Below are 72,089 nucleotides of genomic sequence, written 5' to 3' on the forward strand. Positions count from 1 at the left end.
TCAGATCATTAGCAGCCTGTAGCAGATGCTGCCTCAGATGCCCAGGGATCCTGAGTTTTCCTCGCTGCTGGGACCCAGTGGGCACAGGATGAACCCGGGGGGTGTCACCAGGCACAGGTGGTCCCTGAGGGGACCCAGCAGTGTCTGGTACAACCTGAGGCTCCTTCTTCATAGTGGTCCTCAGTGAGTTCCCACACTCAACCTTCTCAGACCTACTAAGCACAGGTGGTCCCTGAGGTTTCTTCTGTCTCCAGTACATCTGTTGCTCCTTGGTGTTCAGTGCTGCCTCTGAGAAGCCTGAGCGCGGGGACTCAACCTTCTCAGAGTCATCACTGAAGGCCAGGGAAGTGGGGCATGAAGTTTCCCCTGCCACTATTGTTCCCCACCAGTCAGGTGCGGTGAAGTTCCCATACTCAGGCTCCTGATCTATGGGAAGGGAGACCTCCGTTATGGCCCACCACTGCTTTGCGGCGAGGGCAGTGCTGAGCTCATCTGAGAGCTCAGATAATGGTGACTGCACTGCACTCTCAGGAATGGGGATAAATGACATTGTCATGCTGATTTCTGATTCGGTGGTGAAAGATGAATGAAAAAAACTGCTGTTGTCTTTGTATCTGTAAAACACTGCAGCAGAAAGAGAAAGACAAGCGATGACATAGAATAGCAAACAATTAAGAGCCTGAAAGTTGGTGATGTCTTTTTTTGATTGATTTACTGCAAAATGTTTAGTTAAAGAGAGAGATAATACAATAATCATAGGAAAATATAATCTATATATATAGAAAACGTAATTATTAACTGTATGTTAAAAAAAAAAAAACAAAATGAATTGCTTAAATCAGTCGTTGCTTTCTTTCATTATTATTAAATTTACAAATCAACCTCCAATTTCCTCACGGACCTCCGCTGCATGCCTGTTAATTTTTATCTCAAAGAACAAAGCAGATTTTTGAAAAATATAGTTATGGAAATATGAAACAAAGGTTAAAATTCAGATGTAAAGAGCATACTCACTCGCCAAAACTCGCTACAAATTGAATGATGCATCTTCACTCATATTTATAGACTTCTCTCTGAACGTTCTATTGGAATGCAGCGATCATAATGACGTAATATCTGACCGATCTACTGGTCTAATTGGCTGAAAAGTATTTTAAAAAGACACAAATTAACATTTTTTTAAAAAAAATCTATATATAATTAAACATATCTAAACTAGCTACATTCATCGCAAAAGTAAACATGCAAGCGCTTTTATGAGCGCAGAGCGCAGCGCGTTAAGTTGTCGTGTTAATATCATAAACTGCGCTGTAAATGTGGTGATTATCGGTCAAGGTTTTGGCTTTCAGGGAGATTTGTCTGTATGATGAAAACCTCCTCCTGATGGCAGTTTGACGCCATTCTTCTGGTTTGATTTAATTTTGACTATTTGATACATTTTTCGGCCTCATATTTACAAGAATGAAGATTGTAACTAATGTTCTGCCTGAAGTTCCCTGAGTTCACCACTGGATGGCGCCCTTTCTGCTCCAGATCACCTGATTGTTAGAGACTTGTAGCACACCTGTTCTTAATCACTCTTAATGACCAACCTTATTTAAATGTCTGACAGCCTGTTGTTCTTGTTCAGTCCTGATTTCTGTTGGAGTATGTTGTCAGTGAGTTAGTTGTGGTCAGAGCTTTTGTTTTCTGTTCCTTTTGTGTGTGTGAGCCACTTTTCCCCTGCCTTATGTTGAAGGGAAGTTTTTCTTTTGATACCTTACAATCAAGAAGTGTTTTCTGAGTTCCTTTGTGGCTGTTCCTATACGATGACCCTAAGATTATACTCTGGTTCTTGGAATTAATTTCAAACCAGGTTTCTCCTATTCCAGTGGTGCTGTAGTAAGCGCCAAAGTTTAACTCACCGTGGACCTGGGTTCGATCCCCACTGGAATCATAACATAGTTGTATTTGCTAAGGCAGTAGGTAAATAATAATATTGTTATAAATATGTTTTTAGTATTTAAAATAACTGCTTTCTATTTAAGTATATTTTAAAATGTAAATTATTCCTTTGATCAAGTTAAATATTCAGCATTTTCTTAATCCAAGTGTAACAATATACAGTACACTATATAGAGTTCAAAAGAGTTATTTCAACTTTTATTTAGTACACAAGTGATGATAAAGACATGGAATTAAAAACAATGCTGTTATCCAGAACCTTTTATTCATAAAAAAACAATAATAATAATAATAATAATAATAGTAATAATAATAATAATAATAATGATCATCATCATCATCATAGTAATGTTTTTAGCAGAAAATCAGAGTATTGGATTTATTCCTGAAGGATCATGTGATTGAAGTAATGAAGTCTGATTGATTGTTTGTTCCTAATTAACTGTTCTACACTGTCTACACTTTAAAATAAAATCCTGTAAAATTACAGTAAACTACTTTTAATGTTGTTGATTTTAATGTTGTAACATTGCTAGAAGCTAATGATTAGATTTTTTTTTTTTTTTTTTACAAGCAATTGGCTCAAACAAAAGATCATCTTCAGACATTACACTTTCATTAAAATGTTTAAAGCAATTCTTAACTTTCTTCTTCACCAGTGCTGGATTAAACAGAACATAAAACCGTGTCATCACATGAACATCCTGTTCCAGAATACAATGCAGTGACATCACAAACATAACATGACTATGTAATCTATACTTACTTTGCAGATCTACCTGCAGAACTGTAACATTATTTAACCTGACTAGATAAAGCCCCACTCAAAGTCCATGAAGTTTTTGATGAGAGCGGCCACCTGAGGATTCACAGTCGCTGCTTTTCTTTCTGCACAAGCTTCTCTATCTTCTTGGACACTACTTTGGTTCTCTTTTGTTCCTCTTTTAGGTTCACACCAATGAAGCGTCTAGAATGTAAAACCAGAGAAACATAAGATATTAGGTTACGTAAATAAAGAATAATTGCACTTTAATCAACAAAACCCATTCTATTATTAAGACTGTTGTCATTATGCAGCATCTGCACCATCTTTAGTTCAGCTTTGATCTGAGAGGGCCTAAGAATCTTAGAGTGATGTAGACAACAACTTTGTTACAATTCTTTCTAGATTTTTTTGTTATTCTATATTATTATTATTAATGCCAAACCAATGTCTTGATTGAACTGAACAGATATTTGGAAAAATGTCAGTACCACCATTGACTTTCATAATATTACTTTTTCCTCCTATAGTAGTGATTGGTGGAGAAGATCAGTCTGGTGACTGACATTTTTCCAAATATCCTCCTTTCTGTTCAGTAGAACAAATAAATGCATACAAATTTGCAACTACTACTAATGACAGATTTTCAACTATCCATTTGAGTCAATATTCATAATAAAATACGTTTCACAAAGCTATCCTTATTCAGATTTAACATAATGCTTCCTCTTGGTCCTGCAAACTGAAGACATAATAGGAGAAAACATCAATGCTGATCATCCAGCCTCCAAGTGTGACTTTGTCACCAGCAACTGAAAGAGACAACTGTGATGTTTAATGTCCTGAAACAGTATCAAATCTAGGTTGCACATTTCACAAAAAGGCTAAATGCAGTTTAATTTGTCTCTTTCCAATGGTTATCATAAAATATGCTGCTGCAAATTAATACAGTCCATGACATGGAATGACAAAAAAATGACCCCCAAAACATAAGAACAGTTGTTGAGGAAAACGGGACGTTTTCCCAATTTTGTAAGTTTGCCTTGTTTTTTGAGTGATACCTTGTATTGTAAACACATTGGGATGTGTTACTGATTTATCAAGAAGAAGAGACCACACAGAATATTGTATTCTTTTATTTGATAAGTATTTATAAGATACACAGTACACATGGTATTGTATTCACTTTATTGAATAGTAGAAAGAAAGACCACCACAGCATCATGTGTAAAAGTAGTTTATTGAGAAAAGACATTAGGTATGATATATGTAGCATTTAGTTAAAGTATAGCCAGAGATAAAATATGTATTAGTAAGAACTTTGAAGAATAGGAATGTTACCGTTGAGTGCTGAGTTCTGACGCGGAGAGGAGGACATCTTAGAAAGATCTTCGCAGAAGAGAAGACTGATAAGATGGCTGTGTTTTTATAGTGAGCTTCTTGAAAGAGAGGTCTCCAGCTGTACGGGACTTTCCCAAAAAGTGTTGACTTGCACCTGTAGTCTATATAGGAGGGTTGCACTTAGAAGTGAGCCAGAAGATAAAGCTTCTCCGATGCCAGACAGCCTCGCCACGACGCCCGAATGACCGAGCTCGCAAATAATAGAACTTTGTTTTTATTTCTATTTTATATTAGTGTTTTATTTGTAATGTATTTAACCTATATATAATAAAACTATATCTTATTATAACCAATACGCTCGCCTGCCAAAGACTCTGATTTCAAGACCTGAGCAGAACAGACCACGGAGAAGTCTTCTGTGACCTGTCTTGTGAGTATGATTAAATGCTTATTAGAGATAGGACAGACTCGACTTACTTTACCTTACCTGAGGATAAACTAAATAAGGTAGACGGTGCAGGAGATTTGCGAATCATAAAACAAGATATATATACACAGATTACTTGTTAACGTCAGTTTGTATGGGACGCAATATGTACGTGTGTATGTTTTATATTGTGTCTTTTGTGTCTTAGAACATCAATGTATCGTCATGAGCCGTAGGGTTTCATTTGGATTTGTCTGTGCATGTTTTTTTTTTTTTCAGACAAACATCACATTTTCATTTCTGGTTGAACTATCCCTTTAACACAAACAATCCTAAACAATGCTGATAAGACAAAATGTCCAAACAACATTTATAAGCAGAAGAGGACTTACCTTTGAACAAACTCCAATATTCAGGCAGCTTCCTCTTGTTCCTACAAACTGAAGACATAATAGGAGAAAACATCAATGCTGATCATCCAGCCTCCAAGTGTGACTTTGTCACCAGGAACTGAAAGAGAAAACTGTAATGTTTAATGTCCTGAAACAGTATCAAATCTAGGTTGCACATTTCACAAAAAGACTAAATACAGTTTAATTTGTCTCTTTCCAATGGTTATCATAAAATATGCTGCTGCAAATTAATACAGTCCATGACATGGAATGACAAAAAAATGACCCCCAAAACATAAGAACAGTTCACTCAAAACTGAAAATTACTCCATAATGTAGTCACACCGAAGCCATCCTAAGTGTATATGACTTTCTTCTTTCAGACCAACACAGTTAAAAGTTTTTGAAACATTTAACCTGGCTCTTCCAAGCTTTTTCAATGCTGGTGGGTAGTGGCCATGAATTTGATATATCTGATATATCTGCAAGAACTGCGTCAGAAAACAAACCAATACTTGATTCTTTTGAAGCAGATCAATGGGTTTTATTTAAAAAAAAAAATTAATTATAAACTCCAATCACTGACTTCCACTGTGTACACCCCATTTTTGGGTGAACTATTCCTGTAAACTCCATGCCTTGCATACGTGACACTTTACCCAGCAGTTTCAGTCGTGGACTGGCAAGAAGGTCAGGAGTCCAGATGCCTTCAACTGCTGCGGTGGAAAATATATGTATATGTATGCAATATGAAATTGTGTGTACAATCATAGCAGGCACAAAGCAAATAATACTAAACATATAAGATAAAACTAAATAAAACTTAGTCCTATTCCTGCTGTTTATTTGCCATGTTGGCTTGAGTGAGAAGATGAAGGCAGTGGGCTAAAGAGCAAAGACTTGTATCCGTCAAGTCAACTGGCAGGATGTAGAATATTATCAAGTGTGACTTCTGTAATTTCTGAAACATAGGACAATAAAATCAACAAGAATGAATGTAGACTTTACTGTAAATTTATCACAGTGTTTAAAAGGGAATGTAGCCATCTTTCCTTCACTAATAAGACTTTTTACAACACTTAAAAGATGCATTAGGCTAAAGGCTATTAAGTCGCACAATTGCAAATATGTTGCTGCAGGTCTAAGAACAAAAGTTGCAAGTTATAATTTTCTGCTCTCAAATGGATTGAAGTATTATGTAAACCATGTAGCCTTAACTTCAATTCACTTTTCAAAAACCCTAAAACAATTTTTAAATATAGCCCAGTCCCTCATATAAATTGTGTAAAAAATTCAAGGACTGTCACAAGTACATTTAGTGTAATGTCACGACATGTTAAATGCTAATGAACAAGCCACCTATAACTTAAACGTTAGGCTATTGCTCTTTGCTGATTTGTTTACCGTCCTATCAAGTAGACACAGAAGTAATAATAATAAAAAAAGTTGCTATTAGTAATGTGATTTGAACATATAAACAGAATAAAACAAATTTTGATCACTCACTTTGATAAACCAACGAGAATAAAAGAAAGTCCAGTTCACAGACTCTCATTCTGCTCTGTGTTCTTACTTTACACCTAATAAAATGATGGCGATCTGATGTTAAAACTCAGTATTTCTGCTGAAGGGAGTCAATGCGTCGTGGTTTTCTTCCTGTGTATGAGGACACTGAATGGCGTTATACGTGTGACTAGACAAAAAATACTGCATTATCTTGTGAAACTGAACAATAGTTTGCATTTGGTTTTTATCACGTGACATGCTTCACAGTTAACAGTATTCAACTGTATAAATAAAGCTCGGTAAATTGCTGTGCAAAATTCACCGTATTTTTACAGTTTTTTTTTTTTGTTACATTGTACTCTCAAGTGAATCTCATTTGTGTGATCGCTAAACATATTCTAAATAAACTATAAATAAGAAAATATTTTTATCCTCACATTCTTTCTTGTAATTCATTAACCTCAGTCATTTACCTGACCTTGCTTTCTAAAAAACTCAATCATGTACAAACATGTTGCTTACATATTATAGCCCAGTTTGTTCTGATTACAGTGTCCTTATATTTCATCCAGTCTTATAAACAACTGATGTTAGGGCATGTGAAACTTCTGATGTTGTGTTAAAAATGTGGCATTTACCTTAAATTGTCTCTAGTAACTTTTTTTTCTTAATAGTCCCTTTCTTAGAAGTAAAAACATTTTTAAAATTACTTTCCAACTTATAAATAATTTTCTTCTTTTCAGTAGTGTGAGAGCACATGTGTTAATAAATTTTCATTATATATTTTTTTCTCAAATACATGTTGGACACAATTATTGACATCCCTAGAAATTATTATAAGTTATTTATATATATATATATATATATATATATATATATATATATATATATATATATGTCACCAAGCCAGCAGAGGAGCCCTGACCTCTGGGTGATCTGCATCCACTCCCTCTCGACAACTTCCTGTTCCTGGACTATAAAGACTGCAGCAAGCCACTCACCTGCAGGTTGCATTGTTTCGCCTGTTCTGTTGTTGTTTCCCGAGTTTTCCTTAGTCTTAGTTCTCCTGGTTTTGACCGTGCCTGTCTTTGGATATTCTGATTGTTTGCCGCCTGACCTGACCTGACCTCTGCCTGTCTCTGGATTTTGTGATTGCCTCGCCTCCTATATATCTGTTTACCCTGTTTGACGCCTGCCTGCTATGACCATGCCTTCGTTTAATAAAAGCCTGCACATGGATCCGCACGCCTCAGACCGTTCATTCATGACAATATATATATATATATATATATATATATATATATATATATATATATATATATATATAAAATCACATAGTTGGATTCTGTTTTTGTTTTCATGGTCCATGTGTTCGGTGTGACCTGATTTCAGTTAATGTCTTATCGTGTTCAGCTGTGTCTCGCTTATTAAGTATTTACATTGTGTATTTAGGTCCTTGTTGTTTTAGTTCAGTTTGTCTGATCTTGTCTATGTTACGTGTGGTTTAGTTTAGCTGCCTCTCTGCCTGCCTGCCCGAGGTATTATTTTTCTAAGTGAATGATTAAATTTATTGAAATTATATTCTTGTCGAGTGCTCCTTCCTTAAACTACTCTGTGACTAGATTATATATATATATATATATATATATCAGGCTTAACATGCTAATATCTGTCACTGATCTGTCAGTTAATAAATGAAAATTGGCAGATTTAGATTTTATTTTTTTTTTTTATTGTGCATACAATCACATTGAGTACACTGAAACACAATATACATTAACACTACATGTTTACAAATATTTCATTAGACATGTGAACATATAACATAAATGCTTTAAGCCATCTGGCCCCAGTTGTTGGTCTCTGATTTTGTTGGCCGTGTGCTCCTTTTTTCTGGAGGTGACCGGCTCACACTTGCATTGTCCTGTTAAAGTAACAGACAGAATGATGTAACATTAAACAGATTGAATTATTATCTTTTGAGAAAATCTAAAGATATATTGCTTCTACCATATTAAAATATAATACATATAGTTTTAAATAGTAAGGGCTGAAGTGCATACGTTCTTAAGTAAGTCTAAATAAAACTTCATGGAGAGCTGGGACGTGGGCTGTGGGTCTTGATGTTTCTGCATCTTCACTTTGGGCTTCTTTGTCACCTTGATGGTTTCTACACACAGTACTTTTTGTGGAGATGGCTCACACACATCTCTGCTTTCCAGCTGAAATAAAAGACATAACCATGTAATGCCAGGCAGTTTTAAAGAGTGCTTCTTGAATCCAAACATATCTTTATAATATTTGGAAATATAAAGTCATGAGATTTTAAATAATAGATCTAGACATTGTAGCTTATGTGAAGACAATGAAAAGAACTTACTGATGCCTTCTGCTGCCTCCACTGCCTCTGCTGCTGTCTCCACTGCTCCCTCCGCTTCTGCTTCTGCTGCTCTGTGAGTCTTTGCTTGGCTCCCTGTCGGGGGGAGTTTCCCTGTAAAGCCCCAGAATACACAGGCAGCACTTTTGAGGTCCTGAAGGGCATAGGTAGTTCCTGGGTGGAAGAGGTGCTCAGCTGCTCAGCAAGCCTCCGTTTTCCTGCCTTTGTGGCTCTGGTGGGCACTGATGCTTCCCTTAGACACCCAGTAGGCAGTGGAGAACTGGCTAGCACTCCTGGTCCCTGTGAGGTCCCGGTATATACAGGGTTCCTGTCAGGTATAAAAGCTACCTGTGTGCACCTGGAAGGAGAGGTCAGAGGCTTCTTCTGGAGGAGTTCCTTCCTCAATCGCTCAGGTATTTTGAGCCTCTGCCTATCCGGGGTCTTTTGGGGCACGGGTGTTGCCTTTACTGAAGAGGCTCTGCGTGACACCTGTAGCAGCTCCTGCCTCAGCCGCTCGGGTATCTTGAGCCTCTGCCTCTCCTGGGTCTTGTTGGGAACAGGTGTTGCCTTCTCAGAAGAGGCTTGGGGCTTCTGCTGCAGTTCCTGCCTCAGTGGCTCAGAGATCTGTGAGGCAGGTACAGGTTCTCTATGTAGAGACCTTGTAGGCATCGGTGGTCTCTTTGAGGACCTGGCAGGCACAGGTGATCTCAGATCATTAGCAGCCTGCAGCAGATGCTGCCTCAGATGCCCAGGGATCCTGAGTTTTCCTCGCTGCTGGGACCCAGTGGGCACAGGATGAACCCGGGGGGTGTCACCAGGCACAGGTGGTCCCTGAGGGGACCCGGCAGTGTCTGGTACTACCTGATTCTCTTTCTGCCTCACCTGCTTGGTGGTCCTCAGTGAGTTCCCACACTCAGCCTTCTCAGACCTACCAAGCACCGGTGGTCCCTGAGGTTTCTTCTGCCTCCAGTTGTTCCGTTGCTCCTTGGTCTTCAGCATTGCACCTGAGAAGCCTGAGCACAGAGACTCAGCCTTCTCTGATGCATTGTTAAAGACCAGGGATGAGGTGTGGTCCCTCTTCTTAGTAGAGGCAGGCACAGGTGCTTCCATTTGAGATCTGGGAGGCATTCGTGCACTCTGTGTCTTCTTCTGCCTCCGTGGTTCCTTGGTGTTCAGTGCTGCCTCTGAGAAGCCTGAGCGCGGGGACTCAACCTTCTCAGAGTCATCACTGAAGGCCAGGGAAGTGGGGCATGAAGTTTCCCCTGCCACTATTGTTCCCCACCAGTCAGGTGCGGTGAAGTTCCCATACTCAGGCTCCTGATCTATGGGAAGGGAGACCTCCGTTATGGCCCACCACTGCTTTGCGGCGAGGGCAGTGCTGAGCTCATCTGAGAGCTCAGATAATGGTGACCGCACTGCACTCTCAGGAATGGGAATAAAGGACATTGTCGTGTTGATTTCTGAATCGGTGGTGAAAGATGAATGAAAAAAACTGCTGTTGTCTTTGTATCTGTAAAACACTGCAGCAGAAAGAGAAAGACAAGCGATGACATAGAATAGCAAACAATTAAGAGCCTGAAAGTTGGTGATGTCTTTTTTTGATTGATTTACTGCAAAATGTTTAGTTAAAGAGAGAGATAATACAAGAATCATAGGAAAATATAATCTATATATAAAAAACGTAATTATTAACTGTATGTTAAAAAAGAAAAAAAAAATGAATTGCTCAAATCAATCGTTGCTTTCTTTCATTATTATTAAATTTACAAATCAACCTCCAATTTCCTCACGGACCTCCGCTGCATGCCTGTTAATTTTATCTCAAAGAAGAAAGCAGATATTTGAAAAATATAGTTATGAAAACATGAAACAAAGGTTAAAATTCAGATGTAAAGAGCATACTCACTCGCCAAAACTCGCTACAAATTGAATGATGCATCTTCACTCATATTTATAGACTTCTCTCTGAACGTTCTATTGGAATGCAGCGATCATAATGACGTAATATCTGACCGATCTACTGGTCTAATTGGCTGAAAAGTATTTTAAAAAGACACAAATTAACATTTAAAAAAAAAAAAAATCTATATATAATTAAACATATCTAAAATAGCTACATTCATCGCAAAAGTAAACATGCTAGCGCTTTTATGAGCGCAGAGCGCAGCGCGTTAAGTTGTCGTGTTAATATCATAAACTGCGCTGTAAATGTGGTGATTATCGGTCAAGGTTTTGGCTTTCAGGGAGATTTGTCTGTATGATGAAAACCTCCTCCTGATGGCAGTTTGACGCCATTCTTCTGGTTTGATTTAATTATTGACTATTTGATACATTTTTCGGCCTCATATTTACAAGAATGAAGATTGTAACTAATGTTCTGCCTGAAGTTCCCTGAGTTCACCACTGGATGGCGCCCTTTCTGCTCCAGATCACCTGATTGTTAGAGACTTGTAGCACACCTGTTCTTAATCACTCTTAATGACCAACCTTATTTAAATGTCTGACAGCCTGTTGTTCTTGTTTAGTCCTGATTTCTGTTGGAGTATGTTGTCAGTGAGTTAGTTGTGGTCAGAGCTTTTGTTTTCTGTTCCTTTTGTGTGTGTGAGCCACTTTTCCCCTGCCTTATGTTGAAGGGAAGTTTTTCTTTTGATACCTTACAATCAAGAAGTGTTTTCTGAGTTCCTTTGTGGCTGTTCCTATACGATGACCCTAAGATTATACTCTGGTTCTTGGAATTAATTTCAAACCAGGTTTCTCCTATTCCAGTGGTGCTGTAGTAAGCGCCAAAGTTTAACTCACCGTGGACCTGGGTTCGATCCCCACTGGAATCATAACATAGTTGTATTTGCTAAGGCAGTAGGTAAATAATAATATTGTGAAATGTTTTTAGTATTTAAAATAACTGCTTTCTATTTAAGTATATTTTAAAATGTAAATTATTCCTGTGATCAAGTTAATTATTCAGCATTTTCTTAATCCAAGTGTAACAATATACAGTACACTATTTAGAGTTCAAAAGAGTTATTTCAACTTTTATTTGGTACACAAGTGATGATAAAGACATGGAATTAAAAACAATGCTGTTATCCAGAACCTTTTATTCATAAAAAAACTAATAAAATTATTATTATTATTATTAATAATAATAATAATAATAATAATGTTAATAAAAATCATCATCATAGTAATGTTTTTTAGCAGAAAATCAGAGTATTGGATTTATTCCTGAAGGATCATGTGATTGAAGTAATGAAGTCTGATTGATTGTTTGTTCCTAATTAACTGTTCTACACTGTCTACACTTTAAAAAATAAAATCCTGTAAAATTACAGTAAACTATTTTTAATGTTGTTGATTTTAATGTTGTAACATTGCTAGAAGCTAATGATTAGATTTTTTTTTTTTTTTTTTTTTTTACAAAGCAATTGGCTCAAACAAAAGATCATCTTCAGACATTACACTTTCATTAAAATGTTTAAAGCAATTCTTAACATTCTTCTTCACCAGTGCTGGATTAAACAGAACATAAAACCGTTTCATCACATGAACATCCTGTTCCAGAATACAATGCAGTGACATCACAAACATAACATGACTATGTAATCTATACTTACTTTGCAGATCTACCTGCAGAACTGTAACATTATTTAACCTGACTAGATAAAGCCCCACTCAAAGTCCATGAAGTTTTTGATGAGAGCGCCACCTGAGGATTCACAGTTGCTGCTTTTCTTTCTGCACAAGCTTCTCTATCTTCTTGGACATTACTCTGGTTCTCTTTTGTTCCTCTTTTAGGTTCACACCAATGAAGTGTCTAGAATGTAAAACCAGAGAAACATAAGATATTAGGTTACGTAAATAAAGAATAATTGCACTTTAATCAACAAAACCCATTCTATTATTAAGACTGTTGTCATTATGCAGCATCTGCACCATCTTTAGTTCAGCTTTGATCTGAGAGGGCCTAAGAATCTTAGAGTGATGTAGACAACAACTTTGTTACAATTCTTTCTAGATTTTTTTGTTATTCTATATTATTATTATTAATGCCAAACCAATGTCTTGATTGAACTGAACAGATATTTGGAAAAATGTCAGTACCACCATTGACTTTCATAATATTACTTTTTCCTCCTATAGTAGTGATTGGTGGAGAAGATCAGTCTGGTCATGACATTTTTCCAAATATCCTCCTTTCTGTTCAGTAGAACAAATAAATTTATACAAATTTGGAACTACTACTAATGACAGATTTTCAACTATCCATTTGAGTCAATATTCATAATAAAATACGTTTCACAAAGCTATCCTTATTCAGATTTAACATAATGCTTCCTCTTGGTCCTGCAAACTGAAGACATAATAGGAGAAAACATCAATGCTGATCATCCAGCCTCCAAGTGTGACTTTGTCACCAGCAACTGAAAGAGACAACTGTGATGTTTAATGTCCTGAAACAGTATCAAATCTAGGTTGCACATTTCACAAAAAGGCTAAATGCAGTTTAATTTGTGTCTTTCCAATGGTTATCATAAAATATGCTGCTGCAAATTAATACAGTCCATGACATGGAATGACAAAAAAATGACCCCCAAAACATAAGAACAGTTCACTCAAAACTGAAAATTACTCCATAATGTAGTCACACCGAAGCCATCCTAAGTGTATATGACTTTCTTCTTTCAGACCAACACAGTTAAAAGTTTTTGAAACATTTAACCTGGCTCTTCCAAGCTTTTTCAATGCTGGTGGGTAGTGGCCATGAATTTGATATATCTGATATATCTGCAAGAACTGCGTCAGAAAACAAACCAATACTTGATTCTTTTGAAGCAGATCAATGGGTTTTATTTAAAAAAAAAAATTAATTATAAACTCCAATCACTGACTTCCACTGTGTACACCCCATTTTTGGGTGAACTATTCCTGTAAACTCCATGCCTTGCATACGTGACACTTACCCAGCAGTTTCAGTCGTGGACTGGCAAGAAGGTCAGGAGTCCAGATGCCTTCATCTGCTGCGGTGGAAAATATATGTATATGTATGCAATATGAAATTGTGTGTACAATCATAGCAGGCACAAAGCAAATAATACTAAACATATAAGATAAAACTTACATCAGCTCTGAGTATTAGTCCTATTCCTGCTGTTTATTTGCCATGTTGGCTTGAGTGAGAAGATGAAGGCAGTGGGCTAAAGAGCAAAGACTTGTATCCGTCAAGTCAACTGGCAGGATGTAGAATATTATCAAGTGTGACTTCTGTAATTTCTGAAACATAGGACAATAAAATCAACAAGAATGAATGTAGACTTTACTGTAAATTTATCACAGTGTTTAAAAGGGAATGTAGCCATCTTTCCTTCACTAATAAGACTTTTTACAACACTTAAAAGATGCATTAGGCTAAAGGCTATTAAGTCGCACAATTGCAAATATGTTGCTGCAGGTCTAAGAACAAAAGTTGCAAGTTATAATTTTCTGCTCTCAAATGGATTGAAGTATTATGTAAACCATGTAGCCTTGACTTCAATTCACTTTTCAAAAAACCCTAAAACAATTTTTAAATATAGCCCAGTCCCTCATATAAATTGTGTAAAAAATTCAAGGACTGTCACAAGTACATTTAGTGTAATGTCACGACATGTTAAATGCTAATGAACAAGCCACCTATAACTTAAACGTTAGGCTATTGCTCTTTGCTGATTTGTTTACCGTCCTATCAAGTAGACACAGAAGTAATAATAATAAAAAAAGTTGCTATTAGTAATGTGATTTGAACATATAAACAGAATAAAACAAATTTTGATCACTCACTTTGATAAACCAACGAGAATAAAAGAAAGTCCAGTTCACAGACTCTCATTCTGCTCTGTGTTCTTACTTTACACCTAATAAAATGATGGCGATCTGATGTTAAAACTCAGTATTTCTGCTGAAGGGAGTCGATGCGTCGTGGTTTTCTTCCTGTGTATGAGGACACTGAATGGCGTTGTACGTGTGACTAGACAAAAAAATACTGCATTATCTTGTGAAACTGAACAATAGTTTGCATTTGGTTTTTTTATCACGTGACATGCTTCACAGTTAACAGTATTCAACTGTATAAATGAAGATCGGTAAATTGCTGTGCAAAATTCACCGTATTTTTACAGTTTTTTTTACAGTGTACTCTCAAGTGACTCTCATTTGTGTGATCGCTAAACATATTCTAAATAAACTATAAATAAGAAAATATTTTTTATCCTCACATTCTTTCTTGTAATTCATTAACCTCAGTCATTTACCTGACCTTGCTTTCTAAAAAAACTCAATCATGTACAAACATGTTGCTTACATATTATAGCCCAGTTTGTTCTGATTACAGTGTCCTTATATTTCATCCAGTCTTATAAACAACTGATGTTAGGGCATGTGAAACTTCTGATGTTGTGTTAAAAATGTGGCATTTACCTTAAATTGTATCTAGTAACTTTTTTTCTTAATAGTCCCTTTCTTAGAAGTAAAAGCATTTTTAAAATTACTTTCCAACTTATAAATAATTTTCTTCATTTCAGTAGTGTGAGAGCACAACATGTGTTAATAAATTTTCATTATATATTTTTTCTCAAATACATGTTGGACACAATTATTGACATCCCTAGAAATTATTGTAAGTTTTATATATATATATATATATATATATATATATATATATACATATATAATCACATAGTTGGATTCTGTTTTTGTTTTCATGTTCCATGTGTTCGGTGTGACCTGATTTCAGTTAATGCAGTGGTTTTCAACCTGTGGGCCTGTTCCCCCCAACCTGTTCCCCCAGTGGGCCGCAACGGTATTGCAGGGGGGCCGCCAGTTATTATCAATAGAAATAATAATATTGCGAATGTACGTAAAAATGTGGTTTAAAAACAACACACCGATTTAGGCTATGTAACATATTTTTGCTGCATACATTTAAATTTTTTTTTTAATTTTTTTGCAGTGGGCCTCGGAAACATATGTGTTTGGTTGTGTGGGCTGTGAGTTAAAAAAGGTTGGGAACCACTGAGTTAATGTCTTATCGTGTTCAGCTGTGTCTCGTTTATTAAGTATTTACTTTGTGTATTTAGGTCCTTGTTGTTTTAGTTCAGTTTGTCTGATCTTGTCTATGTTACGTGTGGTTTAGTTTATCTGCCTCTCTGCCTGCCTGCCCGAGGTATTATTTTTCTAAGTGAATGATTAAATTTGTTGAAATTATATTCTTGTTGAGTGCTCCTTCCTTAAACTACTCTGTGACTAGATTATATATATATATATCAGGCTTAACATGCTAATATCTGTCACTGATCTGTCAGTTAATAAATGAAAATTGGCAGATTTAGATTTTTTTTTTATTTTTTATTGTGCATACAATCACATTAAGTACAATGAAACACAATATACAATAACACTAAACGATTACAAATATTTCATTAAACACATGAACATATAACATAATTGCTTTAAGCCATCTGGCCCCAGTTGTTGGTCTCTGATTTTGTTGGCCGTGTGCTCCCTTTTTTCTGGAGGTGACCGGCTCACACTTGCATTGTCCTGTTAAAGTAACAGACAGAATGATGTAACATTAAGCAGATTGAATTATTATCTTTTGAGAAAATGTAAAGATATATTGCTTCTACCATATTAAAATATAATACATATAGTTTTAAATAGTAAGGGCTGAAGTGCATACGTTCTTAAGTAAGTCTAAATAAAACTTCATGGAGAGCTGGGACGTGGGCTGTGGGTCTTGATGTTTCTGCCTCTTCAGTTTAGGCTTCTTTGTCACCTTGATGGTTTCTACACACAGTACTTTTTGTGGAGATGGCTCACACACATCTCTGCTCTCCAGCTGAAGTAAAAGACATAACCATGTAATACCAGACAGTTTTAAAGAGTGCTTCTTCAATCCAAACATATATCTTTATAATATTTGGAAATATAAAGTCGTGAGATTTTAAATAATAGACCTAGACATCATTGTAGCTTATGTGAAGACAATGAAAAGAACTTACTGATGCCTTCTGCTGCCTCCACTGCCTCTGCTGCTGTCTCCACTGCTCCCTCCGCTTCTGCTTCTGCTGCTCTGTGAGTCTTGGCTTGGCTCCCTGTCGGGGGGAGTTTCCCTGTAAAGCCCCAGAATACACAGGCAGCACTTTTGAGGTCCTGGAGGGCATAGGTAGTTCCTGGGTGGAAGAGGTGCTCAGCTGCTCAGCAAGCCTCCGTTTTCCTGCCTTTGTGGCTCTGGTGGGCACTGACGCTTCCTTTAGACACCCAGTAGGCAGTGGAGAACTGGCTAGCACTCCTGCTCCCTGTGAGGTCCTGGTATATAAAGGGTTCCTGTCAGGTATAGAAGCTACCTGTGGGCACCTGGAAGGAGAGGTCAGAGGCTTCTCCTGGAGCAGTTCCTTCTTCAATCGCTCAGGTATTTTGAGCCTCTGCCTATCCGGGGTCTTTTGGGGCACGGGTGTTGCCTTTACTGAAGAGGCTCTGCGTGACACCTGTAGCAGCTCCTGCCTCAGCCGCTCGGGTATCTTGAGCCTCTGCCTCTCCTGGGTCTTGTTGGGTACAGGTGTTCCCTTTTCAGAAGAGGCTTGGGGCTTCTTCTGCAGTTCCTGCCTCAGTGTCTTAGAGATCTGTGAGGCAGGCACAGGTTCTCTCTGTAGAGACCTTGTAGGCATCGGTGGTCTCTTTGAGGACCTGGCAGGCACAGGTGATCTCAGATCATTAGCAGCCTGTAGCAGATGCTGCCTCAGATGCCCAGGGATCCTGAGTTTTCCTCGCTGCTGGGACCCAGTGGGCACAGGATGAACCCGGGGGGTGTCACCAGGCACAGGTGGTCCCTGAGGGGACCCAGCAGTGTCTGGTACAACCTGAGGCTCCTTCTTCATAGTGGTCCTCAGTGAGTTCCCACACTCAACCTTCTCAGAACTACTAAGCACAGGTGGTCCCTGAGGTTTCTTCTGTCTCCAGTACATCTGTTGCTCCTTGGTGTTCAGTGCTGCCTCTGAGAAGCCTGAGCGCGGGGACTCAACCTTCTCAGAGTCATCACTGAAGGCCAGGGAAGTGGGGCATGAAGTTTCCCCTGCCACTATTGTTCCCCACCAGTCAGGTGCGGTGAAGTTCCCATACTCAGGCTCCTGATCTATGGGAAGGGAGACCTCCGTTATGGCCCACCACTGCTTTGCGGCGAGGGCAGTGGTGAGCTCATCTGAGAGCTCAGATAATGGTGACTGCACTGCACTCTCAGGAATGGGAATAAAGGACATTGTCGTGTTGATTTCTGAATCGGTGGTGAAAGATGAATGAAAAAAACTGCTGTTGTCTTTGTATCTGTAAAACACTGCAGCAGAAAGAGAAAGACAAGCGATGACATAGAATAGCAAACAATTAAGAGCCTGAAAGTCAGTGATGTTTTACATGCATAGTGAAGGTTTTCAGGTGGAGATTGTATAAATATTTATTTTACCAATGTGTATAACTAAAATGATTGATAAAGTAAATGTACCTCCTTAATTGTAAGTGATAATTTTTTGAAGTATTAAAGCTTTCAGTATCAGTTTTCAGAATTAATCATAATAAAAAGATTCTGAAATGGGTAAATGTCTAAAAAATATAGTCTGAATTTGGCACTGCAAGATTTGTTCTGTTGATTTACTACAAAATGTTTAGTTAAAGAGAGAGATAATACAAGAATTATAGGAAAATATAATCTATGGATAAAAACATAATTATTAACTGTATGTTAAAAAAGACTTTCTTTCATCATTATTAAATTTACAAATCAACCTCCATTTTCCTCACGGACCTCCGCTGCATGCCTGTTAATTTTATCTCAAAGAACAAAGCAGATTTTTGAAAAATATAGTTATGAAAACATGAAACAAAGGTTAAAATTCAGATGTAAAGAGCATACTCACTCGCCAAAACTCGCTACAAATTGAATGATGCATCTTCACTCATATTTATAGACTTCTCTCTGAACGTTCTATTGGAATGCAGCGATCATAATGACGTAATATCTGACCGATCTACTGGTCTAATTGGCTGAAAAGTATTTTAAAAAGACACAAATTAACATTAAAATAAAATAAAAAATCTATATATAATTAAACATATCTAAAATAGCTTCATTCATCGCAAAAGTAAACATGCAAGCGCTTTTATGAGCGCAGAGCGCAGCGCGTTAAGTTGTCGTGTTAATATCATAAACTGCGCTGTAAATGTGGTGATTATCGGTCAAGGTTTTGGCTTTCAGGGAGATTTGTCTGTATGATGAAAACCTCCTCCTGATGGCAGTTTGACGCCATTCTTCTGGTTTGATTTAATTATTGACTATTTGATACATTTTTCGGTCTCATATTTACAAGAATGAAGATCGTAACGAATGGATGAAAGTGAGTTGGTCATAACACATCAGGTAAAAACAGGGTACTAAAATCCCAGCATTGCACACATCTAATTTGTCAAAGATAAATTCAGCATCCTGCTGTATAAACAACTTATTTAGAAATATTAAGAAACATCATATATAACAAAAGGACAAATTATAAATAATTATTAATCCCAACATGAGCCTGTCTGAGACACGAGCAGTCGTCTGTTTTTCTGGATATTCTTTTAGGACTGTGAAGTGTGAAAACTCGCCTGTTTTTATCTTATTATTATTATTATTGTATTTACGTTAGAAATATTATATACTTTGGAAATGCGTGAAAAATATATCATGTTCAATTATATGTTTTAATATATATAAATATATTTTCATATTTAAAGTTTTTGAACAGTAGCTCACCAAGCATGCATTTATTTGATCCAAAATACATATAGTTGTGTAATGTTCTGCCTGAAGTTCCCTTTCTGCTCCAGATCACCTGATTGTTAGAGACTTGTAGCACACCTGTTCTTAATAACTCTTAATGACCAACCTTTGATAATATTGAGAATTTTATGGGTCGTGTGTTCTTATAGATACTGATTGTATTATTGGACCCTCCAGAAAGAACACAGTCTGTCACAGTTGTAAGTGATTTGTCGTCAGGTAACTTTAGTTGCTTTTAGGTTTTGTTTTATTGCCAGAAAATGTATACTTGAATATTTCTCCTGTAGGATGAAGATGATGATGATGAAGAGACCACATCTGCTGTGACAGAAGTGGACAATGCTGGTAGATCCACTGAGGTATGATGCATACCATTATAATGTATTGCCCCTTTTTGCATTAAAGTAACAAACTGTCATTGTCCTTTCACAGAACATACCTAGGGATTTGCCCACAGATGAGGGTCCTTCAACGTCAGCACACAATCTAAGCAGGGCAACAATTTGTGTCCAGGTGTCCATATTTTAATTATATTGTCTGACCAAACAATCTCATTTATTAAATTTTTTTCCACCTTCCTAGTTGCCAGCAAAGGAGCTGTATAAGGTCCATCTTCAAAAACAAATAAGGAAAAGTGACATGGAGATGGACCTTATGCAGCTTCAAACGGAAGAGAAAAGGCTCCTCGTTATAAAAGCAGCACTTGAAATTGAATTAATGGAGCATCGCCTTAAAGTGAGAACTTGAACTTGAGAACTCTGAATATTAATGTGTTGCATGTTAAAAGTGTTGTGTGTGTGTGCATTTATATATGTGTATATCTGTGTGTATGTATAAAGCAACATAAAAAAACATTTTTTTTCTTTTCTTTTTTTTTTTTTAGGAAATAAAGAAATAAAGTGACTGGCAGGCCAGTGCAAAAAAACTAATAAAAGTTATTTTGACACATCCTTTCTCTCAAAAGTCTTCAGTCTCTGTTGGCCTGTAGAGTCTGTAGATGTTCCTCTGGCCCATCTTCCTCAATACAAGGAGGGTGGCTCTCCCCTCTTATAGTGGCAATATTGTGAAGCACAACACAAGCCACTATAATGTCACATGCCCTCTCTGGAGTAACCTGGAGCCCACGCAGACACTGAAACCGAGATTTGAGGATCCCTATAGTCATCTCCACCTTGGCCCGTGTTCGGCTGTGATCCAGGTTAAAGCGTGTCTGTGGTCCAGGATCAGGTTCAGGGTAGGGTGTCATTAAATAGGGCAGACAAGGGTATCCTCTGTCCCCCAGCTAGTAACCAGTGTACTGTCCTGTAATGATTGAAGTGTACAACACAAATATAGTAAAAAGGAAAAAAAAATTGTATAAAGTAAAACATACCCTGCTGAAATGCCTGGCATAATGATGACTCGCGGAAAATTCTGGCATCATGTACAGATCCTGGCCATTTTGCCTCGACATTGGTAATTATTTGGGTTGCCTCACATATTACCTAGTTAGTGGAAAAAGTAATGACTTTAATGATTTTAAGAAGGGAAAAAAGTTAAGTTGATACCTGCACATTGATACTATGAACAGATTTCCTATTATCATGGTCTCCCTCATTTATTGATGGAGCTTTATTAGGAATGTGAGTGCCATCGATGCTCCCAATATGAAGTGTGTGTGCGCATAATGAATACATGTATTGATATCAATAATATTATATAATAAGATTAAATATGCGTCATAGATTTCACTACAAAGCACAAACCTGCCACTCTGTAGAATTCGTCTTTAATAACAAGCAGAGGTTTATGGCCAGGGAACTGTACAAACGTGGGTAAGAACTGTTTAAGTGCCAGACATACTGAACGAACAGCTCTACACACAGTTGCCTTTCCCACATGCTCTGATTTGGTACAAAAAATGGCCAGGCGCAAAAAACCTAAGTGCTATGCACAGAATGTTTTCTATGCTAAGCGCAGAGCTGCGGTTTGTCACATTTGCAATATACGGTTTTAAAAGACGTGTTTAATAAACTTACAAATCGTTTGAAAAATGATAACGCTCTTTCAAGTATTCATTAAGGTATGCAAACACGTCAATACGTGGTCTTATAACCCTCTCCTGACAAAAAAAACCTTGTATAATTTGTGCTTCTACGTCCACAGGATCCTCATCAAAAGGGCACGCCATGCTCACCGACCTTCTGAAACAAAGTTACACTGAAACATCACCTTCTCCCAAGCAGATTATCTTCAGAGAGTCAGTCGCTATGGTTACATACATACCCAGAAAGTTACCTCCGTTTTTGGAACCGAAAGTTGAGGTTATCCACAAACTTGCCCTTAAACATATCCAGGTATGTCACATAACCTGCTTTCTGGAATACCCCCCAGGTCGCCTACAAAACACAGATAAATTGTTTCACTTACCGTCTGCAGTTCTGAATCATGGCCAGGATGTAGTCGGGACTGCTCCATTTTTCAGTATGTGCAAATACAGCATCGAAATGATGAATTAAAAAAAAAAAACATCAACAAACACACTCATAAAACTCCTTTGCTGCCCCATAAAAAGAAATTGCATCCACTATTCACGTAATGCTGAGTTCCTTTTAAAAGATTACAATGTAAAATAGCCTTAAAAATGGCCATATTCTGAAGGTAAAATTACAACGGTAAAATATATATATATATATATATATATATATATATATATATATATATATATATATATATATATATATTAACTTGTACACACATTAGTAGTGTTAATTTAAAATTGAGGATTTTGTTGTGAGGTTTAAAGGGTTAAAGATGTAAAAAGAAAAAAAACCCCAAAAAACAGCATTAACTGTAATTAAATGAACTGCAATTTATTTAAACCAAAACCCTATAGAAAAACAGTTAATAGTGAGCTATTATGCGTACCGCTGTTCCTGTTAGCAGGATATGTGATACCCCGGACAGATTATCACATTTCTTTTTATATTTTTGTATTACGTTTATTCTAACCACAGTGAGTTCTCTAAAGCATTTCTATTATTCTCGTGGTTTCATGCTAAGGCATTATTTTAAGTTGAAATGTGATGTATGTTATTTCTATATAAATGCCTGTTCCAAATACGCATATTCGCATATTAAGGCATAGTTTCTAATTTATATTATACCTCAGCAAAGATCTATGTGTGTGATTGGTCGTGAGTGCGATTTTGTTATTTAATATCATCCTTAACAGTTAAAAACTGCATAATATGCACACCATCCTTGTTTCATTTGAGTTATACACATGGTTGTTCACTATATCAACTGTTCTTTGATGTGTAAACGAGTGTTATATCTGTATCTCAGGTTAATTGATTCCGAGCGCATTCTTAGCATAAACGCCGTATTAAATATGTGCAATATGCATTATGGCAAGAAGGTTGTCTGTTATTTGGGGAGTCCTACTAACTTATTTGTACTGTTTGGTTATTATGTTTATGCATGTTATTGATAAGAGGGGAAGGTAAGCAATGGTTCAAGTATTTTTGCATATTTTGAAATATAATTTAAATTATGTCCAACACAATTCCAGTCAAAGTAGAATATTATAAGAAACTGCAGCATATCCAACATATATCCACATACCTGATTGATTCTTTGGAGGGCCAAATGTTGGTCTTTTGAAGGTCGACACTATGCTTCACACTACAGTGAAAAGTTTGAATCATGCTCTCTCCTAAACCTATCTGCATTTTAAAAATATAAGATTTCACAGTGATCTGATTCTGTAATATATTTTTTTTCTTAGTTACTACAACGTTACTTTAGTAAGACCATGTTTTCCTTAATTTATATTTCATATTAACAGCGTAAACATTAACCATGCAACAATATAATGTTTAAATGTTAAACTAAGTTTACCAGCAATCACAAATCAAATAAGACATTTCTTAGAAAAATATTTTACCTAACATGTTAAGTGTCAATTAGATGACAAGGATATGACTATGGCGTATCTCTCTTGGGTCTCACTTGTGCCTCAAATACATGAAATATGAGCCATTGTGTTTCTTGCATAAAGAAAATGTCATACTCATTCAAACAAAGATATTTTTACTGTTGCAAGTCTTTGTTCAGCTACTGTGCAGGGTTGCCAGGTTTTCACAACAAAACCCGCCCAATTGCTACTTGTGGCAGAGTGAGTATGTTCCTCCCCTGTAGTTAGAAGACAGCCTATCAGAGCAGAGTGCTGCGTATATAAAAGCCGCTTGTTGTGCTACCCGGGATGTGTCATTGCTAGCTCCGCCCCTTGGTGTGTGTGGGTTTCCGCATGGAAAAGGTATGTTTTGGTGGTAGTTTGTCTGGTGTTAAAGTTTAGTTAGTGTATATCAATTAATTAAATTCACTCTTGTAGCTGGAATAGCTTCTGGTTTGCGGTTTTGCAGTGGTGCGCAGGCTGTCATTGATCCCCGGTAAGCCCAGTTTGATAAACGGTTTATATAAAATTACATCTGTTTAAGTCGCATGTTTTGATTTCAGCTGGCTTGAGTCCACTTTTCGTGTGAATTGTCAAACATTATGCTGTGAGCAATCATACAACTTAGGTTATTGTGACGAAGATTTGGGTAAGTATCAGTGTATTTTTATGTATTTGTTAATTTGGTTAACGAATTGTTAAATTTTAGCAGGATATTCCGTGGAAACGCTTCGATTGCAGCCTACAGATTAAGACTGTGCTGCTGTTTTGCTGCTATTTCCTCTGTTCCTTGTTTAATGCTGAAACCTAAGGCTATGGAAACAGAGATGGTCGGTTCATCACTGTGCGCGTTTGGCGAGCGTTGACCGGCTCCCATTCAGTGATCGGCTTCCTGCAAGTGTTCAGTGCGACTTACTTAATTTGAGTTTCGTTGTTTTGTTATTGCATGTTTTTTTTTCTCTTGTGACTGTTTATTTACATCTTTTGTAATAGTCTTGTGGTTAAGTCTCTTTTTTTTTTTTTTTTTTTTTCATTTCATCTTTCTTATATTTTACTGCTATATTGTGATTACTGGAGAATTCTCTTAACCCAGTTTTAGTATAATTGAGGTATTTATTGATTTGTTTCTTGCATGTGTGTTTTAGGCCCTGTATGAGAAGGCTAGCTGTTATGATATCCTGGTGGTGGTGTTTGGAGCACGAAGTATGGACTGCTGTCTGATCACTCACTCCACTGGTGTGTTTGTGTGCGCGTGTGGTTTAACATTCACTTTACAGCTAGCCTAGTCTGTTTGTACGTTTTAGTCCCTGTTTGACTTGCTGTGGTTCTTTTTTTTTTTTTTTTTTTTTTTTTTTAATAAACAAACATGCTTCTATACTAATGTCCTTGTCTCTGCCCTTCATGGTCACGAACCTGTGTGTCTCAATCTAAACTCTTAGTTCCCCTTACTTTAAAGGGGTGGCGTAGTCAGCATTAATTCCTAGGGTTTTGAAAATCGTACTGTAATCTGAGTTAGTTCCTGTGGCCACGCTACATACTCAACACTAGCCAAATCACGTTTCGAGGGTTCCCCCGTCAAAAGTCGCGTTACCGGGAGCAGTTAAAATAGATTTTTTTTTGTTTCCCTAGTCAATTGGCATATTAATCATATGGCATATTAATGAAATAAAGGGGGTGGAGTTATGAGGTTTACTGACAGTTTAAGCGGAATCGACTAGGTTTTAGTCATTAGCTTCAGTAGCTAAATGTTTGAAGATGGTAAATAGAGACAGATGCAAAGGGTAATTAATAGCATTGATTTATTTAAGTAAGAAAACATCATCACCAACAAAAAGGACATGCGCTCTGCACAGGTTGAGCCCCATCTGTGCATGTGCCTGAATACTACTATTTTACACTCTCTAACTGGAGCAGAATTACTTTCCATGGTAGTATAACAGTAACATGCTGTAAAAATAAAGAGCTGTAAATTAACGACAGAAGGTTGTAAATTAACAGAAAATCACTGGCACCCCTGCTGCCAGAAAATTACCTTAATTTAACTGCACAATTGTTTTATTAGTATAACAAGGTTATCTTTCCCTTACAACTCAAAACACACTATTTTAAAGACATTCTTCTTGAGTGAATCCCGTGCAGGGCAGCTGAATAAAGCGCTGATGAACACAATCTCGCTCTCTCTGGTGTATGTCTGGGGGGGGCATGTGCTTCCTTGAGAAATGCCCATACAAGGAGTTCCATTCTCAACTTTGACATAAAGACGAATGATCAAAAAAAAACCTCTTACAAATCCAGAAGTACTCGGTCATATGTCCAAACTGTTTTTTAAAACTTTAATGCATAACATGAGAATCCAATTCTTTAGAGTTAACAACTCTTAATGCGTGAAACAGCACGTCAAACACAGTGATTCTTGTTCTCTAAAATTAGAATACACTAATGTATTTTTTTAAATTAAAATGAATGAATTGGACGTGGAGATTAGTTACAATTAGTTACTATATAATTTTGGATTTTACAGTAATATATACAGCAAATAAATTTTAAACAGTTGCATTATTTTAGTGCAAAGAGGTATAAGGTATAAGTGTTCTATGAATAAGTACCTTAAATGGATTTTGGTCTTCATATGCTTTAATTAAAGCATTTATCCAAACTTTCAATAGCGTCCTGTTTTGTGTATTCCCTCCATTTACGTGGAATGTTTCCACTACTCTCAAATGATTTGTTGTAGTGCTTACCAAGGTCATTTTTAAAATTGCACACAAACCACTTCCAGTAGGGCAGTTCAGAGAGGTCCGGGGTGATACTCCAATTTTCAAAGTCTTTTCCAGCTTTTCTATATTCTTTATGTAGAAACCACTTGTCTACAACACGAAATTTGTTATTACTTGTCACTAAAGTTGTGCAAAATTCAGCACACAGTTCCTCTGTTTTACGGTAATGGCAGCCTTTGAGCCCAGGCACTCGATGGAAAGGAACACTGTGGTCTCCTGGATGGTTTTCTATGGTGTTGGTGCAGATGGCTCCACAAAATGGACACTGAACCCAACAGCACTGACAGAAGTGATTAATCAGAAGCTTATCTGGTCTGTAATTAGAGTCCATATTTTCTGGAAACATATCTAATCTGAATCTTCCACTAATGTCAAAGTTTGAATCAAATGTTTTTCTTATCACATCTTCTAGGAGACTGAAATCATCAACATCATGTTTCACTCCACTGAGGTCTTTTTCAGAGAAGACCAGCACATCTGAGAGCTGCTGTGTGAAACTCTTTAACCACAAGCTAACATCTCCATTGTTCATTTGAACATATTCAGTAGATTTATGTGCTGCATCCAAGATTTTGTGCTGCAGGTGTTTAATGTTCCCCTTCAACTTGGGTAAAACACTGACACTGAACTTATCAGTGATGTACCGACTGACTACATCTCTGATGAAACACTTGAAGTGCTCTTTAGGATTATCAATGTAGTTAATGTATTTCTTAAAATCCTCCTCTTCTGCCAGTGACTTTAGGATGTGTTTCTCCATATTAGATCTGTTTCCGTTCAGTGATTCACAGTCTGTTTTTATTTCACCTGCTAAATCTCTGGCAGTCTTCTTGTAGACACTCTGCTCAATAGGTTGATTAAGTTTCTGACAAATGATCTCACCAAAAATGGCAGCTGATGCTGCTCCATGACAGTATTTCTGAAAAATACTATAGTACCTTTCTCTGTTCTTCTCAATATATATTACAGGATCATTGGCTTCTGTGAACTTTCTGTTTTGCTCAGTGATCATTTTGTTTGCTTTCTCACATATAGAAAGAACCAAATCAATGAAGAATTCATTCTTCAACACATATTGCACTGATCCTTCCTGATGTTCTAAAATCCTTACCTTGATGTAATCTATAATATGTTGAATGCAGCTTTTGTTGTAGCCCATTTTTGAAAAATTATATGACTGAATAATTTTTTCTGTCTGCTGAGCAACATCTGTCACAAATGTTTTTATTTGGGTTTCATCTTCATTAGACAGAGCATGACCTAGCATCTCTTTAGCTACTCTGTAAAAATTGTCTGTAAATCCGCTGGTATTCTTTAACTGTACATAATCTGAGTAACTGGACATCGAGAAAATATCTCTGCTTTCCCTCCAGTTTTTCATACTTTTATAAATATCATTGAGGATCTCTTTCACATCTCTCACTACATCAATGTTTTTGATTGGAGCAGTGTCTCTAACGATCATATTTACACTCTGTTCCCAAAACAAATCAAACTCTTTTTTCAGTGTTTCTTCATCATTTGCTTTATGTTTGAGTTTTAGTGCAAGTTCTTTGCTTTTTTCATAGAGAGTGTTTTCATGATGTGTCCTCTGAGCATCAATATTTTTCTTTAGGTCTCTCTGCTGAAGAATCTCATTTAATTTCTTTTTTGTTTCTGTCAAAATGTTTTGCTGAAGCTCTTCGATTTTTATTTCAAATGAGGTTTTCCACTGGATGAGTATATCTTTATATGTGTCTTTATCAAAGAATTCTGAAATTGATTTCTCTAATTCTTCACTTGTCTTCTTCAGTTCTCTTTGAAGATCAGTTTCTTCTATCTTGTGAATTGCTTCATTTTCTATTTGGTTGTGTAGTTTGTTCTCAGTTTCCATCATGGCACTGCGAAGACTCCAGGACCATTTGCTGTATTTGGTCTCAAGTTTCCGGTAAGCTGCAATCTCCAGAGAATTTTTGAAGCTGAAGACAAATCGTTCATTGAGCAAAGCTTCCCAGAGATCATTAATACGGTCTTTAAAGTCTTTTAGCATAATTCCATCTGATTTTGAGAAATTTGAAAGAATAGCTTCCTTTAGTTCATGAACATTCACACAGTAGTTTGGGTTTGGTGGTGCCATGGGTGGGCTGCCTTCCCATAGCTGAGCAAAATAAGTGACATCTGTTCGTACATCAAATGCAATGACATCATTGAAACATTCAACATCACAGACTTCCTCTGTAGCAGCAAGTTTTGCCATCTCATCTAGCGTCTTCTGAAGACGTCTTCTTCCTTCCATGTTTTTCTCTTCAGCTGTGACATCTGAAACATTTTGATGCACAAACATGCAGCTGGGATTCAGTCTTACTTTCTTCATTCTCAGGAATGCCTGAACAACAATTTGAAGAATGTCCTGTATCTCACATGGGTTTTCTCCAAATATGTTGATTAGGGTAAGATTTCCAAGACCAACAATAAATGTGGCCAATTCATTGTCATGATATCTTGTTGATCTTCCAGCAAGTTCAAGCGCACGAAGACCCTCAGTATCAACAACCAGAATATAGTCAAAGTTCAGCTTTGTTTTCATGTCGTCTGACACTCTGACCAGCTGCATGAAAGCTCCTCTGGTGCACCTTCCAGCACTGACGGCAAACTGGAGTCCAAACATGGCATTCAGCATGGTGGATTTCCCAGAGCTCTGAATCCCTAAAACTGACAGCACAAAGACTCTCTGGTCTCCAAGTTTCTGGGTGAGTTCATCTAGAACAGCAGAGATCCAGACAAGAGGAACATGAGCAGCATCGCCATCCATCAGCTCCAGTGGAAATCCAGAGATCATCATCTCTGCTGCGAGACTTGGGAGAGAAGTGAAGTAAACCTGCAAGTTTTTTTTGTTCTTCTTCACAGATGAACATGATTCATAGATTTGAGCAATCTCCCTCATGATGTGCTCCAAACCAAAGGTTGCTGCTTGAAGTTCTTCAGATATTTTCTCAAGGTCTTTTTGTTCAACTGTCAGGTTTTCATATTTAACATGTTCTTCTTTAAATTTTACAAGTTCTGACCACTTTTCATCATATTTGGTATGTAGAGCTGAAAGATCAGCTGATGTATGTTCATCCAGAAGGATTTCGAGCCATTTGAGGAAAAATATCTTTGTATTTGCACCTTGTGAGTTAATTTCTTCAACAAAACACTTCATAAAACTGCCAACGTCAGACATATGTTGTTGCTCATGGATTTTCTTCATTTTTGTTTGTGTTCTACTTATTTCCAATTCTGTTACATTTGCTTGAGGTCGATGCAGCTCTTTGTTCATCTGGCACCATTGATACCACAGTTTCCCCTGACAGGGCAGAAATGATTCTTTAATTTCTGTCAGGTTTTTATTTTTCAGAAAACTCATCATCTGTCGTGCTGCTTCTCTTCCTCTCCTGCAGTCATCATTGCCTTCCTCATCTATTCTGATATCTGAGTATTTAGACACATCTTCAATCCTGAAAAGGGAAGATGGTTCTGAGAGACAATTATTTATAGTTTTTCTAAGTTCTTCAGATACATCTGACTGATTTCTGTCTTTCAAACCAATTTTGAATTTTCCTTTCCTAGTCTTCTTTAATGTAGATTCATCCTCAGTAAAAAGACAAATGAGTGGCTTTCTGTTATTGTACAGGCTTTGAATTTTTTCTGCATGTCTATCATTCTTGTAAAGATGAGGTAGAAGAACAACATTGACTGATGCCATTTCAGTCAGAATCTGCAGCTGTTTCTCATAGTTTCCTGCATCACCATGTAGATTACAGAATGCAACACATTCAGTGAATTTATCTGTGTTTTTCCCAGAAGGACAGAACCAGGAGATCTCCACTACGCCATCCATCAAAACTCTGGTTCTGCTGCTGCCTGGACAGTTCCTGTGGAAAAACGTGTTGTGTTTCTCATTTATCAGACTGTTCATCAGCTGAGACTTGGATGAAGACAAAAGGCCAAACCTGAAGAAAAACACCATTGGAGTTTCTGTCTTGTAGATCGGTTTTTGGATTTGACTGATGGTTTCTTTTTTGGTGTTTCTAATCTTCCAGCTCTTGTTGATTTGTCTGAGTGTCCAGAGAGGAAACTCAATCTGTTGTGTTAATGGATCAGGAACAAGCAGAGGAAGAGCGTATTGGCACTGGGACAGTTTAGTCACCATCATCTGCTTTAAGAAATCATCCGCACAATGAAACACAGCCATCTGAACATCCATTGGGTGGATTCGCTCAGATTGGTTTGTTTTGTTTTTAGACAATGACATTTCATTAAAAATGTCTCCTTCTTCAGATGATGATTCACTGTCACTTGACTGTGTGTAAGACTGTTCATTGGCTTTATTGACATTGATGTATCTTACTCTGTAGTCCATCATCAGTAGTTTTTGAAGTAAAGTCTGAACCAGTTCTTCTTCAACACAAGACTCATGAGACTGTAATGAATGTGCAGTTATCTGAAGAACATCAGCAGCTCTCAATTTATGATCATTCTCATATTCAAGGTGAAGTCTGTGAAAGATTTGCTGTACTCCTTCTGTGTTTAGATCTTCAACATTATTTTCCTGTAAAATAAAGATGTTAACCCAACTTTATTGTTTTCTTGATACAGTATCTGTTAATGCCAAAAAAAATTCACTTCCAAGTCATCACATTGAAGCTTGATCAGGACCACGACATTGCTTTTTGACGCTCAAATACCCCTTTAACTGCATTTTTAGTTGTCCATTATTGTTAATTGTTTGTCTTAATTTAATGATTTGCATGCTTTTGTATATGTGTGTGTGTGTATATATATATATATATATATATATATATATATATATATATATATATATATATATATACCCCCACCCTACCCTAAACCTACCCACTGAACAATATAAAACACACACACAGACAAATATAAGTGCAGTCACAGGTACAGTATTTACTGTAAAAACTGACCATAAGCAGTATAAAAGTATTACAAAAAAGTGAAGAAAAGAGAAAAATGATCCTTCTCTGTTTACGCACTTACATCACATTCGCAAGCGATTGTGAGAGATACAAGAGCCAACTGCATTTCACAACAGTATGCCATGATAAGTCACGAGACACACAAGAGCTAATAGCATTTTACGAACAAGGCTAAGGCATTGTTTCTTCTGGCAGCACTTTTTAAATTTGTGCACAGAAACAGCAGCCAAAGTCTCTTTTAAGATGACATGTCAGTTGGTGGCCATCTTTAAAACGCATTATGGGCATCCAAGTGCAGCTCCTATGTCTTTGTATTGGGAATCTAATTCTTCCATTAAATTTCATATTTGAAATCACCAATGAAATCTGACCACAACTGTGTAATTGTTGTTTATTTTGCTCAAATAACATTGAAATTGAAAAAATAAAAAAATTATTGATATTTGTTAAACAATGCATTTTTCCCCAACTACACGAGTGACATGTCCTGAGTATTCTGTAGTTCCCTTTCAGTTGGTCACTCTGAGTCACATTGGTGACCAACGGATTGGGATCTTGCTTAGAGAGACCAATCCACTTTGCGTATAAACTGAATGAACCAATTCACATAGGTATGCGATGATCACATCCAGCTGCCACTGATCACAGCATCATTATAAGCAGGCAGTGGGTGCAGTGCATATTCAGCTTTTCAATTCGGAGCCAAGTGATAACATTGTTTAGCTCCCGACTACTCTATTGAGAAAAGAAGACTGAACTAATTCAGCACAGTCTTTTGAGCTCTTGGTATTGGCAGTATGGTGCATCAGTGGTGGTTTTCCCATGTTTTAGTGGGTTGTACACATCAGGCTGCACTACTGCCTTTGCAGAAAATCATCTACCATGTTTGTTTCAGCACGCTAAAAGAGCTCTTCCCATTTTTTCCCTTCTGCTTAAATAGCCATTTTGAAAACGCATTACTGGTTGATGTCACAATCACTGTCTCACGTGCCTGGGCAGGAGGCAGTAAGTTGTTTCACTGGTAAGTGCAATAAACATAACACATTCTCATATTGAGTGACCCCCCTGAAGCTGCTCTATCAAAAAGGGCTTAATGCAACTGGCTTGTCGCGATGAGGGCAAGACCCTGGTTTTCATCGACAAATAATACATTCACTACGCACATGTCTGCCTCTTCCCATCAGTTCCAACCCTTCACCTCATCAAATCGCGAAAGCTACAAGCCTATGCAAATTGGAGGAAAGGGAACCACCTCTGTCTGTATTGCAGTCAGTCAGGACATCTGAGAGCTTCCTCCATGTCAAGCAGCGGTGAGTCATAAATCCTCTAACTCAAATTCCTTCAGTACCATAGTCACAATGAATAGAGTCTTTGCTGGACTCTTTTATCAATATCTCTTTTGCCAATGGACATTATATTCCTCTCATTACATGTGAGTCCTGGGTGGCAGGGAAAGCAAAGAGTTTTGCATGATGAATCTCAGATTATTTGCCATTAATTTACTGCAGAACCTGATCATTGTTGGACTGCCCTGACTGGAACGTCATAACACCTCAGATATCATGGCAACAGATTCTTCAATGGTCAGAGTCCTGCCAAAGTAACTGTCTCAAGTCAAGTCCCAAAACGTTCACACCACCAATGATGAAGGATAATCAACCGCTTCATCTCCCTGAGGCAAACAGTCCTTCAGTGTTCCAGGCCTTTATCAATAAATGTCTTTAGGGATCGTTGGACTAATTGATCACCAACTCGTGTTTTACATTAGACCCGGATTTCATTTCTTGATTACATGATCAGTTTGGAGGGGGTTACCATGGATGACCAAAAGGTGTAGTTTGTTCTCAACTGGCCCAAGCCCAATACCATGAAAAAACTTCAGAGATTCCTGGGTTTCGCTAACTTCTATCGTTGGTTCATTTATTGTTTCAGTATAATCGCCACTCCCCTCATGTCACTGCTTCAGGGAGGTTGACAATGCCTAAACTGAACACCAACCAGTGAACTTCCTTCAGGTAAAGGAATGGTTCACTTCAGTCCCAATTAATATCAATGTTAGTCTAATCAATGCTGAATCTGACCTGTAAATGACGGGTATGATAAATAAACCTCAGCTGGACCAAAACGCAGCAGCTAGAGTCCTTACTAGAACTAGGAAGTATGATCATATTTGCCCAGTTCTGTCAACACTGAATTGGCTCCCTATCAAACATCGGATAGATTTTAAAATCTTGTTAATTACTTATACAGCCCTGAATTGTTTCGCTCATCAATACTTGAGAGAGCTCTTATCACATTATAGTCCTGCATGTCCACTGCATTCACAAAACTCTGGACATATAATAATACCTAGAATATTAAAATCAATTGCGAAGTGCAGCTCCTTCTCCTATTTGGCTCCCAAACTCTGGAACAATCTCCTTAATACTGTTCGGCAAGCAGACACACTCTGTCAGTTTAAATCTAGATTAAAGCCACATCTTTTTAACCTAGCCTACACAAAAACACTAATACACTTCTATTATTCAGTATTGCTGCACTAATTATATCAGCCAGAATCGTGAACACTTAATCGTGAACATAAAACATGATGTACTCATTGAATCGTAAAAAGAATGACATCTGCGCCAATATAAGTCTATTTCTTTCATATTCTGTTTCTCGGTTCGTATCTAGATCAGATGGTGGATCAACATCCAGAGATGATGTTCATTGGAGACCAGAACACCTAGATGAGCCCCGTGGACAGCCCCGTTTTTCTCCTTTCTGTAATGGATGGGGTTGCAAGCTTTTTCAAATGGGCTTCACATGAAAAATAATGCTAAATGGGTACCCTGTGCATCAAAAAGTGAAAACAAAAAATCCTGACCAAGCGGTAATATGTAATGATTCAAAAAAGATAAATAACCAGTAATGTCATGTTTACTGCACTTTATGACCTATATTTATAGAACATAATTAATAATAAATGAATAATAATACAAACTTTATTAAAGTGATTGTTTTAATTTAGATGGAAGATCAGCTTAAGCTTACCACACCCCTACCAATCACCTCACTTCCTGAATCATTCTTACCTTCTTATATTAGGCCACCTCATACTGCACTGTTTTTCTTTTTCTTTCAAACCCACCCTTCCCTCCCCTTTAATCAAATCAGCGATCCTAATTCTTTTATTAGGATAATGGCCGGAGACAGTACCCCCACCCTGAGTCTCCATCAATTCTAGACGCCCAAACAACCTGACTCTATAATATATTGCATCCCCTTTCATCCTCAACTATTATTTACATATTCAGTTGAAAAATTACTACAAACAAATAAACAAACATTTTTTTGCCCAGTAATTTGTATAAGTGCTGTATTTAATCAATACCTTTTGCCCATGTGTGGGGTTAACTCCCATGGTGCCACATAAATAAATTACTTGTATGATTTATGTTCACACAAAATCTTTTGCAAATGTATACTTTGGGTGCAGTGAAAAGTACTTTTTTAGGATTTTGCCCTGTTGTACCTCTTTTAACTGGCTGTTTAATTGTTACAAAATGCCCGAATATGTGTTAAAGTTCAATTCCTATGTAAGCACAAAGCTTGACTTTTAGAAATAAACCCATCCTAATTAGACTCGATTTACACAGTATGTATGTGAATCAAAAGACACGTAAGACAAGAAGACTTAGAAGTAAACAGTGTTTGCTAAATACATTGATTATATTTGTAAAAATCGTAACTCTCTTTTTTCTAGGGAAATTTACTATTCCCTCAGCACTTACCGCATATGTCTCTTTAACCTCTGTTGTGATGGTGTTGTCCATGCTCTTATAATTCAGATCTAGTGAGGAGGAAAAAACAATCCTTTTTTAGTAACAAAATATTGACTGAATAAAATTGACCCAATTTAATTAAAACATTCGCATTATTGGCCTTATTGTAAATGCACATGCATCTTTAATCAAAAGGTAATAAATTTTTTAACTACTCTTGTTATATGATTCACTTGATTCCTATGATGTGCAAGGTTATAGTGCAGTTTAATATGCATTCCCATGCATATTCCCATCCACGTGACAATATGTTTAACATTGTCAAAGGTACATTAAGGAAATGATATATTGATAAAATATGATTTAAATATCTTTTTAAATATCAGATAAATTGTGAGTATTTTAGTTGTTTTTAAAAAACTTTAAATTAAGCTACATTTCTGAAGTTTTACTTATAAGATGAATGTCTTTTAGAAACAAATAGGCCTATATTTATAGCAGTATAAAATATTCTCACTGCATCACTAAGAATTTTGAAAAAAAACATGCTAATCTTAACATTTTCTTCAAGTTGTAGCCTATCCCTCAAATTGCATACAACGCTATTGTAACGCCACACCAGCAGAGGGAGCCTTCACCCGAGTACTGACTCGTCTCCACTCCCTCTGCACTCAGTTCCTGTTTGCCCAGTATAAAACCAGAGCACACTGAAGGCTTGTTGCGAAGTATTGCCAGTTTCACTGCCTTACCAGTTGTTTCTCTCGTGATTATTCTGACTGCTATCTTGTGTATGACCTTGCCTGTTAATTCTGACCATTGTCTCTTCGGATCATCCTTGTATTCTGGTAACCTGATTGGATTGATGTTTGTTTCACGACCCATTGCGTGTTCGATTGATTTTGCTTGTTTGCCGGTCTAACTGCCTAACTGCCTAACTGTTAACGAACCTCTGCCTGTAATACCTGACTATTCTCTTTTGGATTGTCGCAATAAACTTCCGCATATGGATATCTTCACACAACATCAACACCTCCGTGTGGCTGTAGTTATACAGTAAGCTATTATGATTAGACTTATTTAATCCGGATAATAGATTGTTCAACCACCAGCAGTGTTCTAATGGAGTAAGTGCTAAAAAGTGCATTTTTGAACTTAGATTTATATTTACATTATCGAACCATCCATTACACCTTAACTTACCCTTAAATCTACCCATACCACCAAACCTGTCCCTAATTTTACCCGTATCCCACCTCAATAGCAGCAAAAGTGTTTTGCAATACTTTATGAACACAATAAATTGTATTTATTTTTTGGTGTAAGCACATGGTAGTGAAGGCCACCTAATATAAAGTGTCACCCATTTATAGACTGTGAACTCGATTCAATATGGAGTGAACTTTGACTTTGATTCATTCATAACTCGTTTTTTTTTCTACAACTTTCCAACAGTATCTCTGCTTATTGCTATTTAATTAATTCTTTAACTCTCGAGCAAACAAGGAAGTATTTATTCTTTGGTTATAGAACAATAGTTTTTAAATATTTGAACTTTCTTTTTTCTTTTTTGGATTCTGTGAATCCAAGGTGTGAATGCCATCTAACAATGTAACTAAATGTCTCTTGAGCAAATAATACAGACAGAATTGTACTTGTAAGGACATATGAGTGTACATAGCATGAAGACTGTGTCAAATATGAGTTTGTGATATATGAGCATAATATAATTCTGAAATTATTTTGCATTTTCCACATGGTATTTTAGGCTTTGTCTGACATCTTTTATTTAGATATTCAACCGCAGCAATCCCACTGCACTTAACATCATATGGAATAAAACCCAACACATTGATAGGGCTACAATAAGCCTAATATCAGTTCATACACACGCTGTATTAGTTGAAGTGGTTCACTTACTATCCAAAAAGATATGGTATTAAACAAGCTAAGTAACTTTATAATTGCTAAGAGAAAAATACATCATAACTTTTTTGTAATTTTATTAATGATCCAGCATCGTCTGTATTAACGAAAGAATCACTTCACCCTATATTTAGATGAAATAAAATAGCTTTAACAGTCTACTTACAACTACTGAAGAACTTTGTTCTCTCCCACCGGACTCTCTGTGTGAAACAATCTATCAGTGATTGTAAAGTCTTATCAGTGAGGTAAAAAGGGAAAGCAGGTATGGGACTAAACCACTGTGAAGCAAGGATGGGGGTGGACTTAAAACCTTTCTAAACGTAAAAATTGTTTTACTACTTACCCAATTATTGTAAGTATATGTCCATTATATTATTTAAAATAAACTGATTAATATTCATGAACCCAGCAGCTCATTAATCGTAGTGCATTTATTATTGTTATTAGTAGAATAATTTATAGTAGTTTTATTGCTATTATTTTAAATTTTTCAGCCTTTTTATAGAAACACTAATTGAAAAAGTATATCTTAAACACCACCACGATTCCTAGCTCAGACAACATGATACATATGCAGTCAAGGTTATTCTAAAGTTCAACCACTTTATAATGCTAAATTATAAACAAAATAATGTTATAATGCTATAAACAATTTACTATGACGGTTTTATTGCCAAGGTGTCCTTAGACAGTTGATAATATTCATAGTAATATTACATTTCATAGACGATCTGCCAGGTTCTGCCACCACCCAATCACAGTGAGTTCTAACCAGCCATACCTGCACCTCATCAGCCAATCACCACGAGCACTATAAAAGCACACACCACCGTTCACAGTGTCCGTGCTTGTATGCACAAAGTGCACTCTCTCCCTCAGTATCACTGTAATTCCAGTCGATGACTTTCTAAAGACAATATACTCACCCGATTCCACTGCAATATACTTTCCATGCTCATCTGTGCACCTACTTCCTGTCTGAGTCTGCTTCCGTTACAGTAGGTCTATCTCACATTATCCTACAGAAACATAAAATAGTGTAGGTTAGTTTACAATGTTTTATAACAATAATTTATTCTACTAAGTGTCCGTTTCATGTATTTAATATAATATTAGGGACATCCAAATTATTTTACACATTTGATTTTTTTAGTTACTTTTATAATAATGGAACTCAGTTACTAACTCACTTTTTTAAAGTAACGTGCCCAACACTGCTGAAGATGTGTTCCTGACTCGGTGGCACATGTTGTAAAGTTGACTGCAACATGTTTGACACGATCAGTCATCAACCCAGTTCAAATCTAAGCTCTGCCAAACACAGTGTAATGAAAGACAATTTCGCTATATTGAAAGAGTGAACTAGTGGACACTGAGAATCACTGTATGGAATCCTGTTTCGCCAATGAATAATAAATAAAAAGTTAATAATAAATGCAAATTTTGAATTTGTCACTTGCGCGATGTCTCCAAACTATTTAAATCCCATATGTGAGAGTGTACTCCCAGGGGCATGGATAGAATATAACTAATAACTATAAAATAATAAAAACTAAACCATGAAAACTAGGAACTGACAAAAAAAATAAGAAAATTAGAAATTGACACGACTAAAAACACAAAAACAGGCTCTTTTTTTTTTTTAAAGATAAAATACAGAACAAAACTGGAGACTACACAGAAAATAAGCACGGGATGGCTTTATAGAGTTGCTATTACTAGGCTAGGCTATTGCTATTGCTAGGCAAGTAATAAATGCTAGCTTCATTAGGCTGTGTGTGTAATTGAATGCAGGTGAGTGTGTAATAGATTACAGCTGTGCATGTGATTTCAGTACAGTAGATCATGGTAAAAAGCAGTTCAGGGTGAAGTGCAACAGTTTGTGTGGTGTGAGAGTGACATCTGATGGTGAGTGAATGTCAATTCATGACAACTAGTTTGTTAGCTATCATATAATCCATTACAGTGTACCAAACAAAATGGCAGCAGCTGTGTTTGTATGAGGCAATAGAACAAGTTCACAGTATAAGGTTGAAAAAATTAAGAAATTATAATTGAATTTAGATTTAATACTTCATTTAGCTAACTAAATGCAAAGCTTCCACCAAAAAACTGTCCCTAGCAAGACTATAGCATAGAGATTAGTTACCATTTTTTGTGGGGAATCTCCATAGTTGTAATGGTTTTTATACTGTACAAACAATATTTTTTATTGCCCTACACCAACCTTACATCTAAACTTATGCCTTACAGGAAACTTTATGCTATTTCAGATTTTAAATACACTCCATTCTATGTGATTTATAAGCTTGTTTCCTCATGGGGACCAAAAAAAGGTCCCCACATTGTCAAAATTTAATGGTCTTACTATACCTGTAGGGTTGTGTTTCGTGGGTGAGCAGGTCTCAAATGCACTGCCACTGATCTCAATTGTGGGTGTGCTACACCCTTTTTACCTGAGCTTGTAACTATACTCTACCCAGTTGACCCATGGTGTATCTTAACCTAATTTATGTATGCCCAAACTAATCTAAAGGCTGTTCCAACAACTGTGAATGATAAATCCAGACTCATGAATTCAGTTCATTTATTTGTGAATTCATTAAAAATAAACAAATGTGCACAGTAAAATACACTCAAATTATTCATAAAAACACAGGATGGACAGTGAAATATGAATGAAAGCATTAAAGATGCTCAGCATCATTATAAACAGATATGTTAGTGTAACCTTTGTTAGCAGACATTTCAGATAATTAAGGAAAAATACCATAATTACAGATTTATACATTTTAAAAGTATGTAAAGTATACTGTCACTTAACCAATTTGAGGCAGTTTTTGAACTTTTTTTGGTATAACTGACAAAAAACAGAGAAAAGTCAGACTCGTCTTCTCTTCTCCAGAAACATGGTAACATGGTACAGACAACAGAAGGCTAACTGTTACTATTTTAAAAACAATACTATCATAAGTATTTTAGCGTTTTCGAGAGTATAAATCTTTGTTTTATACATTTTATAAACCTATTTTATTTATTATAAATTGTAAGGCTCACCCAGAAAAGTTAATTCTTCTATCAGAAACTTGAACCTGAAGTAAAATTGCCTCAGACAGTGTCTGTGGCAGATGAGATGGTCTAGCCAGTCTATGTGTCATTATTTCACTTACATAACTCGTTACAAAATACAAGTTTCACAACAAAAAATATTTTCCTTTCTTGTCAGTATTGTGGAGGTGTTCAGTGGAGGCGTGCTCTGTATGTCACGTTATATATCGTCCTAATCCTGACTTGGTAACAATAATTTTATCTTTTAAAGGATCTTGTTTCTAAAGTTTAATTAATTAACCTTTTAAATAGCATTCCGATAATCAGAGAGCATATTTAAAGAATGTGTCAATGATGGTAATGAAATTATGAGCACAACGCCATGGTTACATTATCATTAAGTTATGAAATTGATAATAAATTACGAATAGAGTACATATCTGGGACATTTTTTAACATCTTGTTATGTAAGCAGGACTTATTGACAATGTTGTGAGTTGGTAATAGGATGGTAAAGGAATTACGTGCATAACACATATAGTTGAGTTCACCGGTTTAGGGTAGTTTTGCCCACACTGGGGTGTTGGTCAGAACACAGGAAGCATGAATGAGAATCAACAGTTTTAATCAAAGATGCAGCATGTGATTAGCACAATGATCAGCACAGTCAGACCACAGGGCATTACTTGCTATAATCTTCACAGTAGCGATACAGGAGGTAGCTTTTCAAATATAGGTGAGTGTTGTCTGAAACATTAAAAATAAACAACAATCAGAATGTTAACAATGTCAGTAAACACAAGTGAAGTTTATACTACTAACTGCCTATTGTTCTCAGCGGTAGTACCACTTTTTACAGTTAGATGGCACATGGCATTCATAAATGGATTTAGTTGCTGCGTCCTTCCTGATCTGTTAACTGGACTGTATAAGTATAGAAAACTACAAACATAAATAATAAACATCATGTTCTACATCTGTACACACTAATAATATTAAGCTGTTATACACACTTCTAAACTGAATCCAAGTATAATGAACATAGGTGGGATAAATGGCTTGGGTAAAACACTGGGTTCAGTGATGGCAAATAGTGGTGAACAAAACGTAACTAGAACTGGTCTGTTAACGCCTGGCTTTGCTTCCATCGTCGCTGGGTATACAACAGGAGGTAATGAATTATAAGGCCGCCCCATGGGAAAGTAGTTGGGTGTAACAGGGTAAAAGTCTGCTATGTTAGAAGAAGTATATCCCAGAGGTTTACTGTTTAGGATACCTTCTATTTTGATGAGTACAGTTTGAAGGATCTCTTCGGTTACTGTCTGTGAACCAATAGTGATGCGAAGGGCTGTCATAGTCCTTTATTAATATCTTAGTGATTGGGAGGATCTAGCACTATAGGGTGGATGGTTGATCCTTCTGCACAATGCAGTTGACCTTCAACCCATATAACCTGACAGGATTCATCATATTCTGGTACCAAGGTTAACAACTCACTGTTTGAGGGTATGGGTCCTTTTATTTTGAGCAGTTTGTAGTACTCTGGAAAACTGTCAATTTGTAATTTCTGGAAGATGAGCATTTCTGCAGCCTGGTAATCCGCTGCTGACCGTTGTTCCCCACATTTGTCTATTTGAACTGTTGCCTCTATTAGTTCACTCCAAGAAGGATAGTTCATCTTCATCCATAGGGGCTTGTAAAGGGGGAGTAACTGGCCATTCCGTATCTGGTCTTAGTAAAAATGATGGACCTTAGTTCCATTTATTGGGTACTGATAGCTCCTTGAGCGTTATACCCCGTGTAAGGTCATCCGCTGGGAATTCACATACCTCCGGGTACAGCCAGCAGTCAGTTCATGGATCTCCGCTATCCTTGTCCCAACAAACACTTTGTATCTACAGGATTCAAAATTTATCCAAGCAAGGACAGTTGTGGAGTCTGTCCACATGAACACTTGAATGATTTTCAAAGTGAGTTCCATTTCGAGCAGTTTGACTAGGTGAGCGCCATTCAGAGCAGCACACAATTACAGTCTAGGAATAGTCTGTTGCTTAGGAGCGACTCTGGACTTTGCAATGATAAAGGTAAGCCAGGTTTGGCCTTGATGCTCTTTTGTGCGCAAATGGGCGACAGACCCATACGGCAACTCGAAGCGTCACAGAATATGTGGATCTGTCTGGTGACGTTAGGTCTTACTAAAGTTACAAGACAGCGAGGCAGGGTGATGGTGGCCAAGTTAGGAAGGTCCTCTGGCAAATTGGGATCATCCCATTCTCATTGTTTATTCCATAGTCTTTTCCACAGTTTAGCTCGAGTGGTGAACGGAAGGATGAAGCAGAGGGGATTGTACTGGGTTGCCAGTACTCTATAAATGTAGTACATTGCTCTGGCTTTAATTTGCAGGATTTGTAACCGAATGTATATGATTAACAGTGCCCTCTCAATCCTAGTGTGGATTCCTGGGGATCATTCCGTTCTTGGGACAACTCGGTACTGTCAGAACTTCAGATGGCACATTACTAGCCCACTGATGAAGTTAGAAACCTCCAGAGGCAAGGAGTTCACAGAGTCTGTCCACTAACTGTTTGGCTTCCTGAGGTGATGGGAGACTGCATAGGCAGTTTTCCACGTAGAAAGTTCTCTCTATTGTGGATCTCATCTCATCCTCAGGCTCTGTTTGGTCTATAACATGTCGCTGCATCGCATAAATGGCACAACACGGACTACATGTTGGACATACATTTGAATATGTCTGGAGGCCAGTTTTTTGTCCAGGTTACGCCACACAAACCTGAAGGAGATGTTTGTCTTTCGGTAGTAGACATACCTGGTGGAACATCCCTTTGATATCACCACTCACTGCAACCATATACTTGCGGAAGCATAGAAGAACGCCAAGCAATGATGGCCCTAGGGCCGGACCAGGTAGCAGGTAATCATTCAGAACTTGACCGTGAAACTGGAAAGAACAGTTAAAAACTACACGGTTCTTGTCATTATGCTGGACTAGGTGATGAGGTAGGAACCATGACTCACCCTCTTTATTGATTTCTGCTGAAGAGAGTTTCACACCATACCCAGTTACTTCCAGCTTATTTATTTCTTCCTGGTAGGCAGCAACTTTGGTGAGATCTCTTTCGAGACTCCTCTCTGTGTTTCTTAAATTCGGCAGGACTGCATCTTTGGGGGCTTGTACTATAGAAGTGGCATGTCCTTCTTGCACAGTAATGGGGTGGCATATCGACTCACTTTGTCCACTAGTACTCTTGTGGTTTGAGATTGGAGAAGTTCCATTGCCTCTGGGTCTTGCTTTGAGCGTGTGGCCTCTCTTTCTGATTTCACAGGAATGACATTTTCCTGCCAAAGCCTCTCAACGTTTTGGAACAGCTCTGTCTGTGAAGGACTAAAGTTGATATGTAGACATTGTTGAGTTTGAAGCGTTAACTCCAGTAACTCCCATCCCAAGCGTGTTTTAACTGCCGCCGGGCCCCCTGGCGGGCCAAGGCTCTATAGAAGTAAGGTGTGGATGGTCCACTCCAATTAGAAGAGCCTAATGGGCCATCAATATGATTGTGACTGAGGCAGGTAAGTAATAGTGTGAGGAATGTAAAATATTGTGGTTCAAAGACACATTATTGAGTACATCTAAACACTAAGACTTGAACAGTAACACACATTTGTGTCAATGCTGAAACAGAATGTTAAAACAGTAGGGCGGAGTTGACTCTGTTGCTATGAATGATTTTTGAAGATTGCTAGTGACTCTGCTGCCCTAGTGGAAAAGGGCAGATCGTTCCACCAGCGAGGAACAGACCAGGTGAAGGTGCGCAAGAGTGATTTTGCACCTTTTTGCGATGGGACTGCAAGACGCCTTTCGTTTGCAGAGTGTAGGCACCTGGAGGGAACATATGGTTTAATTAGTGAGTGTAAGTACAAGGGAGCAGAGTCTGTGATTGTCCTGTAGGCCAGCGTCAGGGATTTGAATTTGATGCTGGCATCTATAGGAAGCCAGTGTAAACTAATGAAGGATAATGATGGCTGAGTATGACCAATCTGTACTCAAAAGCAGCTGTTAATTCATGCCCAGCTAGTTAAGGATATAATCAAAATAAAATTGGGAGTTTAGATAACCTCCAAAACCAAAGATTTTTAAAAGCTTATTATTGTCAAATGCTTCTAAAATATCTACGTTTGGAGCCAGATTGCTCGCAACAGCCATTTTACAGTCATTTAGGAGTACTCTTTATCACTCCTAACATTTAATAGATTTAGGGGCTAGCTTTTTTAATACACTTTGTGAAATGTGGGCAAAAACATAGGCAAATAATAAGCTATGCAATGTTTCAGAAATAAAAGGGTAACAAACTGTAAAATTACAAATAAAGTATTTTGAAACTAATATTATTTGGTATGTTTGGTGTGTTTTAGAGTGATTTAGAAAGGAAGGCTATATGCTTTTTTTATAACTTTATAAAAATCATAAAAAGTTTTTATTATTTTATTATAGGTCTAACCATTCTGTATATCTAACCAGAACTGTATAGCTTTATCCATTCTATTATTAAAGGATACATGATAGCGATTACTGAACAACAAATCGAACATTGACAGTGGACAATGAAATGACTTAATGAATTTTTGCTATGATATATAATTCACGATTCTAAACTTTCTTACCTTGTGAAAGCTTATTCTTTGACCTCATCAACTTTACAACACCACTCTCACCGAGTAACTTTTCATGTAATACAATTAGGTTTCAGCAGCACCTTAAAACAAGCTTACCTCTTTCTAGCTGTTCACAGAAACAAATGCATGATACAACATATGTATTTCAATGGATTTTATAGCCCAAAAAAAGTAGAGGGTTTATTTTGGCCATCAAACAATGGTTCATTTTAGACATTCTACTAAAAGCAAGTAATTTTACAACTTCTATTAGTGTATTGCTATTAGAGTATTATAGTTATTGTAAGCCCCTTATTCCACATAGTTATAGAGTAAATACAGGGCAAGTGGCTACAAAAATATGCTCTGAAATGACTGTTTATACACTAGGTTAAACGTACATACTTTATGCATCAGGTAATAGGCCTATATTAATAAACATGGTGGACTGCGAATATTGTTTGAAATTCACTATAAGCCTACTGCTGGGTTAAATAAATGGGTTTTTATATTAATATCACACACGATATGACAACAGTCGCAACACAGGCAACAGATAACAAAAGATTTTAGAAAAAAGCAAAGCAACTTCATACTTATTCAGCATGTACAGTTAAACCCAATTTTTTGAAAAGCTTGTTTATGAACAAATTTAAGATGTTGTTTACTTTGTGTTAAACTATTATGGCCAAACCATCACGCCAATAAACACACAATAATAAACACTAAAAGTCAAGATTAAAGATTATAGCGAACTTTGATTTTATTGTTTTGATCCACATCTTCAAGCACCATTTTGATTAGTTTGCGGTTCCTGGTTTTACAGCTCATCAGTCACCACTTGTTGTATGTTCTCATAAAAAGAACACACACCAGACAGTTTCAGAGTGGTCCTTTTGTCTGCGCTTTGATTAGCTTTTGACTTGTATGTGCGCAGATTTTGTCTTGCGGAACCATTGGCATTTGAACTGGCGTGACTTGCTGCATGCTCTCTATCATATCTTCCACATTGCTAACTCACCACCATCAGGTTACTTATCAGGTTACTGATATCAATTAAAATCGGGTCAAGTCTACTTATTAATTCAACAGTCTAAAATTCTTGTCAAAAAAGCTGTGTCTCCACCACAGGTAATGGATGGAGAACAGAACAATGACCTGAAACATACTTAAAAAAGGACTTGGTGAAAATGGTTACAAACAAAGCACTAGAGAGTTGTGAAATGGCCAGCAATGAGTCCAGATCTGAATCCCAAACACCTGTGGAGAGATCGCAAAATGTTTGGAGAAGGCATCCTTTAAATATAAATGACCTGGAGCAGTTTTGCAAAAGAAGAGTAGTCCAAAATTCCAGTAGAGAAGTGTAAGAAACCCATTTGTGGTTACAGGAAGCAATTGATTTGAGATATTTTTAAAAGTGGATTCTAACAAATATTAAGTAAAAGCTGCCAGGAATTTTGTCCACTGCATTTTTTTGGGTTCTGTGTGGAATTGTATCAGATTTATTTTTCCTCTGTTTCTTCTCTGTTGTTCCAATGTAAACAATAAAACATTTGAAATTGTAATAAAACATTTACATTTGTAACAATTTTCTAAAAGTTTCTAAAAAATGTTTGCCAAGGATTGCAAGGATTCCAATATTTTTGGCCATGACTGTATATGTATTTGAGATATGTGCAGTGCTATTTTACAGTGTCATTATTCATATCATGTCAGTGTTGACCCATTTCTGATTTTACTTAATTGTAATGGTTTACTTAAACACCTCATCTTTATTTGTTAAAGTTTGCGTGAATGTTTGTATAGGCATGTTTCTAAACAGAGACCAGCATATCTACTTCTGTTTCTTCACTTCTCTAAACTCCAAACCACCGATGACAAAACAACATCCACAAAACCACACTGTAAACCATAAGTTAAGTCTGATTTAAGAAAACTCATCTCCGAGTTTAACTGGGTAATGTTGCATAACTAAACTTTTATACCTAATGGTGTCATCCCATTGAATGAACCCAAATATCAATGAAACGCAAGATAACTTAAATGTTCCAGTTTATATATAGTTGGAATTTCTTATAATGTCACGTTAGGATGACAAAAAGTTACATTTTAAGCTAGTCTGCCTCAGATGTCTAACAGTCTAACACCAATGTTAAAATGAATGAAACACTATTAACAAGATATGAAAATATGAGTTAAACTTCACAGTTTTGAACTGAAAATATCTTAACTAAATGTGATAAGAAACATTTAGCCTTTTTGTTATGTTAGACATGCATAAGAGTAGACATGCATAAGAGTATTTTCAAATAAAAAGAAGAAATAAAACAATATTAATAAAAAAATATTAATTGGGTGTTGAGGAAGGTATTATAATGAAAAAATAAAACAATATTAATAAAAAAATATTAATTGAGGAAGGTATTATAATGAATGCATAATGCATTATATATATATATATATATATATATATATATATATATATATATATATATATATATATATATATATATATATATATATATATATATATATATATATATATATATATATATATATATATTAGTATTTTATATAATCATAAGCCCCTCCTAGGATCGCCACCTTAACGTGGTGGAGGGGTTTGTGTGCCTGATTGACCCTAGGAGATAGGTTGTCTGAGGGTATATGCCCCTGGTTGGGTCTCCCAAGGCAAACAGGTCCTAGGTGACAATCCAGACAAAGAGCGGTCCACCCCACCCCTTATGGAAAGAAAACAAAATAGAGTCGCCATGTCACGGCACAGCCGGGCCCCACCATGGAGCGACGTGAGGCCATCCTCCAGTGGGCCCACTACCTGCAAGAAGGAAACCATAAGGGTCCGGTGCTTTGTGGTTTGGCCGGTAGGGACCTCGGCAACCCAACCCCTGGACACAGAATCTGAAAGTTTTTGCATCGGCAAAGATGCAAAGGTTGCATCTTTTATTTTAAATGGCAGACAAAATGTTTCCGTAGACTTCAGAGTTATTTTTGCTGCTGCCATCATTTGTCACATCATCATTAGAGATTAATGAGCTCATCCCAGAAGAAGCCATGCAAGCCCAATCAATGATATTACCTTCATTGTGTTTAACAGATCAACTTGTATGTTTGGGATTATGAGCAGATCCCACTCCCTGCAGTTGGTCTCCATGACCTGTGTTCCCCCCTGCCTTAGTTCTTTCTTGTGTGTCCTTTTTAGTGATATCTAGGTCACCTGTGCCTTGTTTTCCATTGGGTATTTAAGTTGTGATTTTTCTCCTTTCTTCTTCACTCGGTTTTTGAGTCGTGGCTGTAAGTACCTGCCTTGTGTCACCTAGTCCTTTCAAGCTACCTCTAGTAAGGTGTTCGGGTATTTTTTCTTTGTGCAGTTAACTGGTTTTGTTTTCTCCCCTCGTGGAGTTTTTATTTTTCCAAGGGTTTCTTTCTGTTATTTGTTCTGTTAACTATACCTCTGCCTGAGAAGAACTTATGTTGAATTTTTTTTTTTTTTGTAAAGTGGTAAATTGCTTGACCACCACACCAGAGACCTTAGTTCAAACCCAGTTTGTGACATCAAACCACTTCCTGTAGACTGGAGTGACTTCCTTCTTCATTTTTTCTACAAGAGCTACACATCAAAAATATGTCCTTCATATTTAGATTTTTCCTCATATTTATATTCCTGTGAAAAAGGAAGCCATGGATTTACAATTATTGAATTTTGTTGACAAAAATGTAGTATTACTAATGTAACCTTACTAATGTAACCTATTATTATTTTAATTTTTTTTTTATTATGAACTACAGCCTAATAAAAAAAAATATAGAGAATGGAAGTTTGACTCTGGAAAAGAATTTATGAAATGGAAAATATGTGGAAACCCTGTAGATTTTGTGTACACCATAAATAAAGTAAGCATACATAATAAAATGTTGGTAATTACAGTGGTCTTACAATGAACCTACCTAAGATCTGTAAACTTAAGGTAAGTACATGAGGTAGGGTTCGTGTTTAGGGGTAGGTTCAGTGTTAGTACATAGGTATTACTTAGTTATTGTAATTACTGTAGCAAGTATATATATATATATATATATATATATATATATATATATATATATATATATATATATATATATATATATATATATATATAAACATAAAGTGCTACTATTGTAAAACTAAATTTCGAAATCTGTTTTTCTCTAGGATTTTTGCTAAGTCAACACTTTTCTTACATTTTTCATTCCAATGCAAAACTGTAAATAGCGTGTAAAAATTTTTGTCCCATGTGCTTATTGTTCTTTCCAAATCGTCATTCGTAATCTAATTGGCTTGTTCTGTAGGTGTCAGTGTTACATGGTTGCTTAAAAGCATGAATGCTATTCCTGAACTTTGCAGAAGTGCTCTCTCCTCTCCTCAGCTGCAATGAAGACCATTGTGCTCATTCTACTGCTTGTGGGTATGTAGATCTGTCTTATCATTTAGTCAGCTTTAAACATTCAAACAACTATTAGTAACTTTGGAACTAGCAGTCATTAGTAGACTGTCTGCTTAATATGACTTTATTTTGATGGACCCGCAACAGTATCTCTATAGTCACCTATAATGAAAAATAATAAAAGAACAACCCATTTTCTAAAGCTTTCAGCTCAGGTGATAAAATCATTGGAGGTTATGAATGTCGGCCGCACTCTCAGCCCTGGCAAGTGTACCTCAGCGATAATAGATTCTCATGTGGAGGATCATTGATTAATGAAAGATGGGTTATGTCTGCTGCTCACTGCACATTCATGTGAGTAGTTAACCTCACTTTTTTAAATCATGCATGTTTTTTCACTGAAGAGTACCTTTCAGTTAATAATAAAGATAAGAGTCTTGTCTATCGAACATTGGCATTCAGCTCTTCTTTGCAATATTTTTTGGTTGGAAATGCATTTGTAAATTTATGAGTTGCTTGTAAAAACAGAAAAAACGATCTCCTCATCCGCCTGGGAACCCATAACTTGCGTGCTACTGAAAGCACAGAGCAGAGGATCAGAGCAGAGAAGATCATCCCTTTCCCAAAATACAATAATCGGCCTCATAATAATGATATCACGCTGATCAAGCTGAGAAATCCTGCCACCCTCAACAATTATGTGAGGCCAATCCCTCTGCCAAACAACTGCACCTCTGCAGGGGAGCAGTGCTTGGTTTCTGGATGGGGCAGAACTGAAGGTAAGACGGCTGAGTGATGAAAATCTTCTTGGAACATGATCTAATACTGATGAGATCATCATGTCTTAGTGTTCTCATGTTAAATCCATCCAGCTTTTTAAAGTGCGTAAAACTTTTTTGAAAGATTAAAAGATTTAGCACTTTTCATATTCTCTTTTCAGCTGGCCCTGCTTCTGCCCTGCAGTGTTTGGATTTGCCTGTAATCTCAAACAAGCTTTGTAAGCGTGCTTATGGTCCATTAATAACTAAAAACATGTTCTGTGCTGGATTCATGCAGGGAGAGAAAGACTCGTGCCAGGTATGCAATTGATTTTTTTCTTTTTTGTCTTTTAAATTTACACACAAATGCACGTTCTTCCTTTTCAAGTCCCAATTTTTCTTCTCAGGGGGATTCTGGTGGCCCTGTAGTGTGCGGCGGGAAACTGAAAGGTGTTGTTTCCTTTGGCGAGGGCTGTGCTAAACCGGATTTTCCTGGGGTTTATGTTGAGGTGTGCCGCTACACGAAATGGATCAATTCCATTATAGCGAAAAACTAACTGTTTATTTAGTCTGGTTGGCCCTTTACAAGTTATATCTGTAATTAAGTCAAAGTCCCTTTAAAAGTCATCCAAATTTTTAAAAAGCCTCTCAGACAGCTGTTTCAGTCATGCACGTACAGCTATTTAAAAGAAGAAACATTAAATTCTATAGCAACCAGAGATATCCACCTTCCTTTTTCTATTTTTCTTTTGTATTTCCTCCCATTCACAAGTAATTTGAGTGCAAAATATTTGTATATCTTAATCTTTGAATTAAATTCATCTTAAAATTAGTATGTGTTTTTGTCTTTTATTTTTTATGCTTTGAGGTTTTATTTAACCATGGTTGCTGCCTACTACTTATCCCTGGCATGGAACAATGAAGCACCACATCGAGTGTGTGTGCAGTGGCTTGATTGTTTGTTTTTAATTTAACAAGTTCTATTCATAGCAAATGTAAAAAGCCCTTTCATACCAAAAAGTGTAATGAATGAACCTCAGGCTGAAGGAAAAATCAATTCACATCTGTAGAGATATTCTTCAACAATTACAAACAATGAAGCCCAACTGTTAGTTTTAAAAGTCATTTTTTCTTAGTATGGTTGAAGTGGATGATCAAAGGTCAGCAGCAAAGACATTGGTTAATAAAATGGCATTAGATATTTTTTTTCAGCATTTCATTGTTTTAATTCATTTCAATTAATTTTTTTTTTTTTTTCGAGTGCGATGAATTAAATTCACATTTAGTATAGAACTATACCATACTCACTATACTCACACTATACTCCGATTTCTCCCAACATGGGGACAGGAGACAAAAGTACCAGTAAATTTAAAAAAGTAATGCATTACTTTAGTAGTTACTTATTTTAAGTAATTTTATTTCGTAACTTGCATTACCAACACTCCCAACGCTGTTGACTGGTAATACTTATGTGATTTCAGAAATTTAAAAAAAAAACCTCTACAACACATGAGAAGTTACTGATTTAATTTTTTTTTTAAAGCAAGGTTCTGAAAGCTTATTAAATATCTTGCACATTATATTTTGCCTATATTACCTTGCATCTGTAACATTCTTTTGAAAAATATCACGTGTTTTTGCTTGTTAGTTATTTTGAAAGGGCTTGGATGTCCAAGTATAAGTAACAATGTAAGAGAATAAAAAAAGAGTAAACCTAGAAGTGTACATTCTGTTATTAAATCCACTTTTATCTTATTTCGAAAAAATATAATAAACCTGGCATTGTATAAAAAATATTGTTGATTCTTCCATGTTGATGGCCGTGTGCTTGGAGCGTATCTGCTGTCAAAAACTTTAATGACACAAAAGATTTGAATATGAATCCATTTATTGTAATAAAATTAAGCTACACACTCTCACACAGTCTTTACACTAGCCATGACACTTTTCAGATGTTGTGCATATTTCCAAATTATTATTTTTTTAAATTGAACAAACATTTAAGCAACATAATATTGGTCATCTTTCTTTTTTTGAGTTTAGCTCCAACTCCAATTAAGCGCACCTGAGCACCCGATCAAGTATAACCAGAAACTCAAAACGATGATCCTCCATGCCCAGGGCTGCGTTTCCAAAGCCTAAATTGATTGTGGCTCTGTTGGTTTCAATGAGGGAAACGCAGCCCAGGACTGGACACCGTGTTGTATGTCATTAATCTAGCAGTCATCCTGGCTCTCTGAATTATCATGTTCAGAATATATTGCATATATTGCGTAGCCATGCTTTAGGAGTTGCTGTCCAATGGCTCAAAACTGTAGTTTATGCTCATTTATTGATATTTTAACCTAATTCTAAGTTCCAGGGCTGCATTTCCCAAAAGTATCTTAAGTCTAAGTTGATTGAAAAAACCATTGTACGACTGATCTTAATATTACGGTCTGTTTCCCAAAAGTATCATAACCTAAGAAGCACATGAAAATCATTACAGATCCGGAGTGCTCTGGAGTAAATGTGAAGCCTTATATGCATCGTAAGAAGACAGAATAATAATGTCACCTGCAGGACAATTGAAAGATTACACCTTTAACCTTTATTTAAGTGAATTTAGGATTGTTTGATATGACAGTTAAATGTTATTTTATTGATCATTTTGGTTTGATCCTAGACTAAGAATGATGTGTCCACAGTGTCTACATTGCAACCGTGATTATCTTTGTTACATTAAAACTGCACTGAGCAAGGCAACAATGTGTCTTTTTTTTTTTTTAATAATTTAAGTATTTTCTGTTTATAAAATGAATCCATTTTCTCTATATAAACAAACTTTAAAATACTTAAAATGTATATAAAACAGAACAATGACTAATTATAACCACGTTAGAACACATTTCACCTAATACTGTTGCATCATGGTGCCTCGTGAACTTGTTGTTTTGTAAATTTGTAATTCATATGACTTTTTGGGTTAAACATAGTCACATAGTTTACTTTATGTCATTACAACTTTTCTCAGGCTTGAAACTGCTGGGTTGCATAAAATGTAAAATGGAGCAGCAAAAATGTATCTAAAAAGATCTACATTCATGTTTTAAAGATGAACAAAAGTCTTAGAGGTTTGGAACAACATAAAGGTGAGTGATAAAATTTGTTGGTTGAATTAACACATTATTTGTTCCCTCTGTGACACTAGCAGATCTCTGCCTGATCCTCTGGTTCTTCTCCTCCTTCTGTCCCAATCCTGGATAAAGCCACCACATTTCCACTTTGAATGCTTTAGCCTGGCTGCTTTTTCTTTGGCATCTGAAGTGAGAAAGAAATCAAAATGTTTATGTAAAAAACAAAAACAAAAAACAATTGTCCAAAATGTGCAAAAAGTATTAATATGCTAACTATAACAATAATGTTGTGGCAGAAATAGTTGCATTTCATTACATTTTATCAACCTTTTGAGAGTGAATTTCAAGCACTAAATTCAAATATTTAACACAGCTATTTAGAGCACTTTACAACTCTAAAAATGAAGTAATGTAAATGTTATTTTTAAAGAGACGATTAAATAAATTAAAAAAGTGCATCAAATGACCACCCTAACCAGAAGATGGCAGTAGAGGAACAGTTACAAACTTAACAGTCATCTCTACTTACTACTTTATGTTTTGAAACAATATAATCACTATTATAACATTTTAAATCATGACAAAATTAAATTTTGTAATTTTTTGGTTTAAAAAGCAGAACGAACGTGTATACACGCTCACTGTCTTTATCTGCTTTTCCTATAAAAAAATATAATAATGCATTTTATATTAATTACCTGCATGTTTTAAGATATATATATATATATATATATATATATATATATATATATATATATATAGTGAGTAGGCGTGTCTGAGAGGAGGCGTGGTATTGGTCAGGTCTGGCGGCGTGTGACGAGGCACACCTGAAGTGGATCGAGCCTCATCACCGCCACCGTTAAATGCCTAATGCGCATCTCCTCGAGAGACCGGTCTCTTCCCCCGTGCATGCACCCTGGTGTCCTTGTGGGTCCAAGAAGGGTTTGTTAGGGAATCCCCATGCCGCCAGAGAAGCAAGTCATCGTACCCGTAGTCCCGGCGACGACTGCACACGTGTACCGCTGACGGGCCAGCGTGTGACCCTTACCTGGACACTTCCCCCAGCAACACTGCCCTACCTGCACTCCTCCTACGGCACGACGAGGACACCAGTTTCCCCGTTTATTTTGGACACTTTCCCTTTTCCCTGGACACTTTATTTTGTATTTTTATTAATAAAAAGCCTCTCCGAGGCCTGACGCCACACCCACTGTGTCTGTCGTTAGCTCCTTCCGTCACAATATATACACATACATATAAATATATACACACACATGGGTGACATATCAGATTTCAAAAGAGGACAAATTGTTTGTTCACATCTTGCTATATATATATCAATGTCAGCATATCACCAAGACAAAACACATCCAATCACAGCAACTGTGGACGCAAAAGGAAGCTGTCTGAAAGGGATGTCTGGGCGCTAACCAAAAAAACTAAACCACAGCTGCCCAACTCACTGCAGACTTAAATGTGCAACTCTCCTGTTCCACCAAAACTTGCCTGTTGGGAGCTCCACAGGGTCAATATACGTGGCCAGGCTGCTATAGCTAAACCTTTGGTCACTCGTAGCAAAGCCTAACGCCGGTTTCAATGGTGCCAGCAGCAAAAATCTTGGGCTGTGGACAACGTGAAAGATGTATTGTTCTCTGATGAATCCACCTTCACTGTCTTTCCCACATCTGGGAACCCCCAAAGAAGCGTACCACCCAGACAGTTTCATGCCCAGAGTGAAGCATGGGGGTGCATCAGTGATGCTTTGGGCTGCAAGATCATGGCATTCCCATTCACTGCCAAGGAGTACCAAACCATTCTCGAAGACCCAATGATTCAAACATTGTATCCGTCTAGCAGGATGATAATGCACCAACACACAGCAAGACTGGTGACAGAGTAGTTTGATGAACATGAAAGTGTAGTTGAACCTCTCCCATGGCCTGCACAGTCACCAGATCTAAATATTATTGAGCCAGTTTGGGGTGTTTTGGAAAGCAAGTCAGTAAATGTTTCCCTCCACCAGCATCACATTGTGACCTGGCTACTATTCTGGAAGAAGAATGGCTCAGAATCCATCTGGCCACTGTGCAGGACTTGTATTGGTCATTCCCAAGACGAACTGATGCTTTATTGGCCACAAAAGGAGGACCTACACCATATTAATGAATTACTGTGCGTGTGTGTAATTTAAAAAACTAAAACTGCCAGTCGATGCTTGCATTTCATTAGGTGTTGCACTACATGAGAAAATGGTAATTGTTAATTCTCACACTGAATCTGTGAAAGTTGACAGCCCTGCATGGATATTAATATATTTCCTTTGTAAAGTATACTTGGAGAAATATTGAAATTCAGTTTAGAAAATATACTGTGAGTTTGTGTAGCTACATTTTGTTTCTTAGTTCAACCAGAAAGGCTCGGGAGATTAAATTTAGACTCACAGCAGTTATTTTACAAATTTATGTGTATAAACAGTCTTTTGCATAGAACTCTGGGGACTGAACCATGAAGCACAGTTTATCCGACTAACCAGATCAGTTTCAGTTTAGTTTATGCCAACTGAGTTTTTGGTACCATGAAATAGCTATAAACATGACTACATACAATTTATTAAGTAACTTTACAACTTACTGTCATGGGGTGAAAAAAAAAAATCACACAACAAGGGGAGCTCAAAATAAGAGCCCCAGAGGGTGGGTCTATTTACAAAGTGCAGAAATAATGACAATCCAACTCTGCATTCCGGTGTTGAGGGTGCTCCCTTCCTCACAAGTGCAGCGGGGGCATGCTGTGCACCTTTGTGGGTGCTGATTGGTCAAACGCTGCAGTCAATGGAAGGGGCCATTAATGCTCAGTCTCATGGTAGCAAGGCTCTCCCAGTAGCGTGCATTACGCAGCTTATAAAGCCCACTCTGAATGAGCTGCAGGTGTGACCAATTAGCCTGTGATGGATACGGCTCCTCGTTGGTTGCCAGGGCGAGGCTGATTGTCCTTTAGGAAGCTTGACACATTTCTTTAAGTCTTTTTTAAGTTTTCCCCTTTCATTAATAGAAAATTTATTTTTGCTGCGTAAATGTGTTGAGTTGGCAAAGAAAGTTGATGATCAGTTTCCAACAAACCCTGGATGTCGTTTGGTTTTATCAACTCAAAACTAATTCTGTAACACTGAGTTTGTTCAGCCACCATCATGATACAGGCCCTTGTCTGTAGTTTGAAGATGTAGGTGTAGATTTTGGCTAGTACTGCCGAAGATGAAGGCAGGAGCAGAGCCTACAGTTATACAGTATACTGAAAAAAAAAAATCTAAAATTATGAGATTAAAGTCAATATATTTTGAGAATATAGTTGAAATATTTTGAGAATAAAGTCTTTCTACTATGGGAATAAAGTCGAAATATTATGAGAATAAAGCTGAAATGATCTGAGTCATTTCAGAAGTCAAAATGTTTCAAAAACTTAAAATCACAGACATTAAAGTTATATTTTGAGAGTAAATAGTGCATGCAAATAGCCCGGATTTTGTGAAGCACTCATTTTCAAAACACAAAGGCAGATAGCACATCATATTTCTTTTTTATAAAATAACATTTTGTTGAAATTGTGAGTATACAGAAATAAAAGTAGGCCCTTTACAGTTCTGAATGATGTATTACTCTTATCAGAGAAAAAGATGGTGTGGGATATTTTGTCTGTGTCTCAACTCTCCACACATATCACACATTTTTTTTATTATAGCACAGGTTTAACGCTTTAAACTGTGTTTTATGCTTGAACTATTTTAGTATTTAGTACAGATTTTATTTTAATTGTGATGATTTAAGAAGGCTAAATTGATCAAACACAGTCTGCTACTAAATGCTTGGTCATTACTTTAAATGAAGAAAAAATGTATTAATATAAAAAAAAATAATAAAAAAAATAATAATTATGAACACGAAATGCTCCAAACATTTTTCTAAATTAACATTAACATAGGCCTACTATATCTAATTTTGGAAGATATAGGGGGGAAAAGACGGGCTCAGGTCAGACTCTGGTAATTCTGTCGGGTAAACTGTCGGACACAGGCCGGGCCTAAATTTGAGACCCACGCAGGGCTCTAAATTATTGTAATGAGTTACCCATACGTTTTAATTGCACAAACCCAGTAGATTATTGATATAAAAGTGAAGAAAAATCAAATGACATTGAAAAACAGTATAGCCTAATTTATAATAAATAACATCTGATATTGTAATCGGAAAAATAATTAACTAACATGCAGCTTAAACTGAACCGAATACAGCAATAGGCCCATGAGGACATCCTAAGTTGCGATGGGCTGCTGAGTAGGAACAGAAGTTGTTCATTTGTCCTCAGAAACCGTGAGGCACAGAGTTGCATGGATTCATGGTCACGGTGGGTGTCGACTGAGATCGATGTGGAGGTTTTCTGTAGGTCTCTCCTGTTAGTCTTACACTTGGGTGCTTGTCGACAAGGTAATGAAATCAGAAAAGGATAACTCCTCATCTCTACAGGCCAGCTCAGTTTAGAGGTCTAGAGGACAACGCTTTCAAGGCAATGTCATTTCAACTGTTTTGTGCTGCTAGAGTTCTGAATGCAATGGCATAGTCCGAGGCGGTTCGACTCCCCTGAGTGATTTTCAGAATTCATGTTGATTTATTGCTGAAGTATTCTGTAACAAAGGTGCAGAGGCTGAGTTAGAATCCATGTGCAGTTGTTAATTAGGGACAAGACAATAAACAATATGCTTAGGCAGGCAGAGAGTCAGCAACACAAAGGCAGTCTGATCCGTTAACATGTACAGGGAAAAATACAAAAGGCAAAGGTAAGCAGGCAGGCGATGGGTCAAAACCAGAGTCACAATCCAACCAGGCAAACGGTACAAAGGGGCAAATCCAAGAATCAAGAAAACAGGTAACCAGCCAGAAATCTTACACAGGAGAATCAAACCCTCAAACAGGAAATGACTGATATTAAGGTGTGTTAAGGTGTGAATACTAACATTTTAGACACATTGTCAGTAGCCACCGAAAATACTGTAAATCCATATGAGAAGTATTGTACATCTCAGATCAAACAGTGATCTCAGATCATTATGAATCCGTGTTTTTTTAAATGAACAGCGAATAAATGATTCAGTGAGCTATTCTGTTTTCTTTCTGAAGAAATCAGTCGAATCAATTTTTGAATAACTCCCTTATTATGACAGGGATTTGCCACCACCGACTGGCGGTGTTAGTTTTTTTATTTACATTATTCTTTTTTTAAAAATATAATTTTATATTTTACAATATATGTTGTATGTTAAATTAAAATATTTCTTTCTAAAGCTACTTTGTCGTAATGTTGATTTTTTTTCTTAATTTTCACAATTATTTAATAACATCATCTAAAATGGATAATTGTTAATTAATCTTGCTATTTTGAGATTTACTTTATTAATTAATCGTCACATTATGTGATTAGATAAATTAAAAAAAATCACTTAATAGGCCTAAATAAAACATAAAAAATACCCCCTCCCGCTGTACTTGAACTGAAATACAGAATGAAAAGAAAAAGAGGTTGTGAGTCCTTAAGGGTTGCTGCCATAATTTACCTTTAATGTTTGCCTAATGTTTTGTAATCCTGACAATCATTGTTACCTACTGTATTGTGCCAAGAGTCTTCACATTCTTCTTTACATTATGTTGTATATTTGGAGACTATATTATACCATGTTGGCCTTAATTTACAATAAACATTTTAGCTATTTAGATAGGATTGTCATGCATTTGTAGTTATTTATTGAAAGTAGCTCAAATGTTCAAAGACAGTAATATTGTAATGTAACTAATTACTTTTAAAAGACAGTAACTAGCCCAACTCTAATAATTCTATGAATACACTGATAATATGTTTTAATTCTAAAAATGCATCATATGTATTTGCTTTCAAATTAGCATTAAACTTAACTCTTGTTGTAATTAAACTGCAACGGTCATCAAAATAAAGTATGGTAAGCTTGATGACACATGTAATTAACAAGAGTAATAACCAAAGGAAATATTTATAGTTTACCAGTAATCCTTTTGTAATATTTTGTAATATTTATCAACCTGTTTACACTGCTGTTACACGTGCTGAATTATTAAGCAAGTTGAAATTCTGATCATATTTTTTTTCCAAGAACATTTTACCAATCCCAAACCACGTCATAACATAAATAGCAACCACTTCATTAAAACCAATAGTAGTTATTAATACTACTGGTTTTAATCAAGTGATCGCTAATTATTTGGGAAGGCTAAACTCCTTATATTCAGGTGTGTCAAATTATTAGGCATGTAAGAACTACTAGAAAGAAATGGTAACAACCCACTGAACTCTTTTTAAATGTATAAATGCAGTAGTGAATCCTGCTATCAGCATACCCAGCATACCAATTTATTGTTAATAAGATAAGAGACATAATATTAAATATCATGCTCGAAAGACTCGATCAAGCTGTGCCTCCTAAGCATCATCCTGTTTTGAAACCAATTTACAGTAGTATCTTCCATCATTGCAGGAAACAGTAAATATGCTAAAAACTGACATGGTTCCTCACTTGATGTCGTTCCTCATAGTTTAAATGATGTCTTAAACACAATAGGGCCCAGTCTTTTAGCGTTTATAAATAAATGTCATCAATTGTACCTGATTAACTGAAGCATGCCTTACAATTTCCTGTAAGAAAAACAATATTTTTGAAGTTTTTCATTCTATATTTAGAAAATATAACTTTCAAGAAACTGCACATAAAAGTATTAAATTATATACTGAGAACTGTGGATAATGGTAGCTCAGTTGTACTTGTTCTGCTGGATTTATTCTATTCATCAAATAATCCTGAAAAAATACTTAACTGTTTTACAAATGTATAGTATACAGAAACATTGGTATTAGAATGATTTTTTAAGGATCATGTGACACTGAAGACTGGAGTAATGATTCTGAAATTTCAGGAATAAATTACATTTTAAAACATATTCAAAAGATATATCACAGTATTACTGCTTTTGCTGTATTCTGGATCAAAATTAATGCAGAAGAGACATTTAAAAATTTTACTGTTCAAAAACGTTTGGCTGGTAGTGTACTTGCTTTTCAGCATGTGTATGTTTTGCCATGAAGCAAAGTCCTCAGGGGACTGTGGTGACCCTTATTTTCGGCTAGTGCATCCAAGAGGTCACCATTTTGTTATTTGTATTTTAAAATGAAAATGTTCAACAATAAAAAAAAGCAATATTACCAGAACTAAAGCTCATGTGTAATTGTGATATTTTTTTCACACTTGCCTCAGCAAGACCACTTGTCAACCACCTTCACAGGAAGGCAGAATATCTTAGTCATAGACATCACTTCCTCTAGACTTCTTTCTTTTTTCTCTCAAGAATTCTTGAGACAACAATTCTTGTTCTAAAAATTAAGTATGCCAATTAAACACATATATTGCAGATCTTTAAAGCAGGACAGGATGTTTACATATAGAGAAGAGACACTTGTTTTAGGTGGAAATATTGAGTCTGAAAAGGATTGATTTAAACAAGATCATTGTTTAATTCAAGAAAAGGGAACGGAGAAGGGATCCAAAAAAAAGAGATGATAAGAATAAAGAAGTCAACTAGCACACTGGTGACTCATAAGATTATAAGACATTTAGAATGTTCCCAATAAGCTTTTAGTACAAGCCTGGTCCAATAACAGCTAGGTAGTTCTGGGATGTTGTGTGTTACTGAAAATATAACTATAACTAAGAACAAGCATGTTAACAATACAACCAAGAGCTTAAGAACAAACATGTTCCAATATGGCTAGACAGAACAAGCATGCCTGATACCGGAACAGAATCAATGCTGAAATGATGTCTGCATCTAAAAATGGAAAACTCAATCAAATCTAATGTTAGCCTTACTTTCTGTCTCCTGAGAAACCTTTTATTTGGTTAATATTTAAAGATAGAATAGATGTATCTTTGCTGCCTTGATACCCACAATCCTGTGTGGTTGAGCAAAATTAAGATGGCATCTGTGAAGTTTTTTCTACCAAGAAATCAATATTAGTAATTAAGTTTACTTAGTGATCAACAAACCTTGCTCTATATCATTGAACGTTAAGCTGTCTGCAAAGTTGTGGCTAAAAAACAGCAATTTAACATGTTGCTCAGCCACAGTTTTCAGATGCAGACAACTTCAACTGAACAAAGACCGTTTACCATTTTCTCTTTGAAGCTGCACCACAGCAGAAAGAATTTTAGTTTGCATCATGGTCTTAAAAAAAGGCGACTTAACTAGATTAAAGAGGTCATAACAATTTCGACAATCTCATGTTATCTTGAGTACCTGTAATGTAGTATTGCATCATTCACAGCCATGGGTAGAGCTCAAGAATGGTGAGCACTTACTGGCTGATTGGCAACAAACACAATGCAGTTTTATAACAGCTCCTAGTTATGATGGTGGTCCTTATCACTGGGACTGCTCTGTATTTTAATATCAAACGATGCTCAAATCTATTGTCAGAAAGTACTTTGTTAAAAAGATATTCATCTACGAGGAACAAACAAATACACTTGAGAACTCTGTTGATGCCCCAGAAAAACAAAAGGCATTCACTTTTCACTTACATCTTTTCCTCACATACAAAACATATATCTTTAGAGGCCTTCTTCTCAAGCAAGAAACTGTGAACTCTTGTTCTCGCTCGGGACACTATGTGTGCACGCAATTGAACTCTTCAGTTGTTCACCTAAAAATTACATTTCTGTCATTATTTACTCACCCTTGTGTATGCTTTTAAATTTGTATGAATTTCTTTGTTTTCTGCTGAACACTATGGAAGTGAATAGAGACCAAAACAGCCTGGTTACAAACCTTATTCAAATTTTTTTTGTGTGCGGCAGAACAAAGAAATTCCCACAAATTTGGAAGTACTCAAGGGTGAGTACATGATGACTGAAATTGGAGCTTGGCTTATGAAGACATTCATAACTCGTGGGGTCCATTTAATAATATAGAGATGCCTGATGTAATGCTTAGACACTTCCGATTCAGGCAGTTATGATCAATGAGGTGAATCCACATTTTCCTAGTGCCACTTGAATCAGAGGTAAGTCCACTGGAGAAATGTCTCAGCTACATATGTAACCCTTGTTCCCTGAAGAAGGGAATGGAGACGTCACTTCGGATGACTGACGAATTGGGATCTCGCTTCGAGAGACCAATTTACTTCCAGTGTATCTAAGCAAGCCAATTGAATCGCATCCAGCTGCCGCTGATTACAGCACATATTCAGGTTTTTGCTGAGGAGCCGAGCTGGTGACCCGGCCCCTTCAGCGGAGGTAAAGCACCATGGTGAAGAAACATTACGTCTTCGTCCCCTTCTTCAGGCAATGAGAGTTACATACGTAACGAGACGTTCCCTTTCAGTCGGTCACTCAGATGACCGACGAATTGGGATCCCTACTAAAACGCCATGGACACTGCATCTTCCAGTGTCCTGTGGGAGCCCACAAGCCCCCTCAGTCTATCGCCGTAGGCCGGGGGCTCAACCACAAGAAGCCAGCTACTCTTGTCAATACTACCCATTTCATAAGCCTTCCCGTAGAAGGTCTCGGAACGAATATGCATATGGACAATATTTCAGTCTGCATATGGAAAATTGGAGGTGATTGAACCCTCTTAGGTGGGCAGAAGGTCTGCCGGTTTTGAGGCTATGTCGTGGAAATACACATGTTAAGTTCTCTTTGGGTACTTTACATGGCTCCCAGCCCTCACTGGTTCTCACGAATTCATCGAGAGGAACTGGCACAGAAGCTCCTCTACATTTGGCTGCCGAGGGAAATAGAGGAGCTCGACAGGGTCTACTGCATGGATGCTCTGGAGCGGTTCATTCCCGAAACCGGGCCTGTCAGTGCTTCTACCCATTTAAGGTGAGAACACAGGAGGATATCGGTTCCACACGTAGACTATAGAATCTAGTGAACATGTTAGGGTTCGCCCAGCCCGCAGCTCTACAATATCTGTCAGCAAAGTGCCATGAACCAACGCCCAGGACGACGCAACACTTCTTGTTGAGTGTGCTTGCACCTGAGGGGGCAGGGCACACCCTGTACTCGGTAGGCCAGGGTAATGGCATCCACTATCCAGTGGGCCATCCTCTGCTTGGTGATGGCATTCCCCTTCTGCTGGCCTCCGTGACAGACAAAAAGCTGGTCTGAGGTCCTGAAGCTTTGTGTCCAGTCAACGTAGCATCTTAGTGCTCGGACGGGACAAAGCTACGTTAGGGCTGGGTCTGCCTCCTCCAGCCGCAGTGCGTGAAGGTTCACCACCTGGTCTCTAAATGGGGTAGTGGGAACCTTGGGCATGTAGCTGGGCCGTGGCCTCATTGTTACTTGGGAATCTGCGTGCCCAAACTGTAGGCACGATTCGTCGACCAAAAAAGCCTTTTTATTTATGTCAAGTTTCAACAAAGCTTGCTTTACTATGCTATGTGAGGTAAGTCTTCAGGGTTTGAGATCAATAAATGGCAATTTGGGTTCTGTTCCTTTTTCCGAATAGATGTGTTTGCACCTTTCAAAGTATATCAGACCATGGATGAATGCTAACAAATGCGTCAAAGTAACTTTAAATGCTACCACAGAGAACTGTAGACATGTACAAACGTAACTAAATGAATTTTTAGGAAGTATTCTGTGTTACATATTTTTACATATTTATGCCTTCCTACTGTATTTTTGGCCAGGGACAAGATGTTGACGTTAGACCAATTTTTGCTGGGATGCCATTAATAACCTTATTCAAGTCCTCTTTTATTAAATGGTAAGAATTAATTAATTTCTTAAACTATGACTTAATTCTTAATTGCTGCTTTTTAAAAATTAGTACGGTAGTTGTTAAGTGTAGGTATTGGGTAGAATTAGGGTGTAGAATAATGTCATGTAGAATAATGCATTAATAAGCACTAATAAATAGTTAATATTTATAATAAAATAAAGTGTTACTGAAAAATCTTCTATTATGTGTGCATTTGCCGCACATCTACATTTAAAGTTAACTTGTTAACTTGTGAAGGTCCTGGGCCCTCTGCTCTTCAATTTCACAGTTTTCATTTAGACAACACAGACAGAAGACTATTATGGTTGGCAATGAACTTTTCTTTATTTTATCTGACTAATAACTGAACTAATGTCCTTTCTATTTCCTATGACAACAGACAAGACATTTTCTGCTATTTTTGTGGCTTTTTGATGTTTTGAAGGTGGGTAAGTGTCCCAAGGTGTGACTGGTGCTGCGGTGCTCTTCTGTATCCTGGGTGAAGCGATGAGTCCGTGCCGGGGTGAAGGCTGATTGGTTCACACGCTACTGAAGTTGTGTTAGTGGCAGCTTGTCTGGAGTCCATGCTCAGTCTTTTGGCGTGCCTCGTGGCTTTTTAAAGCCGGCAGGTGATGAGCAGCAGCTGTGTCTGATCAGCCGGTGATGGCTGATGACAGTTCGGGACGCTCGTCACAGCACACTGTAGTCATAAATGCATGGACATGGTCAGCAACAATACTCAGGTAGGCTGTGGCGTTGACACAATGCTTAATTAGTCCTATTGGGCCCAAAGTGTGCCAAGAAAATATCCCCCACACCATTACACCATCACCACCAGCCTGAACTGTTGATACAAGGCAGGATGGATCCATCCTTCATGTTGTTGACTGCAAATTCTGACTCTACCATCCAAATGTCGAGACTCATCAGACCAGGCAACGTTATTTCCAATTTTCTATTGTCCAACTTTGGTGTCTTCTGCTGCTGTAGCCCATCTGCCTCAAGGTTCGGCATGTTGTGTGTTCAGAGATGCTCTTCTGCATACCTCAGTTGTAACAAGTGGTTATTTGAGTTACTGTTGCCTTTCTATCAGCTCAAACCAGTCTGGCCATTCTCCTCTGACCTCTGGCATCAACAAGGCATCCCACAGAACTGTCGCTCAATGGATATTTTCTCTTTTTCGAACCATTCTCTGTAAACCCTAGAAAACCCCAGTAGATCAGCAGTTTCTGAAATACTCAGACCAGCCTGTCTGTCACCAACAACAATGCCCTGTTCAGAGTCACTTAAATCACCTTTCTTCCCCATTCTGCCATGTGATTGGCTGATTAGAAATTTGCATTAACAAGCAGTTGGACAGGTGTACCTAATAAAGTGAGTCTACCAATCAGTTATGATTATTAACTTTTTATTAATTATGATTATTAACTTTTATTAACCTCATACAAATATGAATCCCTTCAGGTATGCATAAACATACATGTTGTAGTTATAAGGTTTTAATACACTCTATAGGAATAAGTATCCTCTATATTAACTTCTATGCTGAGGTGTGTCCTGTACACTGTAAACGGCGACAACTTATGGTAACTCAACAATTTTGAGGAAAACGATTGCCTTAAACCATTTAGGTTTTAAAATGAATAAACATGAGTATTGCAAACTCATTTGTATGAGTTACATTAACTTATTTTTTTTAGTGTTGATGTAGTCAATAATTGGTGTATATTTAAAATATTTTGATTTTATTCTACTACTACTAGTCAGTTTGAGTAGTCAGCTTTAGGTAGTTTCTATACTGTAACTACTTTAATACTTCAGTGCAAAAAAACACCAGTCCCCTGACCCGAGACTTGACAGACATCATCTTGAAATACAGTAAAAACATCCAACAGGTTTAAAGAGAATGAGCCCTCTTCCTCCTTAAAAGCAAAGAGGGTGACAATCGTCTTCTGTACCTCATCAGGCTCCCTTTTCTAAATACAGTAAAAAGTTTTGCTAGTGTATATGTCACCAAATATCACATTTAATCAAAGCAGACATCACATTTAAATGTTCATAAATTACAATAAAGTTTGGTTAAAAGTTACATGACTATTTAAATTACTTTAATTTTCACATCATAGCTACCAGAGCTGTAATTGGTAATTTACATTACTTTATAATTTGACAATCTATGATTCTTTATTACAGAACAAAATTACGCTTAAAGTGATAATTCACTTGATTTATAGAAATCAAGAAAAAATTGGGGGAGACACAAACCAAATTACAATGATAGACTTTCCAGCATGTAAACAATTCCAAGCAAAAGAAAGGGGGAAAACACACACACACAACAAGTTTCAGTATTGCTCCTTTTTTGTACACAGTCCCAAAACAAACTCACAAAATAGACCTTCAATAGAGTGACTGTATGTTTGGTTGTGTGTTTGGGTTTGTGCGTATTGCGTTTTACCTGTGTGGAGCACTCGACTTGAGGGATGGCCAAACAACTGCTGCAGGTAACTCGTCTGGGATTCTGTTGCAAATCATGTGGAACCAATTCTCTCGTGGTTTCTTTGGTGATCGCACCGCTCTATGCATACGGAAAAAGTCCATTACATTAACTGCAGCAGGTAACAGGTGAACCAAACTCCTTTCAACAGGAATTTGATGACCTGAGTAGCTCATAAAAGATGTACTCTGTCTGACATGGATTCCCCAGGTATGCGAGTGCCTAATAAAATAGAAAGTGTGGCACCTATGTGTGTGTGTCAAAAAGCTGGACAGAAAGGTACAACAGTTGGATATTCTAACTACACTTGTAGATATGCTCATGTGAAATCTACCTGGGGTGCTAATAGATCCTTAGAAAATTGGCCTATGACAAATGTTACTGACAAATGATGGAAATGGAAAAACTGAAAATGGTCAAAATGTACCCGGATTGGTTACTTCCAAATTCAGCTACTGCATATATATTGTTGAGAAACAGGTATTGGATGTGTGGTGGTAATGAATATAAATGGCTGCCTAAATATTGGACCAGATTTTGCTATATAGGAAATCTCACTACTCATTTAACCTCATTTAAGCAATCCTAAGCAATCCAAAATGGTATAATCAGGCCAAGGTCAAACACAGAAACCAAAGGAAATGTAGAAACATTTCATAATGTCAGCCAAGGCAAAAACAAAACTTCACAATGGGTGAGTCCAAAACAGCTGCTTAAATAGTGCCAGGAATGAGCATCAGGGAAATGGAGTTCAGAAGTGAAAGTCAATATTCGAGTGATGGCAGCCTCTGGTGACGATGGTGTTGTTGTTTTCATGTCCCACGGTCTCTGTGACCTATTTTCTGTCCTCTGTTAATTGTCTTATTGTGATAAGGTGTTTTGAGTTAATTATGTAATTTACTTTGTGTATATAAGTTCCTGTTTGCTTCTGTTAAATCATCTGTTCTCGTCTTTATATTGTGTGGTTTTAATTGTAAGTCTGCCTGCCTGCCTGCCTGCCTGCCTGCCTGCAAGTTTATTTGCTTCTTTGTGTAAGATTAAAAACTATTAAGACTATATTCTCGTCAAGTGCTCCTTCCCTACAACCACACCGTGATAAAAACACTGAGCATATTATTTGATCATGAAGAACTAGTTTAGAAGATTAATAGCAATATTGCTTCTGTACATCTATCTATGTGTATGTGCACTCAGACTTTGGTACTTTGTACTTTGGCTCGGTTTCAGGGCAATTTAATTCTGAGAAATAAAGCAGAACCAAAAGAGTATATTTTTGTAGCTCATGTATGCAGGGTGTCTAGAGGCATGGAATATGACACTTGTCATCAAGTGTTAGATTTATGTTAGACAAGCACTTAGGTGTGACTACGTGACCAGTCTCATGTACATTATATTTTGCAAGAATCCGCAGGCCGGGCTAAAAGATAAAATTTAGTAACTTTACAGTTAGTTACTAATAAAAATAGTGTGTACATTTTATTCAACCTGCTCACTGAGAGCCTTTTTGCTTATAGAGCTAAGACGAACACAGCTTTGTTCTTTTAGATAAACTTCAGTATTACTTTATTGATGTACTTTTGAAACTTTTTAATAAATGTATGTCCCTTACGAGCGCAGAGTTTGCTTAGTCAGCCTGGGTCTCGCAGAAGCTGCAGGTCAGATTCATACATGAACATTCAGCGACAAGCCTATGGGTGAGGCTTCTGGTTCATTGGACACTATAGGTAAATAAAGGAGGGGAATAATAATGTGCAGTAAATGGTAAAACTGTTTGGAATAAAAACCAATGTGTTCATAATTAAGATAATGTATTATATAACATGATAAGACACATTAATTTTCAATATCAAACAGCAAAACGAACTGTCTTGTACAGCTAAAAATAGCTGGACATGGTTAAGACTGGAAGCTAGACCCAAAGAATTTGTCAAGAAAAAGGTGGATCTTGTATATATTGTATTTATTAATGGTTTCGGTAGTACACACCTTTACCTCTCCAAATACATTATTTGGCAGTATCGGGCATCCCTATAGATAATAAGAATATTAGTGGTAAATGATGTTTAGCTATAAACATGGCTTCTCGTTTCCTAATCACGCAATTATCCAACCAGAGCAAGAGAAGCCTACTATAAATTCGCACAAGCCTCTTACCTCGATATCTCGTTCCGAGCATGATAATCAGCATGTCCGAACAAGACCAATCACCAGAAAACTACGAAATCGAGGACGCCGATCCCTCCACGACTCCGCCGAGCAACTATTCATTCGCCAAGGCAATTAAGATCACGTTCGCCTCCACCTTCCAGAAGTGCTCAGGTTTCGCCAGCTTCGTCTTACAATTCTGCATTTTCTTCCGCTCCACCCACGGAAAAATGGACTATTCCGGCTTTGCGTCAAGCACTTGCAAATGCGAACATTCCATTCTCCCGCCGCACCAATAAAGCCGAGCTTCTCTCGTTGTATTCGGCCCATCAAACAGGCGCAGCTCCAGCCAAAAGGAGGGAAAAAACCAGAAGAAGCCGTAATTATCCCAGCGGAAGACCCGAGAGGTCAGCCTCTGCATCCATATTAAGCCTCCGCCCACCAGGAGGCGGCAGAAGGCCCTCAGCTACCACCAGCAATGCCCAGGACCCAAACACCAGCAGCTCCACCTCCAGTTTCCAGCAGGCAACCCATGCAGCAGACACCACAGCTCCAGCCCCCACGAGCCATCAGCCTAGCCCGTACCCACTCCATTCATTGGATCAGATGGACCCACACCCATCGTACTCTGCCCAAGTCTCTCTCCCCTATGCCTGGCCACCAGCCCCCCCCCCAATCCACCGTCCGGTATTTCCCAGCCCCAAGTCCCTGCCATTGCTCCAGGACCTAACTCGTCCATCTCCGTCTCCACAGCCCAGCCAGTCAGAGAAGCCAGCACAGGCACACAGATGCCTCCACCGATGGCCCTAGCTTTAGCACCCCCCATTCCTCCTCCCCTCCCCTATTTTCCTTCTACCAGTCTGAACCCAGGTTCAAGACCCCCCCCATCATCTTCACACACCTATTCTTCTTTCCCTCTCCATCTTTTCTCCTCTTTTCCCCCAGATCCCCCTGCTAGAGCCTCCGTAAGCTCTGATCTACCTTCACAAGTAGCTCCCACGAGTTACCCTACCTCTTCCCTTGCTCACCCCCCTTTCACCCTATCCACTGCTAGCCCTCTCCCTATGCCCCCAAATGCCATCGCGCTGGACCCCACTCCCGTCTCCAGTTCCATCAGAGCCGAGATCCGCGCAGGCCCCGACATCAACCTTTTTTCTCTCCTTTCCCCCATTTTCCCGATACCTGCAGACCGCCAAGTTGACTGTGGCGAATTCTCCCTTACTCTAAAAACCACCGCTCATAATCCGTCACGCATTTTATCCTTTTCTGAATTCATCATCGCATTCAACAGATACTCAGAGGTAATCTGTTCCGTCTTCCTTCACAGGAGCCGTGAGCTCAGCGATTATCTGGCTATCATCTCCGAGCTCGCACTGTCTTACGGGGGTTCCCACTTCTACATTTACCACAAACTCTTTTCCGCAAAATGTGCAGAGTTTCCCAGTGGAATCAATGCCCATACTGGGGGGCCATAGACAACGAACTCCATAACCGCGTTTTCACCGATTGCCGCAATATCACCTGTGCGGTCTGCAGGTCCATTTCACATTCATCCACCACTTGCCCCTTCATCAATCCTTCCATCCCTCCCTGTCCCGAACCTGCTCTACCTAAGTCTGTCCCTAGATTCCCAACTCCCCTTCCCAATCCCCTAATCCTCAACCCCCACTACCGCCGCCTCCCCTATTCCCGCGGCCACCCTTGCCTTAACTTCAACGATGGAAAATGTCTAAGGCAACACTGCAGATTTTTGCATGTCTGTAATTTCTGTGGCGGTGCCCACTCCCGCCTCATCTGCTCAGTGTTAAAAGCAACAAATAAAAATAATAAGCAATATTTATCGACTCCTGTTAATATTTTCCATCTGGCTTCTGAATTATCGCTCCATCCTGATCCTAACTTTTCTAATTATCTCTTATCAGGTTTATCGCATGGTTTCCATCCCGGAGTCAGCAGCCTCCCCTCCCAAAACCTCATCTGCCCTAACCTCCAGTCCGCCCTGACAGAACCAGAAACGGTAGACCTCTTAATAAAGAAAGAAGTGGACGCAGGTTTCATGGTCGGCCCTTTTTCAGTCCCTCCCTTCAATACCTTCCGCATTAGCCCAATCACAAGTAGCACACATCACAATCACAGACCGCAAAAGCCGGAGCTCTGCACCCACCGCCGTGGACAGCTCCCGCCAGAGACGGTTGTTCACACATGCTGCCATTACAGTGGACCGCTCTAAGCCGGAGCTCTGCACCCACCGCCGTGGACCGCTCCCGCAAGAGACGCTCACTTGCACCCACTGCTTTTAGCAGCAGACCGCAAAAGCCGGAGCTCTGCACCCACCGCCGTGGACAGCTCCCGCCAGAGACGGTCGTTCACACATGCTGTTATTACAGTGGACCGCTCTAGCTGGAGTACTGCACCCACCGCCGTGGACCACTCTCGCTAGAGATGCTCATCTTAACTCACAACATTTTCATGCCCATTCTCCTACACCCACATAATATCATCCTAATACCATTCCAATTTCAACCAACATATCCATGCTCATCCTTCTTTTTAGCTAAGTCAGTAGCTTTTTGGGGGGCCGCTTACACGTGTTTTTTGGCTGCTGTCTTAATTGGCTTTTTTTGGGGGGCACTCAGGGATCGGGTCTGACACAGAGCCCTGTCCGCTTTCACGGACAAGAGGAAAAAACTCTGGACTCGGTAGTCCACCAAGTTCCGAGCCCTCTCCCTGACAGCACGCCAAACACGCTTACTTTTACCGTTACTATGATTAATTATATGTAAGTACGAACTCGTGAAATTACATTTATACATTTATTACATAGATATACATTAAATAGATATACATTTTTATACATAGAGTTATAGAGTTTTGGCATGCTCAAGTTCACAGAATGAGACAAAATGTTGATAAAAGTAATGTATTTTGCGATCTGTAAAAACATTTATTTGTGTGCACTCTGAAAAAATATCAACAAAACATTTCCTTTTAAGATGATTTTGTTTGATCTGTGCCATTCTGTTACATAAGAGCCCGAAGACCAGAGAGGTTCAAATGTCTCGTAAGGAAATTTCAGTCTGGTCAAAGAATATAATAATTTCCCCCATGTGTTGGTCATGCGTTGTCTTTTCCATGTTAATGATTACGATTCAAAAAGTATTAATATTAAAGATGCAGAATGCAAGATTGACAGTTTGTGGTTGAAATGGGTACTGCAAAAGCAAAGCCATTCCACCCCGTAACACACATTTCAGAGAAGAATTACTATCTAGCATTGTTCTTCTGAGAAAAAGATAGGTAAACATAACATGATTCCTTAACAGCAAAACATTGTCATTTATGACAACTGGAAGTGGGCAGGATCATACAGATTAAAAGTTAATTGTGCAATTCTGCAATTCCGGCCTTTAATTTGCTAAAAATAAAAATTTTGGGGTAGAATTATGGGCTATAGAATTATTTTTCAAAGAAACAGCTAGCAAGCCAGAGTAAGTTATTTATGATCAAGATTTTTTAATATTGACTATGTATTCTATATCTCCATTTGGTGCGCCAGGCCGCGAAGAAATATAGAGCTGAGTAACATCAGCATAGTAGTGAAAGCTAACACCAT

General features: G+C 37.5%; 2 protein-coding genes and 1 long non-coding RNA gene across 4 annotated transcripts; 2 read left to right on the forward strand and 1 right to left on the reverse strand.

The window, feature by feature from the left end:
- The first annotated feature begins 23,753 nt into the window (after nt 1–23,753).
- Nucleotides 23,754–24,871, forward strand: LOC122323099. The gene is made up of 3 exons (XR_006246947.1): nt 23,754–23,893; nt 23,969–24,179; nt 24,676–24,871. It is a non-coding gene; the product is annotated as an uncharacterized LOC122323099 (long non-coding RNA).
- Nucleotides 24,872–25,312: 441 nt separating this feature from the next.
- LOC122323098 (interferon-induced very large GTPase 1-like) lies at nt 25,313–37,169 on the reverse strand. Its single transcript, XM_043216750.1, has 4 exons — nt 37,128–37,169; nt 35,048–35,106; nt 26,137–30,877; nt 25,313–25,777 (listed from the first exon to the last, which is right to left on the reverse strand). The coding sequence occupies exons 2-3, from the start codon at nt 35,087–35,089 to the stop codon at nt 26,165–26,167; spliced, it is 4,755 nt and encodes a 1,584-aa protein (XP_043072685.1). The 5' UTR covers nt 35,090–35,106; nt 37,128–37,169; the 3' UTR covers nt 25,313–25,777; nt 26,137–26,164.
- A 688-nt stretch (nt 37,170–37,857) lies between these two features.
- LOC122362557 (trypsin-3-like) lies at nt 37,858–50,709 on the forward strand. 2 transcript variants are annotated; one of them, XM_043264075.1, is made up of 6 exons: nt 37,858–37,962; nt 49,080–49,140; nt 49,323–49,473; nt 49,648–49,898; nt 50,060–50,196; nt 50,285–50,709. In XM_043264075.1, the coding sequence occupies exons 2-6, from the start codon at nt 49,107–49,109 to the stop codon at nt 50,432–50,434; spliced, it is 723 nt and encodes a 240-aa protein (XP_043120010.1). In that variant the 5' UTR covers nt 37,858–37,962; nt 49,080–49,106; the 3' UTR covers nt 50,435–50,709. The 2 variants fall into 2 exon arrangements, with proteins under 2 accessions (XP_043120010.1, XP_043120011.1); XM_043264076.1 differs by lacking the exon at nt 37,858–37,962 and having other exon boundaries at nt 49,059–49,140.
- The last annotated feature ends 21,380 nt before the right edge of the window (nt 50,710–72,089 follow it).

This window comes from Puntigrus tetrazona, chromosome 18, assembly GCF_018831695.1.
Source record: "Puntigrus tetrazona isolate hp1 chromosome 18, ASM1883169v1, whole genome shotgun sequence".
NCBI classification, from domain to species: Eukaryota; Metazoa; Chordata; class Actinopteri; order Cypriniformes; family Cyprinidae; genus Puntigrus; species Puntigrus tetrazona.

What these genes read in the sequence shown, in the direction of transcription:
- LOC122323098 (XM_043216750.1), bottom strand. Translation starts at nt 35,089, where the DNA reads ATGGACAACACCATCACAACAGAGGTTAAAGAGACATATGCG. An exon ending in AGGTTAAAGAGACATATGCG is followed by an intron (nt 30,878 to 35,047) that starts GTAAGTGCTGAG and finishes TTTATTTTACAG; the next exon opens with GAAAATAATGTTGAAGATCT.
- LOC122362557 (XM_043264075.1), top strand. Translation starts at nt 49,107, where the DNA reads ATGAAGACCATTGTGCTCATTCTACTGCTTGTGG. An exon ending in GCTGCTCACTGCACATTCAT is followed by an intron (nt 49,474 to 49,647) that starts GTGAGTAGTTAA and finishes TTGTAAAAACAG; the next exon opens with AAAAAACGATCTCCTCATCC. An exon ending in TGGATGGGGCAGAACTGAAG is followed by an intron (nt 49,899 to 50,059) that starts GTAAGACGGCTG and finishes TTCTCTTTTCAG; the next exon opens with CTGGCCCTGCTTCTGCCCTG.